The 72,089-nt window shown below is 41.7% G+C and overlaps 2 protein-coding genes across 2 annotated transcripts; one reads left to right on the forward strand and one right to left on the reverse strand.

Moving 5' to 3' along the window:
* Window positions 1-17,048: 17,048 nt before the first annotated feature.
* LOC149279020 (voltage-dependent L-type calcium channel subunit beta-3-like) lies at window positions 17,049-44,749 on the forward strand. The gene is made up of 12 exons (XM_089501474.1): window positions 17,049-17,180; window positions 21,538-21,660; window positions 27,284-27,423; window positions 27,830-27,900; window positions 32,520-32,539; window positions 35,669-35,749; window positions 38,750-38,808; window positions 41,683-41,789; window positions 42,117-42,268; window positions 42,804-42,899; window positions 43,655-43,813; window positions 44,435-44,749. Exons 4-12 carry the CDS (start codon window positions 27,831-27,833, stop codon window positions 44,747-44,749), a joined length of 1,059 nt encoding a protein of 352 aa, XP_089357600.1. The 5' UTR covers window positions 17,049-17,180; window positions 21,538-21,660; window positions 27,284-27,423; window position 27,830.
* An 11,088-nt stretch (window positions 44,750-55,837) lies between these two features.
* LOC149279021 (putative ATP-dependent RNA helicase DDX23) lies at window positions 55,838-69,814 on the reverse strand. Its single transcript, XM_089501495.1, has 16 exons — window positions 69,621-69,814; window positions 69,440-69,505; window positions 69,252-69,351; window positions 68,867-68,932; window positions 68,146-68,284; window positions 66,622-66,755; window positions 60,702-60,814; window positions 59,996-60,139; window positions 59,060-59,285; window positions 58,649-58,794; window positions 58,389-58,566; window positions 57,530-57,772; window positions 57,293-57,444; window positions 57,071-57,179; window positions 56,440-56,614; window positions 55,838-56,061 (listed from the first exon to the last, which is right to left on the reverse strand). The coding sequence occupies exons 1-16, from the start codon at window positions 69,812-69,814 to the stop codon at window positions 55,838-55,840; spliced, it is 2,409 nt and encodes an 802-aa protein (XP_089357621.1).
* Window positions 69,815-72,089: the final 2,275 nt, after the last annotated feature.

The raw sequence follows: 72,089 nt of genomic DNA on the forward strand, positions 1-72,089 counted from the left end.
CGCTGGTTTATTATATCTATACATAAATTAAGTTTAAGAAATTATTTTATGATAGGATTCTAGGGCTGCACCTAACGATTATTTTCATAATCGATTAGTTGGCCGATTATTTTTTCGATTAATCGATTAATCGGATAAAAAAAATGAATGTAAATTTTTCATTTATTTAAAATAATGTAATAAACAAATTATATTAAATACAAACAGCATAATAAAAAAACTTTGATAAAATGCATTTCTTGCCTTTATTTCGCAACCAGCCCCCCCCAATTTATGCACGTTTGAGCCCAGGCTTGCCACGCTGCCTCCCAGACATGCCACGCTGCCTCCAACATATGCCACTCCACGCTGCCCCCCACATATGCCACTCCACTCTGCCTCCCACATATGCCACTCCACTCTGCCTCCCACATATGCCACTCCACGCTGCCTCCCACATATGCCACTCCACTCTGCCTCCCACATATGCCACTCCACGCTGCCTCCCACATATGCCACTCCACGCTGCCTCCCACATATGCCACTCCACGCTGCCTCCCACATATGCCACTCCACTCTGCCTCCCACATATGCCACTCCACTCTGCCTCCCACATATGCCACTCCACGCTGCCTCCCACATATGCCACTCCACGCTGCCTCCCACATATGCCACTCCACGCTGCCTCCCACATATGCCACTCCACGCTGCCTCCCACATATGCCACTCCACGCTGCCTCCCACATATGCCACTCCACTCTGCCTCCCACATATGCCACTCCACGCTGCCTCCCACATATGCCACTCCACGCTGCCTCCCACATATGCCACTCCACGCTGCCTCCCACATATGCCACTCTGCCTCCCACATATGCCACTCTGCCTCCCACATATGCCACTCCACTCTGCCTCCCAAATATACCACTCCACTCTACCCCCACATATGCCACTCCAGCCTGCCTCCCACATATGCCACTCCACGCTGCCTCCCACATACGCCACTCCACTCTGCCTCCCACATATGTCACTCCATGCTGCCTCCCACATATGCCACTCCACGCTGCCTCCCACATATGCCACTCCACGCTGCCTCCCACATATGTCACTCCACGCTGCCTCCCACATATGCCACTCCACGCTGCCTCCCACATATGTCACTCCACTCTACCCCCACATATGCCACTGTGCCTGATACACCTTATACCCCGATACACCACTCCATCCTCCCCAGACATGCCACACTGCCTCCCAGACTTGCCACACTGCCCTCCCCACATATGCCACTCCACTCTACCCCCAGATAAGCCACTCCACTCTACCCCCAGATATACCACTGTGGCCCCAGATCTGCCTTATACACCCTGATACACCACTCTGTCCTCCCCAGACATGCCACACTGCCCTCCCCACATATGCCTTATATACCCTATATGCCTTATACCCCCAGATATGTCACTCCATCCTCCCCAGATATGCCTTATACCCCCCAGATATCTCATAGTCCCCTCATAGAGTCACAGACCATACTTTTATAAATAAGTACTGGGTTAATTCCCCTTAGTTTGCCCCCCTTTATCTCTAACTGCACCTTAAGTTAACTTTAATAAATTAATAAAATTAACCCTCAGTCCTCATCATTAAATTAACCCTAAACACCCCATTAACCATAGCTGCTCCTAAATTAACCCTAAACACACCATTAACCATAGCTGCCCCTAAATTAACCCTAAACACCCTATTAACCATACCTGCCCCTAAATTAACCCTAAACACCCTATTAACCATAACTGTCCCTAAATTAACCCTAAACACCCCATTAACCATAACTGCCCCTAAATGAACCCTAAACACCCCATTAACCATAACTGCCCCTAAATTAACTCCCACCTCCCCTAACTTTCAGTAACCCAAATATTAATTTTATACTTACAGTTAGATGAGTGTCACAGCCATGTGGTTCTGGCCTTCTGGGAGAAGGAAGGGGGCGGGGCCAGTTGTCACAGTGATTACAGGGAGGGACTGGTAAGTAGGAGCTGCTGCTGTGAGTCAGACTAAACGGATTATATAATGAGGGGTATTTTTCAGAGCGTTTGCTCTGAAAAAACCCTCATTTAATAATCGATAAAAATCGATTCAACTAATCGATAATGAAATTCGTTGGCAACGATTTTCATTATCGATTATTATCGATTTTATCGATTAGTTGTTGCAGCCCTATAGGATTCCCTTTCGTACTAAGAGAAAGAAGGAAAGACAAAGTAAAGATAGCAACATTGTTTTTGTATCGGTTCTGATAGAGTTAAGTTCTCTCCCTCTGTAAATATGTTATTGTTTTATTATTATTTATTATGCAACATTTCATGTTGTGCACCATAACATTATGTTAAGACCTAACTGGAATACCGATACTGAAAAATATGAAATGCATGTGGAATGGAAATCTAGAAAAAACTAAATATATGAAATTTGCTGTGCATTAGTATGCACTATTTTTTGCTTGCTCTGCAGGCCAAAAGAAGCAATTGCAGTCTGTAAATAAATAAGTACTAATAATGCCAGCCTTTCTTTTTCTGTTCTCTGTGGAGACGTTGTGAGTGTTGTTTGACGACTCTGGTCCCTGTAGTGAAGGGGAAAATGGAGTATTAACTAGGGCTGCAACAACTAATCGATAATGAAAATCGTTGCCAACGAATTTCATTATCGATTAGTTGAATCGATTTTTATCGATTATAAAATTAAGTTTTTTTCAGAGCAAACGCTCTGAAAAATACCCCTCATTATATAATCCGTTTAGTCTGACTCACAGCAGCAGCTCCTACTTACCAGTCCCTCCCTGTAATCACTGTGACAACTGGCCCCGCCCCTTCCTTCTCCCAGAAGGCCAGAACCACATGGCTGTGACACTCATCTAACTGTAAGTATAAAAGGGTTATTTAGGGGCAGTTATGGTTAATGGGGTGTTTAGGGTTCATTTAGGGGCAGTTATGGTTAATGGGGTGTTTAGGGTTAATTTAGGGGCAGCTATGGTTAATGGGGTGTTTAGGGTTAATTTAGGGGCAGTTATGGTTAATAGGGTGTTTAGGGTTAATTTAGGGGCAGCTATGGTTAATGGGGTGTTTAGGGTTAATATAGGAGCAACTGTGGTTAATGGGGTGTTTAGGGTTAATTTAGGGGATGTTGTGGTTAATGGGGTGTTTAGGGTTAATTTAGGGGATGTTATGGTTGATGGAGTCTTTAGGGTTAATTTAGGGGATGCTGTGGTTAATGGGGTGTTTAGGGTTAATTTAGGGTAGTTGTGTTTGATAGGGTATTTAGAGTTAATTTAGGGGTAGTTATGGTTAATGGGGTATTTAGGGTTAATTTAATGAGGACTGAGGGTTAATTTAATTAATTTAATGAAGTTAACTTAAGGCGCAGTTAGAGGTAAAGGGGGGCAAACTAAGGGGAATCTAAATCCTGGGGGCAGTGAAGATTAACCCAGTACTTATTTATAAAAGTATGGTGTCAGTGTGATGCGAACAGGTCTGTGACTCTATGAGGGGACTATGAGATATCTGGGGGGTATAAGGCATATCTTGGGGTATAAGGCATATACGGTATATAAGGCATATGTGGGGAGGGCAGTGTGGCATGTCTGGGGAGGATGGAGTGGTGTATCGGGGGTATAAGGCGTATCAGGCACAGTGGCATATGTGGGGGTAGAGTGGAGTGACATATGTGGGAGGCAGCGTGGCATATGTGGGAGGCAGCGTGGAGTGGCATATGTGGGAGGCAGCGTGGCATATGTGGGAGGCAGCGTGGCAAGACTGGGCTCAAATGTGCATAAATTAGGGGCTCTGCGGTTGTCCAACTGTAGTTTCAGAGGCCTATTGCCCGTTTGAAGCTGATAAACAATTGGCCAGCTCTAAATCACTTTCTGTGTTCATTGTGAGACGCAAGTGTGATACATGTTTGCTGAGGGTTTGAAACTATGCACTAGAGCCGTATCATTTCTGGTTATGTCTCACATGTTTGCTATCACACACCCTGCCCACCTTAGAGGCAGTAATATTGGTATTCTGTAGCCCATTGTAACATCAAGAATGATCTACGCACATTTAAAAAATACGGTGATGCAAAACTGTGATAAATCTTTATCTCACGTGAATAGGTCCCTCGTTTCCAGCACAGGCAAGTTAAAAGTGACTAACTTCTGTGAGTTCATACATCCCACATACTGTACAGCAGCACTTGTGCTAGTCATCAACATTTGCAAGCCACAAAAAATATCTCTTCCATTTTCTTATTATCTCCCTCTTTTATCCGCATCTCTCTTGTTTCTCATTATATCCTCCATTTCTCACTGTCGCTCTCCTTTCTTTTTATCTCTCCTCCTGATTTTCCCGGGACAGTCCTGGGATTTTGGCACTTGTCCCAATACTTAAGCATATCGAGACATGGAGAAATTGGGTGCTGGGCCGGATGGGGAGATCACGGATCTCCTTCTCACTGGGCCAAAATGAACAGAGTGCGAGGTGTATTCGTTCAGACCTCTGCTTCAGTGCTCCCCAACAATGTATGGTTTTTATGGTGCAATTTTTTTCCATCCTTGGAATGTATTGGTACATTTGCAGCATCTGTATCAGGCAGGTGAATTTTATTACAGAGGTAATAAAAAAAAAAGTAAAACAAATTTCCCCAAACCCAGTGATTTATTCACATTTTGTGCTGGTTGGGGCCTAATCAACATACCTTGCGGTCCCACTGATGTCAGTGGAGTTCCCGATGACATCGGTGGGGTTTCCGCTAACGTCGGGGGAGTTCCCACTGACGGCAGTGGGAAACACCCCCATTTAAAGGAAAAAAATGGATGGGGAGTGGGGTGTGTCAAAACCCTGCTCCCGCGACCCGGAGGAGCAGAGCTCGCCCGGCAATCTCCGGGTCAAACCCGGAGAGTTCCCAGGTATGATAATCAAGTGTCTTGCATGAGTTTTATTGGACATTAGGGACAATGGGACAGCAAAGTAACTTTGACACTCTATAGGTTGTGTAGTATAATCCCCATTATGCATGTGCAGATGTTAACGCATAGCCATATCAGTATACAATTAGCCAGACATAGATATGATACACTGCAGCTCATAGCATGCCCCCCTATTGTCCCAATTTAGGCGGGACATTCCCATTTTTGGATCTGAGGGTCAGAGGAAGGGTGAGGCGAGAGCTATACTCACCTCAGGTGCAGCTGTGTGGGGGGGTCACGATCTCCCTCTAGTCGGCTCAACATTATGGACCACAAGGTCTGTCTCCTCAGACCTCGCTTTACTGCTCCCTAATCACTATTCGCCGACAAATAATGCCGAGAGTGGGGATATGACGTCATCCCTGTGCTCTGCAGCAATAGCCAGCGCGTAGTGATGAGGGAGCAGTAAAGCGAAGTGACAGACCACATGCAGGATACAGGATGGAGGCTGGAGGAAAAGGTAAGAGATGGGGAGAAAGGGTTGTAGGGCAGTGTATGTGTACATGTGTTTGTAAGCTTGTGTATGTGTATGGGCCAGTGTGTGTAAGAGCAGTATAGTTATTTGTTAGCTGGTGTGTAAGGGCAGTGTATATATTTGTGCGTGTAAGGGCAGTGTACATGCATATGTGTAAGGGCAGTGTACATGAATATGTGTGTGTAAGGGCAGTGTATATATGTGTGCGTGTAAGGGCAGTGTACATGCATATGTGTAAGGGCAGTGTACATGAATATGTGTGTGTAAGGGCAGTGTATATGTGTGTGTAAGGGCAGTGTACATGTATATGTGTAAGGGCAGTGTACGTGTATGTGTGTGTAAGGGTAGTGTACATATACATGTACACTCCCCTTACATGCACATATATAAGTGTGTGTAAGGGCAGTGTATATGTGTGTGTGTAAGGGCAGTGTATGTGTATATGTGTGTGTAAAGGTAGTATATGTTTATTTGTGTGTTTAAGTGCAGTGTATATGTGTGTGTAAAGGCAGTGTATGTGTATATATGTGTTTATGTGTGTAAAGGCAGTGTGTAAGGGTCCTGGGAACGAGGTTAACATTAGACTTTTTTTAATTAAAAAAATCTCTGCTGCTGTGGAGTACTCTTCCAATGATGCTCAGCCAGCATTATGGTTGGACACCTGGCTGGCTGAGAATCATAAGAATTTTGTTCACAGCTAGCATCTGCAGCTTTACTGTTGGTGCACTTCCCATGACGCTCAGCCAGCATCATGGAAGTAGTATGTCTGTCTGAGCCTTATGGGAATTTAATTCAATGTGTTGGTTATTTTTAATATGCATGACTGTACTGACAAAAATAAAGCGTGTTTTAAGTGGTGATGCAAGCGGGACATTTTAAAGTGCAGTTGCTTGTATTGGTGAGTTCCATGAGAGTAAAAAAAAAAAAAAGGGTCCTTCTTTCCCATTTTGAAATGTTGGTAGGTATGGCATAGTGAGCATAAACACATATGGAGCCTGACAATGGGTGGATGAATTAATTGTCTGACGTCATTATAAATGGATTTCATTGGCAACAACCAGGCTAAAAAAAAGCGTAATTAATCAAGGTGGTCTGTACATGAATTTGGTTCTGGCTTCTATGCTTCGGTGCAAAAAAGCCATGTGGTGTACGGCAGCTTTAAAATATTTATACAAAGGCCTTCTGTATAAGGGTATGGATTGAAATGTCTAACTTTGCAGTTGAGTGGTATGACCGAACATCAATGGTTAATGCAATTATCTCTTCTAATAAGATTGGAAAGGACAGAGATGAAAGCGCAGAAGACATTTAGTTGTCAGCTCTTTTCTTTGAGGTGAGGGTTGTGCGTGGCAGCGGTGGAGGCCGGGAGCTTGCTGGGAGATGAGGATGTGGTATGCACTAATGTTAGCAGCTTTCAGCAGCTTTCAGCAGGAGCTTATGAATAATAAATAGCACTCAATGTTTATGCTCTTCCCATCCCACAGTCAGGACCTCCCTAGACATAAACTGCCTAATGGGCTCCGTGAAGGTTTATGGATCATGTGGAAGGAGCCAAAAAAGGTTTTTCTGGCACCAACATTTAACAAGGGTGATCCACCTTAACCAGTCCCCACAAATAAGAACCTTAAATGTGATAACTGCTATAAACTGTGGTGTCAATTATGGTTTTTAGTTGACACGATAGATTAAATACACAATACGCATTAAGGTTGCACATCCTCCTTGGTCCTACTTGTGGATGTATTGTATATGCAGCACTTCCCCAGTAAATGCACCATATGTCATATTTAGGTGGGCTAACAGAGTTCTGATACTTGCCTTTATGTTTTTGACTGCTTGGCTTTCACCTACCTTGATATGTTGAGTACCACTCCAATTATAAGCCTTGGGCTTAGTATTAATATAACCATTCAGTGACCAAAACACCAAGATATATTGGATAATAATATGGCAGCATTTTAACTGTATGATCTTAAGAATAACATGGAAAATATCCTGTGTGCAGCCCCTTCTAATAAATAGACATGTGACATCATATGGTTAATTTTCCTTCAAATCAATGATTTCTTTACAAATCTGTAGAGTGGAAGAAGTCTGAAACATGTGCTCTTGTCTCCACTTAGGCCATAGCTTATTTAAAGTTTACTGGGGAAGTCAAATACCCCCCCAGAAAATAGCAGGTATGCCATGAAATGGTAACAGAAACACACTCTATGATTTTTTTTAGGTTTTTGCTTATTGACCTCATTGTGGTAAAAATATTCTGCAAATTACAACTTTGAGAGAAAGAAGAGCCGTAAGCCACATAAACATGTGGATTCAGCAAATCATTTGTGCTCTAATTGGGTCATAAATTGCTAGGAAAGAAATGTAAAATAAAATGGTGCTAAGTCATTAAGAATAATCCACATTAGACAAGTGAGATAGTGTCAGGTTTCCTGGAGGATTATTTTAGTGTGGAAGTTCTTTTTTTTATGTAAATTTGCGAAATGTGGAATTTTTACAAATTACATTTTTGACCATTATCTTTTTATGTTACACTTATTTATACAGAAGTAGCAAATTCCATGGCACTGTTACTATAGGGGGATTGAAATGTAATATTAAAATTAATAACATTAACACATGTTAAGACATACTGGTACAGACAGAGAATGGTTTTGCTAGTTTATAATCTGTATTTGACATGAATGTTCTTTTGCATGATGTCTGCTAGTTCACTTAGGCTCTCCTTGCTCTGTTTCTGTGTGAACCACTTTGCAGAGCCACTTATCATTGCGTCTTGACTTGATGGTTTGTTAACGTGCGTAGCTATACATGCACATTACGCCCAATGGCAGCCCTTTGTATGGTGGAGGCTCAAACGAGAAAGCAGGTGGTTTTAATGTGCAAGCGGCTCCCATGTAAGTGAATGTGTCCTCTCCCTCACATCACATAAACACGTGGAGACCTTCCTGGGTGCCTAATCCAAGGGGCTCATTACAACTCATCACGGACAATAAGCCTCCTCGGTCTCAGGCCAGAGGACCAAGCTTTCCCTGTGTCACAGGTACTAGCTTGATATTAGCCAAAAGGCCAAGAAGCAATGGATGGCTGTGTGCATTTGTGTTAATGTTGAGTGTCTGGTTGTATCAGTGTCTGTGTGCATGTGAGTTAGTATGTCTGGGTATGTTAGTGTGAGTGTCTGGTTGTGTTAGTGTGTGTATTAGTGTGAATTGCGCCCCTGGGAGATCAGGCTCTGGATCCACTCCTGGATGTTACCCTTTTCTGGCAAATCATAATGTTTGGTGGTTTTAGGTGTAGAAAGTGTTCTGTGGCCCTAAAAGTCACAACATATATAAGTTAAAATTGTGTAAAACATACTTTATTATACTTCTAACTGCTTTAGTTTCATATGTAGTTTGCATAAGTTGTATCAAAAGACTCTTTCCTACACTTGTGCATAGCAAGCTAAATAGATTCAGAAGAAAATTTTTTTTTTTGCCACATTTGTTTTTGGGCAACAAATTTTCAGGGGCTTTTTTTAATTCGGGAACCTTCTTGACTCACCTTGCACCTACAGCAGCACCATCCCAAGCTTAAGAAAGAGATCCACACTCGTTTTGCACTGCAGGACCACCAGCAACAGCAGCACTGTACCAAAAATAATCTATATGATTCAAAGATAATGTAAAAAAAAACTAACTTGTCCACAAATTAGAGATTTGGCTGGTAGTGTAAATGGGCAACTGTCTTTACATTTTAAACAGCTGAAAATCACACTATATAAAATATTAAATATATATGATAAGATAGAAAGATAATACACAATATTTTATTTTGCCCTAAAATAAATTGGTAAAAAATGGCACTACAATAAACTGATAATTAACTTGCACAATTCTTGACTGAGGTAGCGCCAATGCGTCGCCCTCTTTTACCCCCCTTCCCCAAAATGAATACACGAACACAAAATAAATAATATAATGTTTTATTATCAGTCAACTATGGAAAAATAAGGCCATGGTGCAGTCCGCTTTACGCCTTCCACACCGTATAAATAACTTTATTCATAGTAAAATGAACTTTATTTGTAAACACGATATAAACATAAAATATAATATAGCGATGCACGTGCCGCACCACCCAACTTACTTGTGACACGTGCAAGACTTAAATATAACAATTGTAAACCAAATATCAAGGCTACAAATTGTAACCCTAAATTGTAAACAACGACTGAAAAGTACCGACCCGGCTGGCACAGGCGTAAAACCGTAAAAACCGTAGAGACCACCGGCGTCCCCTGCCCGGCAGCCATTGTCACGGCTAGGATTCACCAAGGCACAAGCCCAAGGAGTGTCCTGCACTTAGGCCGAGGGCCTGTGCACCACGGGTCAAACCACACCTAAGGTGGTTCACCCTTGCTCTATGCCAGCTTGATAACCAACAGACAAGGAACAAAAAAGAGGGGTGGGAGGGAGGGAAAGCTTTCCAGGTCAATTGAAAAAGTGACCTAAACGGGGTGGGCTCCCATATATATAGTGACACCCACCCCTAAGCACAGTAGGATGATGCCCACCTATCATTGTGTCACGACTGCAATACAGCAGAGGATCCTCGCTGCAGAAATTGGGAAGGCGCCTCCTGGCGGAGATGGAGAGCCCAGCAACGGAACACCGAAGTGTAGAACGGACACAGGAGCGTAGCGTAGTACAAATAATCAGGAACAAAAATAATAAATAAAAATAATAAATTCAGGGGTCAGGCAGAAGAGTAGTCGGGGTCACAAGCAAAGGTCAGGGCAGGCAGCAAACAGCAAAGGTCAAAAACTAGCCAGAGTCAGAACCAATAAATAACAAGCAAATTCAGGAACGCTAGTGAAGGCTATTAGGCACTATCACAGGCAAAGGTGAAGTGCATACTGAGGGTTTAAATATCCCTCTCAATCTCAGGATCCTCCTACCCACCTGATTAGGGGGAGGAGGAAAAAAGATAAATGTCGCTTTAAGAAGCGACATGAATATTTATTCATGAGTTAGCCGTTCGCGTCACTCCTGACGTCGAGGCGCGCGCCCCGTCAGGATCCAGTGATCTCTGCGGGGACGCGCGTCTATCCGCCGAACGGACCTGGCGGCGGCTCCCGCCAACGGAACGAGCAGGGGGCTGGACGCGCGGGCTGCGTCTCAGCTCCCCTACCCGCGGGACAACGGAGGAGGTAACACATTGTCAGCTCAGGGCCATCCGTCAACATTGACTGACAGCCCCCCGAGCATGACTCAGCAGATTTTCTGCAAAACAGGAAAAAGGGAGGGGGAGAGGGCTGCCTGACGTCCCCTCAGTCATGCGCCCCTCTTGCTCCATGCTCTCGCCTGGGGCTTACTATATGATAAATAGGCATGAATCTTGGCTTCTGCTAAGCTGTCACTGTCTAATGCTCCAGCTTTCATCAGTCTGTAACTGCTGCTACTGACAAGTTAAAATGGTATTAGCACATTTATATATATAATGGCTCTACTACATTGCTTGTAATGAGCTTCTGCTGCAGCAGTGACTTGGTGTAACATCTATTAGATGTTTTTCACATTGGCTAGGATGTGAAAACAAGCACCCACCGTGCCGTGATTACGTCATACGCTTACTAATAGTGTATATGAATACGACAGATTGATATATGGATTGGTGTCCTAGGAGTTGAGTTGCTTACATTTCAGTATTATTTAGTATGCAATCTTAATGTTTTGATGTCTTCTTTTTTTATGGGTCTTTGAATAGAGTCCCTGGATTGCAAGCTATTACACATGGTCCTGTGGACTCTCATGCAAGAAGAAGATGTCTTTAATGAAACCATATGTCCAACACATATTTTCTTACACAGTTTAATTGAGGTGTATGAACAACATATATTTGGCTTTTCAGACAGCTATTTCTTTAACGCACATTCTAAAGATACTTCTCGAAGAAACGCTACATTGTATCTGCCCCTCCCCCATTACTTACAACCATTCCTCCTGAGGTGGTGGGCTCTCTGGAGGATTACAGGCTTGCTTCAGCATCACAGCAATGCAGAGAATTAGAGACAAAACACTTTTGTAGCCATTAAGTTAAAGTGATAAACGAGCAGATGTCAAAATAACTCTGAAAGCAGAGTGAGCACACAAGCTAGGGAAATCATTATGCTGTTTGACTGTGTCTGTCCACTTATACCTTACTGTGGCCATATTCAATTGTGGGGTTCCTTTACTACTCAAGTCTGCTTTCCCTGAATTTACTTGGTGTGCTAAATTTATAATAAAAAGACACATTAGTGGATTAAATAAAAGGGCATTATTTGGCTTGCTATAAAGCAATGACTTCAATAAATCATCGATGATCAAACAAGCATTGAGGATGATCAAACTAGTATAACTGACATGCTAGTAACAATTCATTTTTTACTTGTCAGTAACAATTCATTTTTTAGATGAGTGAACAAAATTATGTTTCTGCAATACAAGCATTAGTTCCAGAAGCACAGTGGTGTTATGGTGCGCGGGAACCTTTTTGGCACTGTATGCTATGAGCGTAAGTGCACTGTCCAGCACTTTGCACCTTTCAATTCACAATTTTGTTTTTGTAGTTATTAAAAGCCATGTGTCTAGGAAAAGAGTGATACTCCACGTGTTTCATAGAGCATGTTTATGTGCACATATGGTTTTGAATTGATATTTGGTCACTGCCAAATGCCACAGTGGATCCAGGTCCTCAAACATCTGGTTTGTGCTGAGGGGTGGGCTAAACCCTTTAGCCACCATCCCCCCTTGAAGACTTCAGTGGATACCTCTTCAGGGGGACCCTAGAAGATCCAGCCCTCCTAAGACTTAAGTCTAGCAGGGAAGAAAGGGGCTGCATGTTCCCTGATGAGGAGTGCAGGCTCCAGAAGACAAAGATTAATGACCTGGTACCCACTGTGTCCCTACACCTTGTAGCACTTTGTTCACAATTCTCATTGACGAACTGAAAGCACAAGGCATTGTTTCCAATATCCAGATACAGCTTTCCAAATGAAAATTGATTCACTCCCACTGAAGCATGGCACCCCCAGGGATAAAAATAATCAAGCATTTCTTTACGTATGTTAGCTATCCAGTGGTAGCCGCCTTGTGCTGGTACAAAAGAGGTACAAAGCTTAGTGTTTCTCAATGTTGCCCATAGTAAAAGTTTATGTAAAGTTATGGCGTTATGTACAAAGAGCAGTTCTGTTTACAATGCATGCTTTACATTTCTTATTTAACTATATGACATATATATAAATATCTGGGGATGTCGCCTAGCCTGAAGTATCTCCTCTACTTTAGTAATTTGCACATGGATATTTTCTTTATGCAGTGGATGAACCCAGGTTTGGCCAGCCAAGACTCAGGTCTGGTTTAGTCCTGGCTGGGCTCATTCCTTGCTATTGGCTGGCTTTTTGAGGAAAGGAAAAATAAAAATCTCAGAGGTCCTGTGGACCTTAAGCTTCTTCTGCTGGGAGGCTGTTCCACATCCGCTCAGTAAAGTAAATAGTCCTACATTATATAAAAGCACACATCTCAGGGGTCCTGTGGACCTCAAGCTTCTTCTGTTGGAAGACCGTTCCACATAGCCACCACCCCTCAGTAAAGTCAGTCTGAAATGATTTTGGGCCTCGTGCAAGTTTAGGTGTAATGGATGTTTGTGGCGTTATTTTGTGGAAATATCTTCTTGTAACTGAGCAACTCTTATACATAATTAGCTGCTCCAAAGAGCACAGAAGTTTAACAAAAATGGAAACCTAATTTTGGTTCATTAAGATAAAAAAATACAGTCTCCATTTATTTATTTAGTTATTAATTTTAAGTAGCCGTGGCTTTTCCCTTTGTACAAACACACATTTGTCAGAGAATGTATGTTCTGCGTTTTATGCAGTAAGATACTCTGTATTTCTAGAGAAGATACACACAGTGCTTGGGTGTATAATTTGCCAGTTGCATTGGAACGAAACTCTGTAAAGTGAAAATTGCTCTAAAAAAATTTCTTTTTAAATATCTGCCAAATGTATTTCTGACGTCTTAGGAAGATGATTGAAGCTGAAGAACCTATTTCAAGCTCATCATATTTCTGCTATGCCAATGCATTACTTTTGGCTGTGTATATACCGTACTTGCAGATTCTGCATTGGCTTTGGAACTTTGCAGATTATGTGCGATTACATGTATTATAATAACTCTATTTCTACATTCTTGGCTATGTGTATCAATGCACATTCATTTGGTGAACATTAAATGTGCTTCCTGCGAGAGTTAATGCATGTATACAGCAAGCACAGCTGTTTAGCGTCTATGATATAAAGCCACACACATTCGCCCCCTGTTCTCTGGGGAAACAATGTCCCTTCTTACTGTGATGCCGAGACTTTAATTGGCTGGACGGTGTCAGCAGGCAATGTTTTCTGTAAATGCCGACCTAGATTCTTCACTGCATTTATGTAGCTCCTGCAAAGGTGTCAACACTGAAAAATTCCAAAATTGAATTGAATGGATGTTTTTTATGGTTTTCTTTTTGCTTGGTAAAAGCAAGCAACCACCCTCCCATAGTTACATTATAATACACCAGCATTGTGCTGGTAGTCCATAGTGCTTTTTATTATAGGAGAGGCGAAAACCTAACAATAACATTAAAATTTATGACAAATAAAATTGACTATAGTATTAACCCGGGTTAAGACTTACTGGTGCTGAAGTAGAAGAGGGCCCTGCTCTTACAAGCTTACTGTATATTAGATGAACTAGTTAACAAGTCGATTACAGTTAACTGCAGTGAGTGGCATCATGTGATGATCCCTAGAACAAACCCGTGAAATATTACTTTTCCTATATATTAACCCCTTAATTCCCCTATGGACTGTCCAGTACGACCTTAAAAGATGTGCTGAGAGACCCCCCTTTTGTACCTGTAATTTTTTGAAGAGGCAGGGACATCTCCCGCTGCACATGAGATCAGGTCGAACTCACCTGCTGCTGTCCTGAAAAAGTGAATTTCATAGATACCAATGGGAAATTTATCTTTTGTAATTAAGAAAGCATGATAAATGGAAAGTGCTGTTTATAAAACAAAATAAGTTATCCTTAGTCTTTGTCATTTCAGTCGTATCGGATAGAAACATTAGCATAGATACATCTGTGCCAGAAAAATCACAAAGCCACCATGGAAACTTTTTGTTCTCATATTGAATATTTTTGTGCACAGCAAAAAACCACATTGAAGTGTCAAATAAACAGTTAATGGATTTTATTTTCTTTCTTCATTGCCTACAAAAAATATTATTTCACTTTTCTGTTATGGTGCTGTTGCCGTACTGGTGATTTTTAAACATTTTCATGGTTTTTATTTGTTCCAAAAGGAATCGTGGGCATGTCAATCAGTGCACACATTTTAAAGGCATTTGCCCATATATATATAGATAAAACGTTAGAGGTGATATATAAAAAACATTTCAGTTTGAAAAGTGGTCTTATTCCCACAATAAACCAATGTATAACCCTGTTAGCATTTTGTTGGTTGCTATGGTAAGAAGGCCATGTGTGTCAAATCTGGCTCCTTTTATAACTGTGATTACTAGAGATGGATGAGCTGGCTGGTTGCAATAATTTTAACCATTTAATCTGATAAGTACGTATTAGTATTCATTAATTTGAAGCATTCTAGTGTAATAGTTTATGTTCCTCTTTGTTTGCAAGAAACTGAATAAGTACATCACTACAAATAGACATGGTGTTGGATTTTAGTGTAATTGGGGTAATCTGCTTTAGTATAAAGACGCAACAAAATTGTACTTTTTGGAAAATAATATGCAGTACAGTTTAGGAACTGTATGTGATGTTGATCAGTCAAGAAGGGTACAAGCGTGAAGTAACAGATAGACATGGGAAGGATGGGAGAGTCAAAGAAAAGAAATATAAGAACTGGACAAAGAGGCAAAGGAAGAATGACTGAAGAGGAGATTAGTTACAAATGTAACTAATACATGAAAACCTTAAAGGACCGAGACCCTCTTTTTTTGTGCCAACATTGAAGTACCGTATTTGCTCGATTATAAGACGAGGTTTTTTTCAGAGCAAATGCTCTGAAAAATACCCCTCGTCTTCTAATCGGGGTCGTCTTCTAATCAGACCTCAAATAGAGGTCTGATTAGGAGACTAAGATCCAGATCCCCCGCACCGCTGCAGGGGACCTGGATCCTCCTGTCTCCCCCCCCCACACACACACACACTTACCGGTGCTTCCTGCTGTATTGCCGGGGCAGCGGGTTGACGTCTACGGCTGCAGCGGAAGGCGACGTCAACCCGCTGACCCGGCTGGAAGCACCGGTAAGAGAGGGCTGAGGGGAGAGAGGGGGGAGAGAGTGTGTGTGTGTGTGTGTTAGTTAAATGGGGGTATAGGGTGTGTGTGTGTGTTAAATGGGGGCATAGGGCATTTCTGGAGTGGCGTTAAGGGGGCATTTAATAGAGCACTCTGCCTCCTGAAATGCCTTATACCTCCCTATATGCCACTCTGCCCCATAATATGCCTTTTAACCCCCTAAATGCCAGAGTGGCATATAGGGGTATAAGGCATTTCTGGAGGCAGAGTGCTCTATACAATGCCTTTTAACTCCCTTAATGCCATTCTGCCTCCTGAAATGCCTTATACCTCCCTATATGCCACTCTGCCCCATAATATGCATTTTAACCCCCTAAATGCCAGAATGGGATATAGGGGTATAAGGCATTTCTGGAGGCAGAGTGGCACATAGGGGGTCAAAAGGCATACCATGGGGCACAGTGGCATATAGAGGGTTAAAAGGCATATCATGGGCCACAGTGCCATATTGGTGTGGCAAGCCTGGGGGCAGATGTGCGTAACTGGGGGACAGGTTGGAAAATACAAGAAATAAAAACAAAAAAAATATTTTTCTCAATCATAGCTTTTATTAAAAAAAATAGTTTACATGAATTAACATTTACTGGTAAAACTTTTTTCCTTTGGGGTCGTCTTATATTCAGGCTTTTTCTTTTTTTCCTACGTTAATATTCAGATTTTGGGGGGTCGTCTTATAATCAGGGTCGTCTTATAATCGAGCAAATACGGTATTAGTCGTAATGTGTGTTAATATTATTGTAAATTTTGTGTTCTGTTAATTTTATTCTACTCAATTGTAGTAGTGCTATAGAATGTGTTGTAAATAGAATGTAATATCACAGCACTAAACATTACACTGTATAAAGTGTCTGTAATTATACTATGGGCAAGTCTCAGCAACCAGGTAGTGTAAGGGGTGTAGGGTATCCAAAGCCTAAACGGACCCCTGCATTTCTGCTGCTAGGATATGAAGACAAATTCTTAGAATGGGAACCTCTAGGAATGATAAGAGGAATAGCAAATCATTGCCTGAACTGTCTTTAATCCTCAGGGTACAGTTTCCTTCTGTTGCTTTCTTGCTAGGTTCATACTACTGACTTTGTAGTAACTTTTCTCCTAGCACCACTAATGTCATATGACTTGAGGCAAAACAACTGTCATTGAATTTGTTGACTCTGACGTATAAAATTGTAGGCATCTATATTCAGAACCTTTATTTTACAGGGTTCAGCTGATTCCTACACGAGCCGTCCATCGTTAGACTCAGACGTGTCCCTGGAGGAGGATCGGGAGACTGCCCGCCGCGAGGTGGAGAGGCAGGCCCAGGAACAGCTCGAGAGAGCCAGGGTAACTTAATATGAAGTTTTTCCATATTGCAGTCTATTCGCTAAATCCTGGGTATTCATTCACTACTAGACTAAGTGTTATTCTGCTGGATAATGTGATATATGTTTAGATGTATAGATTTCTATATTGATACCTGGTTTGATGTATTCTAATAAATGCTGAATTTTACTGGGCAACATGCTTAAATGTATGGATATCTGTGAATATTTTTGGTTACAACAATTTACTTAAACTACTCTCCAGAGCTGAAAATGACATAATCTGCACTTTGGAATAATACTATCCTGACAAGGACAGTAGATATTAAAACAAAGAATGCCACTAAACCAAACATCCAAATCCGTGCAAGTAAACCTTATAAAGTGTCAGGATCCATTCTCTGCTGCCTGAACCATGGCTGAATTATACTTCAGGCTAATACTTCAGTTACCACTAGTGGCCACCCTCCTCCCTCTGGAGTGAGCTGAACCTGATTATCAGGTACAGCTGCGCCTCATGAACTGAGTGAAGCCTGCCTTTATAAGACCTGCCCTGCCCATCAGTCAGGGCCTTGGCATTGAAGTTGTAGGACTGCCTTTGCTCTGAGCCGTTGCCCGTGCCTGAACCCGTGCCTGAACCCGTGCCTGAACCCGTGCCTGAACCCGTGCCTGAACCCGTGCCTGAACCCGTGCCCGTTCCTGTACCCGTGCCTGAGCCGGTACTCGTGCATGATCCAGTACCCGAGCGTAAGTCCGTACCTGTGCATGAACCTGTACACGTGCCTGGCCTGGTGGTACTCCGTTCCCGTCCGCCCTGCCAGTGGGCCTCCGTTCCCGTCCGCCCTGCCAGTGGGCCTCCGTTCCCGTCCGCCCTGCCAGTGGGCCTCACCGTTACCTGTGCCTGAACCTGCCTGTGGGCTTACCTGCCAGTGGGCCCGCACCCGAGCCTGTACCTGTGCCTGAACCTGCCTGTGGGCTTACCTGCCAGTGGGCCCGCACCCGAGCCTGTACCTGTGCCTGAACCTGCCTGTGGGCTTACCTGCCAGTGGGCCCGCACCCGAGCCTGTACCTGTGCCTGTGGGCTTACCTGCCAGTGGGCCCGCACCCGAGCCTGTACCTGTGCCTGTGGGCTTACCTGCCAGTGGGCCCGCACCCGAGCCTGTACCTGTGCCTGAACCTGCCTGTGGGCTTACCTGCCAGTGGGCCCGCACCCGAGCCTGTACCTGTGCCTGTGGGCTTACCTGCCAGTGGGCCCGCACCCGAGCCTGTACCTGTGCCTGTGGGCTTACCTGCCAGTGGGCCCGCACCCGAGCCTGTACCTGCACCCGAGCCTGTACCTGTACCTGTACCTGCACCCGAGCCGGTACCTGCCTCGGCTCCCGTCTCTCTGCCTCAGCTCCCGAGCCTGCACCTGCCTCAGCTCCCGTCTCTCTGCTTCAACTCCCGAGCCTGCACCTGCCTCAGCTCCCGTCTCTCTGCCTCAACTCCCGAGCCTGCACCTGCCTCAGCTCCCGTCTCTCTGCCTCAGCTCCCGAGCCTGTACCTGCCTCAGCTCCTGTCTCTCGTCCTATCCAGTCCTGCTACTCTGTCTGTACCTATATCAGTGTCACCATGCATAAAGGGGTACAGACAGAGTTCCCCGTATCCCCTGCACGTGGACTCCTACACGACCTGCTCGCCCTGGTCCTGACAGAATGCCAAGGCCATACAAAGGAGTCCGCGGGGATGACTGCAGTTCTGGAGGTACTGGCGGAGTGTGTACTGCAGCTGTGCAAATCTGTGAGGTCTGTGATGGAAAGCGATCGCACTAAACAAAAGCCTATGACCAAGACCAAGGGCAAGACAGCCCCACAGAAGAGCTGTAAGCGCGAGCCTCTCACCAAAGAAGAGAAACAAAAACGTCGAGAGGACAACTTGTGTTATTATTGCGGTGAGACCGGTCATAGGATAACATATTGTCAGTGGAAACCTGCTAAGCCACCTGCAACCCACACTGATCAACCCCGTGCCCAGGAACCTGTATATGACACCAGCAACCCGTCACAGCTGGAGCACACCCTGCCTCTTCCGCAGCCCGGTGAACCAGAGGTTTCTCATGTCACGGCACCAGGTGAACCTACACCTTCTGAAGCCATGTCAGAGGAACCCCAGACCATGTCTGACGACCCTGACTGGTCTGACATGGACGATGCTCATTCAGGGGATGACATGGCATACACACCCGAGCTCCAACATACCACGGGTGTTTGTGCGGTTGGTACTACCACTCCCATCACTCCTACGAACCATAACAAAGAACCCCAGACCGCCAGACACTCCCTTGGGGCCCCCGGTAACGTCCTGGCATCCAACGGGACAATCGTGCACAGGAAAGACCTGAACCGCTACGAGCAACTGCTGCGCGATCAGAGGTCTGGTACACCCTCCTACGTTATAGCCTCCACCCAGTCCAGTCCTGGTATTATCCAACGCCAGGTAGAGGGACTCTGTGTACAGGGGGAATTCCTAACCCCTGGCGAATGCAGAAGGCGGACAAGACAAGCGCTTCCCGGAACCATTGCATCTGCGCATCCAGCGGCCAAGGTCCATACCTCCCAGACCAGCGCACCTAAGGCCATGTCATCAGAGTGTGTGGTGGCGTCTAATGGGACTGTCGTACGTCGGGGTGACCTGCACGTTTTCGAAAACGCTCTACGTGCGAGAAGAGCTTTCAGCACCATCGGCTACTGCCACACCACTATCCTAGGAACGCCCGGAGGCCGCTCCTTGAGGGGGGGGGTACTGTCAGGATCCATTCTCTGCTGCCTGAACCATGGCTGAATTATACTTCAGGCTAATACTTCAGTTACCACTAGTGGCCACCCTCCTCCCTCTGGAGTGAGCTGAACCTGATTATCAGGTACAGCTGCGCCTCATGAACTGAGTGAAGCCTGCCTTTATAAGACCTGCCCTGCCCATCAGTCAGGGCCTTGGCATTGAAGTTGTAGGACTGCCTTTGCTCTGAGCCGTTACCCGTGCCTGAACCCGTGCCCGTGCCTGAACCCGTGCCCGTGCCTGAACCCGTGCCTGAGCCTGTACCCGTGCCTGAGCCGGTACTCGTGCATGATCCAGTACCCGAGCGTAAGTCCGTACCCGTGCATGAACCTGTACACGTGCCTGGCCTGGTGGTACTCCGTTCCCGTCCGCCCTGCCAGTGGGCCTCCGTTCCCGTCCGCCCTGCCAGTGGGCCTCCGTTCCCGTCCGCCCTGCCAGTGGGCCTCACCGTTACCTGTGCCTGAACCTGCCTGTGGGCTTACCTGCCAGTGGGCCCGCACCCGAGCCTGTACCTGTGCCTGAACCTGCCTGTGGGCTTACCTGCCAGTGGGCCCGCACCCGAGCCTGTACCTGTGCCTGTGGGCTTACCTGCCAGTGGGCCCGCACCCGAGCCTGTGCCTGTGGGCTTACCTGCCAGTGGGCCCGCACCCGAGCCTGTACCTGTACCTGCACCCGAGCCTGTACCTGTACCTGCACCCGAGCCGGTACCTGCCTCGGCTCCCGTCTCTCTGCCTCAGCTCCCGAGCCTGCACCTGCCTCAGCTCCCGTCTCTCTGCCTCAACTCCCGAGCCTGCACCTGCCTCAGCTCCCGTCTCTCTGCCTCAACTCCCGAGCCTGCACCTGCCTCAGCTCCCGAGCCTGTACCTGCCTCAGCTCCTGTCTCTCGTCCTATCCAGTCCTGCTACTCTGTCTGTACCTATATCAGTGTCACCATGCATAAAGGGGTACAGACAGAGTTCCCCGTATCCCCTGCACATGGACTCCTACACGACCTGCTCGCCCTGGTCCTGACATAAAGTATGTATGTATGTGATTCATTTATAGAGCTATTGCGAACCTAATAACAAAAGGGCACTTCAAATATATTTTATATGACCAGCAATATAGTGGCAGTTGGCACATCCTAGCCCAAAACCCAGTAGCGCACACTATAATAGATATCATATTAAACTTAAATGGGAATTCAGGGAATTTTAAATGGGTTTGTATTTCTTCCCTACGGTGACAGACCTACTGGTTAGATCATCCATTCTAACATACAATTGAAAGAACCTGAAAAACATGAATGCATCTTAACATTGGAACATTGATACGATCAATCGAATGTCCATTCAACCTCTTGTACTGTTTAGAGTAGTTCACATTAGCTGTCCTTCCAGTGGGCCAGTGGCATGTATAAATCTATGCTACGTTCTCAGTCTCTGCAGAATTCCCTCCTGGGAGAGAATTATTCACATAGTCAAATGCACTGACTGATTAATCCCAGTATCCACATAAAATTGTCGAAAAATCTCTGTCTTTAAGTTCTACTAACAATTAATTAATTTTTAAAACTTTTCCCATAGCTCAAGCCGGTAGCATTTGCTGTGCGGACTAATGTCAGTTACTGTGGAGCATTGGATGAGGAGTGTCCGGTTCAGGGAGCTGCTATTAACTTTGAAGCCAAAGATTTTCTACATATCAAAGAGGTGAGAGAGAAAGACGAACTCTGTGACCTCCATGCTTTATATAATCCCTTTTGCAGTGTCAAAATATGAATTATTAGTTATACAGTTAAGATGGGATTTCAAAGAAAGAGTGGAACTGCTTTGACATTGAGTACTTAGGTAATCTACATATAATTGGTTTGATTATTCAATATAATCATTTTAATTACAAAAGTGCCAGCGATCTCCTGAAAACAAGTCAAACGGAAGCATTTTCTTTACCATTAAGGCATTGGTGAAGCCTGACCACAAAAGGGACAATAGATTCACCCAGGCCTTGACTGTGAGGTGATCTTTGTTAATAATCATTCCAGACAACATAGACCATTGGTCTGGCTAACATTATTCTCATGTTTTCTTCTGGATTTCTTGTGGATGAAGTTTTTTAACATCTCTATGGGAATATAATGTGATAATTTTGAAATCTTTAAAATAACAAAAAGAAAATAGTAAACTGCACCTCTAGTGTTTTTTTGGAAAGCTGCTCCAAATCTTTCGGTGTCTCACTACTATCACCAATGTCTAAACCAAAAAACAAGTGAAATTGTGCGCTAACCCACACCCAACATAATAAACATTTTTGAGCAGATATTTCTCAATATATCCATCTCAGGGAACACCCAAAGGGCCCAAAGTGTATGCTTGAAAGGTAATATTTTTCACCACCTGGCAGAATAACAGAAGATATCGGTAAAAAAAAAAAAAAAATATGTAGTATATTATAAAAAGTATGAAGTATCTTACATAAAAAAACAGCACCGGTATGCGCAAAACGTCCTCCATCATTGTCGATGTTCAGAGTCCCAAACCGTTGTTGTACACTATTATCTCCCAAAAACTTTTTGGTTCCTTAGAAGCTTTATCAAGTGTCGTTCCTCTGATGATCTGTCTCCGTTTTTAAATCCTAATATATTATAAAAAAAATCATAATTCAAACTGAGCATTTAACCTCTTGTTTTTAATTCATATAACAATTTAATTTCTAGTTCTATTAATTCTTTTAGGGTATTTCCTCCCCTCCATTTGTTTTAATATCTGGAAATAGCCATAAAGGTTAGTCCCTTAGGATTGTTATCATGTTTTATGAGTTAAACGTTTCTTATATATATATATATATATATATATATACATACATTACATTTTCTTTTGGTACAGCCAACATATTTACATATTGCATTAGGTGGAGAGAATATATAATAGGGGGATTTCAGACAATATAACATCTCAAAGAAATGGGGTTAGGAATGAAAAGGTGGAGGTTAACTAAGGGGCAAGATTTAAAACAGACAGAAAAAGTAACCAGTGGAAACAAAAGATGGATAGATATAAATCTCCTATTGGAGCAGTATGGTAGAAGAAGAGTGCTCTTTCTTGCCATCGTTTTTAGGCCAGGACTACAATGCCCAGATGGAGATGGAAGGATTACAGAATATTAGAGAAAGAAAAGGGAAAGCGAGGAGAAAGAGAGGACAAAACAATCTGAAGTTCAGGGGAAAACAGCAGAGATCTGTAATAAAAAAGAGGAAGGATAGACAAAAAATAGATTTAGCTGGTATCTTTAATATCTCAGGCATCATATTGGATGAGCTACAGAAACAAGTTCTTAGTAAAGCTTTATAATATACCCCCACACAGACCCTAAATAAATGTAATACATATATATATATATATATATATATATATATATATATATATATATATAGATATCAATAAGATTTTGAGGAAAGCCACTCTAAAAAGGTACTTTATGGGAACCGATGAAGATAGGTTACTAATAACATCAAACAAAACAATAGTAACCAAATAATAAAGACACATTTTTTTAAAAATCTTCCACATTCTATCCAATGACATAAAGGTCAGGCCTTTTGGAGGTCTTTGAGAAAATGGTAACGAAAGATGTGGATAATATTAAGAGATTAAAATATGACTTGAAAGAAAAGTATTAAGTAGAAGATCTAAGTAAGGATGAACGAATAGTAATTAAGCCAGCTGATAAAGGTGGAGGATTAGTTATTATGTCCAATATTATCTAGAAGAAATTTATTGACAACTTAGTGATGAACGGGTATGTGTGAAACTTGAAGGAGCTCCTACTCCTAGTCAAAAGGGCTTATTAACAGAATAGTTGGGGTACAACAAAACCACCTGTGAGAGCGATAATTTCTGTAGTGGGTTCTCTTTATTCTAGAGGTGATGTCACCACTTACAGGTATACAGGAGGGCATAGGATTTAAAAACAGAGACAGATTTGCACAACAACAACACTTCATAAAGGTTCTAAGTGTTACTCACCTGTTGCCGGTTCCCACGCCGCTGCAGCAGCCACCACGAAGGAGAGTGAGACCCCCCTCCACTGCACGGCCACCTCCGCAGCAGCCGCCACGAAGGAGAGGGAGACGCGTGCAGGAGAGGCACACCTGCAGCCACACGGCATTCCGCTTTGGCACTGCAGGTCTTTATGAAGGCAGATTACGCCACACTCAAGATGGCCGCGATCCCTAGACACCGGAAGTAACGTCATTAGGGCTGCAACAACTAATCGATAAAATCGATAATAATCGATAATGAAAATCGTTGCCAACGAATTTCATTATCGATTAGTTGAATCTATTTTTATCGATTATAAAATGAGGGTTTTTTCAGAGCAAACGCTCTGAAAAATACCCCTCATTATATAATCCGTTTAGTCTGACTCACAGCAGCAGCTCCTATTTACCAGTCCCTCCCTGTAATCACTGTGACAACTGGCCCCGCCCCCTTCCTTCTCCCAGAAGGCCAGAACCACATGGCTGTGACACTCATCTAACTGTAAGTATAAAATTAATATTTGGGCTCCTGAAAGTTAGGGGAGGTGGGGTTTAATTTAGGGGCAGTTATGGTTAATGGGGTGTTTAGGGTTAATTTAGGGGAAGTTATGGTTAATGAGGTGTTTAGGGGCAGCTATGGTTAATGGGGTGTTTAGGGGCAGCTATGGTTAATGGGGTGTTTAGGGTTAATTTAGGGGCAGCTATGGTTAATGGGGTGTTTAGGGTTAATTTAGGGGCAGCTATGGTTAATGGGGTGTTTAGGGTTAATTTAGGGGCAGTTATGGTTAATGGGGTGTTTGGGGTTAATATAGGAGCAGCTGTGGTTAATGGGGTGTTTGGGGTTAATTTGAGGCAGTTGTGGTTAATGGGGTGTTTAGGGTTAATTTAGGGGCTGTTGTGGTTGATGGGGGTCTTTAGGGTTAATTTAGGGGATGCTGTGGTTAATGGGGTGTTTAGGGTTAATTTAGGGTAGTTGTGTTTGATGGGGTATTTAGAGTTAATTTAGGGGTAGCTATGGTTAATGGGGTGTTTAGTGTTAATTTAATGATGAGGACTGAGGGTTAATTTAATAAAGTTAACTTAAGGCGCAGTTAGAGGTAAAGGGGGGGCAGACTAAGGGGAATCTAAATCCTGGGGCAGTGAAGATTAACCCAGTACTTATTTATAAAAGTATGGTGTCAGTGTGCTGTGAACAGGTCTGTGACTCTGAGGGGACTATGAGATATCTGGGGGTATAAGGCATATCTGGGGAGGATGGAGTGACATATCTGGGGGTATAAGGCATATACGATATATAAGGCATATGTGGGGAGGGCAGCGTGGCATGTCTGGGAGGCAGTGTGGCATGTCTGGGGAGGATGGAGTGGTGTATCAGGGGGTATAAGGCGTATCAGGCACAGTGGCATATGTGGGGGTAGAGTGGAGTGGCATATGTGGGAGGCAGCGTGGCATATGTGGGAGGCAGCGTGGTATATGTGGGAGGCAGCGTGGTATATGTGGGAGGCAGCGTGGCATGTCTGGGAGGCAGCGTGGCAAGCCTGGGCTCAAATGTGCATGTGGGAGGCAGCGTGGAGTGGAATATGTGGGAGGCAGCGTGGCATATGTGGGAGGCAGGGTGGAGCGGTATATGTGGGAGGCAGCATGGAGTGGTATATGTGGGAGGCAGCGTGGAGTGGTATATGTGGGAGGCAGCGTGGAGTGGCATATGTGGGAGGCAGCGTGGAGTGGCATATGTGGGAGGCAGCGTGGAGTGGCATGTCTGGGAGGCAGCGTGGCAAGCCTGTGCTCAAATGTGCATAAATTGGGGGGCTGGTTGGGAAATAAAGACAAGAAATGCATTTTATCAGTTTTTTTTTTTTATTCTGCGTTTGTATTTAACATCATTTGTTTATTAAATTATTTTAAATAAATGAAAAATGTACATTCATTTTTTTAATCGATTAATCGAAAAAATAATCGGCCAACTAATCGATTATGAAAATAATCGTTAGTTGCAGCCCTAAACGTCATGACCATTTTGATGGGAGATTTGAACTTCCTCTGCGGTGCTCTGTTTAGGCTCCTTAGACCTGCTATACCTTGCCTTCTGATGTTTGTCTATGCTTGGGCTAGTGCTCAGATAGCGTTTTACATTCCTGTTTCCCGTGTTTTGACCTTGGCTTGCCTGACTACCTTGATCTCCTGAATCCTGACCTCGGCTCGTTTATTGTTTATCCTGCTCTCCGGAATCCTGACATCGGCTTGTCTGAACTCATTCTGTCCTGGAGTCCTACCTGACTACGGTGTCTCCTACTACTTGTATGTGACACTAAGGAAGCAAAACGCGTTGTGGGGAGATGATAGTGTACAACCATGATTAGGGAACATAGATTATGATCGAGCACTTTTTCCACATACCATTGCTGTTTTTAATTGCCCTTTGGGCCTGTCCAGGATTGTTCACAAAGTGCCTGTCAGACCTGTGCCAGTGCGCAGTGAGTGAGTTACCACCGGGGTAAGATGGATGATGGGGCCACTTGGCTTTACCTGCCCCAGGTTTTGGTAGCAGTATAAACTGCTTTGTGTGCCCACTATGTAGGAGGTGAGAGTAGGTTCTCACCCTATTGAGAGTGTGCCTTGACGTGCGGGTGAGCTTAATTATGCTTTGGCCAATTCATATAACCAAAACCTCTCATTTATATTATGTTTATATATTTGTTGCCAACTTTATTAGGGTGAGAAGCGCAGACAGTATTTTGTTTTTTGTATTCATTGTACAGCCAACACACTGTATTTGCAGCATGCTCACACTGTTTGGTAGGCCTTATATTATACATTTGTATTATTTGAGCCTGAGACTAGCTTAGCGCACCGACATTTTTTCTTTTCCCTGTTTACCTGCCCCAGGTCAGAAGGTTCCAGCTCTCCTCTGCTAATCTCCGAGGTTTGCATGCACTAACCTCATTAATGGACATTATATCAATATACAATTAGTAAAGTTTTGAGAAAAAAAATACTGTCTTTGAACTAAAATACAAAATATATATATATTCTTGATATCCCAAGCTCTGCAGCTTCAGAAGATTGTACACACATATTTAAATGTCTGTCAATGCAATTCCTATTGTTATGGTCAGACAGCAATAGAAGAAGGTAGGTCCAGTTTGGAATCGTATATCTTAATGGAGGAGTTACACTGTTGCGGAGGGATGTCTGTTATTTATGGACTTGAAGGATACATTAGATTTAGCCCAATTAGAATAGCAAAGTGAAAAAAAGTGATATTAGTGTTTTCTCTCAACACATGTATTTTCCAGAAATACAACAATGACTGGTGGATCGGGCGGCTAGTAAAAGAGGGGGGGGATATCACCTTTATCCCAAGCCCCCAGAGGCTAGAGGCCATTCGACTCAAACAAGAGCAGAAGGCAAGGTAAAAGATCGCTGGAAATATAAAGTACTTTTATCATGTTGAGATAGCCGATGTTTCCCTGTATAAGGAGCAGATGCACTTATTACCTTCTTCTTCTTGAACATCACACCCCCTGCCCCTATGCTGTGGTTAGCAGGATAGATTGCATGACCGCTACTTCAAAATTTGATATCCTATTGGAACTAGGGTACCATTCAAAGAACCATTGAGGTGTAATCATAATTGACATTGCTTCTTTTACTTATGCCAGTAAGTGGCTGCACATGTTTACAGTGAATCAGTGCAACCATTTTATGTTGCCAACCGTGTATTGTGTATTGTTGACGTTAACAATCAGCTCTTAGGCCATGTTGTATACCATTTCACATTGGTGAACCTACTACACAAGCTTGTTTCCCTGTAAATATTTAACAATGTGTTCATGCAGGAGGATGGGTGGCAACACCTCTGGTTTGGGAGACATGGTCTCAGGAAATCGGCGTTCACCTCCCCCATCTATGGGTAAGTAAGAATGAGACTCACTGTTTTGTATCCATTCAGATATGGCCAAAGCTTACTCATGCATCTCAGCCAGTGGTGGCACAACCATAAACAAATGAAGCAGCTGCTTAGGGCTCCACAAAGTTTTTTGAGGTTGTGCTCAGAGGATGGTAAGGTGAGAAGCACCTATCTAATTTGTATGTTATAAAAATCCATTGCTTATCTTAAAGGTGGTGTTTTTTTTCTGTGCTTAGAGTTTCAAAACCCTATATCTTTCTTCAATCACAACTTTGAGCTGATTGTCCCAGACTGCCATAGGAGGCAGAGGGTATGACTTAATGTTTTCTCCATTGTTGAACGTGGGCCACCAAATTCCAAAGTCCTCCTAGTTATCGTTCATGTTCATAGTCACTGTTGTACTTTGAGTACCTAGCATTTAGGTCCTGCATATATTTATACTGCAGAAGTATATTTGCGAGAGGCACTGATATTAGAACTGATATTCATTTTAACTCAGGTGAATCAAAATTTATAACAGGAGTCAGTCCACTGCAGCTCAAGCACCAGAAGCACTCTGTTCCTAGGGATTTTAAACAAATGACCAATTGAATGTAAATTAAGGGACATAACCAGTCACACAATTGTATTCAAGGAAATATCATATTCTAAGGTATATATTAGATACAACGTGCAGGAAGCAGCAGCAATTTAGATAATTAGCTATCCACGTAAAATATATGGTTATGCTAAGGATTTTCACAATCTTAAATTTTAATTGTAAAATATATGCTTATATAGTAGTTAGTGCTGACTTACGCTAAATGGTTCGCTGCAGTCATTTGCTGCATAAACTTCCCCTGCCAAGTACTGACTTACACAGCTGAATATTTATGCAACAATAATTCATTTTGGCCATTGCAAAATTCAACCTGCAGCTCTTGTAACTATGTTCATTTTAACCAATGGAGGCTTGACTAAAAATGACCTACAATATATACCTCTGTAGGCAGAAAATGTTTAATGCGTATCCATAGCAGATGGGTAATTGTTATCAAAACCCATATTGTTTTTTTTTGCAAACATCACAAGTTATAGTATTTGTTGTGTTTTCTTAAAAAAAATATGAGTAAGATGTGATAATTCTACAATTTAGAACCTAATCAGTGCAGCACTACTATGTATAGCAAGCAACCCAGATTACCTTTTCGGTATTATTATTTTTTTATTTTTAACTAATGACTTTTTATGACAATTAATTTCTTCAAGGAACAATGACTAACCTTTCTGAGATGTTGTAGCAAACCTGGTAAACTCACAATGCACGGCCGGTGCAAAAACTCAGAATAATAATCCCAGTAGATGATCTTTAAGAGGTGATAGTGACAGTTGATCCCACATATTTAAGATAAGAAATATAAGATCCTGGAAGGAGTTATTGCATACTGATTACATATGTTTTGTTACGGGTTGGAGGATTTAGGAATGGTAAGAGAGATGTGATTTTAACTATAAACCTTCGCTATGTTCTTATATACAACACCACTCAATTGACAAGAGAGTTGTGGTTTTAACATAATATTTATTATGAAGGGCCAACATTGGTAAGTTCCTCCAGCAAGAAGAAGTTAGCTGGTCATGTGTAAGGAAGAAATTATGCTGATTAACTTTACATTATACTTGGCCAGCCAAGCTCTACCTGCCGCAGAAGCTCATTGACGTTTGGCTCTTCATAACGTATAGTGAAGCTAAAACACAACTCTCTTGCAAACCCTTTCTTTAGTGGATAAACCATGGCATGACACATAGTCATCTTTATTACAAATAGTAATGTTATACTGAGAAATAAATTAGTTATAATAAATAAGGATAAAATAAGTTATAACCGAAACTTGAAGATTCCAAGTTACCTTGGTGTTAGCATTTACAAGCAACAAAAGGGCAGTTGGTGTTCCCAAAACATTATAAATATCATTGCCTGTCTTAATTAAAAGTCAAAGATGGGGTGCTAAATAGTGCATGGCCTTAAAGTACATGATATATCAGGGAAGACACCAAAGCCTCAGAATCCATAAAAGTTAGATATAAAGATTGAACATATTCACGTTGTGTGTAAAAAAACAGTTTTTATGCATCCAAGTTGGTAGACATGTAGAGTGAAATAATTCATAATTCTAATTATAACTAAGGGCCTTTCTATAACAGTATTATGTCTATTTAATGTTCATTTTGTACCTCTTACTCCCCATTGTCATAACCATACCTGGGTCAGCACCCGAATTCTCCGGGTCGCATGGTCTTGACAATGGGGGTGTTTCCTGCAAGGTGAGAGTGAATGCCCACTGACATCAGTGGGCAGTCCTGGCCATGTCCCACAAGGGTAGGATCCGGGTAGTCGGAGCCCACAAGTTCTCAGGTATGGTCATAACTCTGACAAGGTTATAACAGCACCCAATATTATGGCTTACAAAAACAAAAAGTAAGGAGGACCTTGCTCAAACGATCTTAGAATTGAGAAGGAGGTGGTAGTACATTACACAAGAGTTGAAAAGGCAAATGTGTGATGTGGAACAGCCAAGGATATGTAAATTAATAATAATATTGGACAAAAGTACAGACTGACAGAGTGTGTCTATAAAGCATGCTACCCGATAACCCCAGGGTAGGGTATTCCAAAGACTTGCCTTGAATCGTGTGTGTGTGTGTGTGTGTGTATATATGTATGTATGTATGTATATATATATATATATATATATATATATATATATATATATATATACATGAGAGACAGAAATTAGAGCAGTGATATCTGATAAGAAGAGGAACCTGGTACAGGCATCACACAGTTATTGACAGAAGTGAGAAGGCCTCTGGCCTTCCAGCGGCAGATCGAGTCCTTCAGTGTGTGCCCACTGGCTGGATAAGCCCGACCCTATTTTGAGTGAGCATAAAAATATACCGTGCTGCCACTTATATCTGACTGTCTGCCTTAAAGTGCCAGGGTTGCCTTATCATACCCAGTTTGGCCCTAAACTCCATTAACTAAAGAATACATGCACCAATTTACATGCAGTAAAATCCAGCCCAGGCCATGGATACTTTGAATACAAATTAAAAATACAATTTTGGTGATTAGCCTGTTCCTATAAGCTGATGGTTTCTCTGTGTTCATTACCTCTTTTCCGTGTTTGCTGACAAAAACACATTTCACGAGTTCGCTAGCTATGGAGCTATGCAGTTTGCACGGTGCACATATGTATTGTAAGTGTGTCATCTCATTAATTACATTGTGCACTAAAAACAGCTGGAGAGCCAAGGCGGCTGTAAGCGTGTTTGTGTATGGGTCAATGCCGGTCAGCATGCGCGCTGATATGTGTTCTTTTATCAGCCATATTTGCTGGCTATTTTACTTTGCCCCATTTTATCAGTACTAGGGGTAAGATTACATTCATGCTTTTCAGGATATAAACTGTATCAAAGGACATTGTTTTGTGTTTATGCTTTGTTATGCAAAAAAATTATATTTTGTTGCTACAAAATCTTTCATTTCAGCATTAAAAATGAAACTTTAAACATCAATACTTGCAGAAATTTACATATATGTTAATAAACAGAATAGTCACAGAGTCCCCGATTCCTTCTGCTATTGCTAAATAAATTGATCTGCGTAATGTATATAAATAATTATCCTGTACAGTCATTGCCTACATGCCAAACACAGTGTCATTTCTTAGAGCTTCATTATTTACACGCGCCAAAAGGAAAATATTGATAGCTTTAAAGAAAATTATGTCTGCGGCAAAGGCCATGTATGCAGTGACAGGAGAGATCTCTGTTCTCCACAGCCACCTTGTTTCAAGGAAGTCTGTGTGAAGGGGGTACAACCTCCATAGGGTCCATTAAAAGGTGCCATGTACCTTTAAGACACAGAACGCAGGCATATGATGTCCTGTCCCAATGTTCCACAGTGAGGCTAAAGTGGTAGCCGCTGGGGTGCTGCCTTGGGTTACACCTAGGACAGTGCCCGGAGTAAATAACAACTGCATGTATGGTCACAGCTTGGCCACTTGCCCTATGCATCCCGAATGATCATTGTCGTGGGTCCCAGTTTTGTTGTTTGGTCTACGTATAGACATGGCTTAACATTTAGTGGGGTGTTGTCAGTCTTTTCCTGGGCTGCAGGAAATGGATCCAGTCATGATAAAAGTTCTCACTACAAGGCCTGATTGGGTTTTTATGAAACGTCCTTTGCGTTCCATATGCAGAACTGCAGTAACAGTAACTGCAGGTAGGCCAAAACCATTAGCGCAATCCAGGGACAGCTTCCCAATATACACACATTCTTGGCTGAGTAATGAATTGGGACGCTTCACAGCAGTGCCTTTTGCAGCAACTAAAGAAATGATGATTCTATTGTACAAAAAACAAAATTCAGCAAATCCAGGTCAGTATGATTATGTTCAATATATTCATAGTACTGATGGAGGTGATGAATCCATCCTCTGAGTGAAGCTCCAGTAGATACTCCGCACCTTCTACAGCCAGTGTCCAGCTATCAACAATAATGTACTGTAAATGTCAGCTAACCTAATCAATCATATGTTTATGCTATGATCTTAAAATCTGTTTCTTTTTCTCTAAAGCTAAACAGAAGCAAAAACAGGTAGGTGTTCTTGTTAAAAGTAAGAATGCCATGGTGAAGCATTGCATGTAACCACCCAAGTGTGAATGAAAGCAGATCTGTCATAACTTTTATCAAACACATAAATATGTTCTCCATGCCCCTGCAAGTCTAATTGTTAAGGAAATAAAGCAGCAAACCGCACTATTAAGAGAAAAGCACAACCGAATACAAGGGGCTTTTTTCCTTTATGAGGCAAACTGGAATTAGCAGCGTGTGGCATGGGAACGCTAATAACTAGCTTTTGTTTCAGAAGTCCTCCCTGGTTCAGGTTCAGGTTTAGTCAACATGGTGCCTCCCATCAGGGAGCTATTTCGTGGTGAATTTTGCTGCTTTAAGTTAAATGACTGCCAGGAAAGGTATCTGCTCCTAAAAGACTGAGTTTTTTAAAAGCCCATTGGTGTGATAATAATGTGCATACCTTTTTAGTCCAAACCAATTGTAAATATTTTGGATGTTGGTATCAGAGAACAACTCAATCATGGTAGACTGTTGGCCAGTGGAGGTGAAACACACACATAATCAGGGGCGTACCTAGAGTATGTGGCACCCCCCCAACACTTTAAAACTGCATAGCTTCTATGGTTATATACTGGTGCAAACATTGAAGGTGGTACAGCATTACTAACCCAAACATTGATGTGGTGTAGGCCTACCACTTCATTGTCTGGCTTAGGGATGCACCGAAACGAAAATTCTGGACTGAAACTGAAAATCCAGCATTTACCTGTCCAAAACCAAATATGACCCCCACCATAAAAAAAATCTCACACTTTTATTTAAAGTAAGTAACACAGCAAAATAGGACAAAAAATTCAATAACAATATTAATATATATATATATATATATATATATATATATATATATATATATATATATATATGATTTTTAACAGCAATCATACTCCTATCATGCCCAGGCATAACCAGATTCCAGCATGTACTAGCTGACTTAGCATGATAGGAGTGTGATTGCTGTTAGCAATGATATATATATATATAAATTGTTATTATTGTTCACATGGAGGCATAGAATCAGACATACAAATCCCGTATTTGCAGGTACACAATAATAATGTATGGAAACATAGCACGAGATAAAACTACAGGCATAGATCACAGGTTGCACAAAGCAAAGCCAGCTCTGGCGTACACACTGCCCACATAGAACCTGACCAGCACCCAGATTACACACATAGGATTTACCATCTTTGTCCCCAAACAGCCCAGCATGAGTCAACTTCGTCCCTAAACAGCCCGGCCTGTGCTATCTTTGTCGCATAAACACCCTGCCTGTGTCATCTTGGTCCCCAAGGCTCAAACATCCTACTTGTGCCATCTTTGCCTTTCGGCAAATCAATTTTACATCTATCATACACACAAACACTTTAACAGTCACTCACTAATTCACACTTTCATTCACATAATTAATTCACACAATCATTTATTCTCTCTCATTCACACAAATTTACACATTCATTAATGCATTCTCACCACCTCATTAAATATCTCCCTCATTCAGACAATTCATCCACACATTCATTCATTCTCTCACTCATTCTCACTATCTACCTTTCCCCCTTTTCTACCCCTTCTCACTATCTACCCCCTCTCTCTCCCTTCTCACTATCTACCCCCCTCCTCACTATATAGCCCCTCCCTCCTCACTATATAGCCCCCTCCCTCCTCACTATCTACCCTCCCTCCTCACTATCTACCCCCCTCCCTCCTCACTATATGCATGTTCGGAGCGTAGTACTAAGCCTTGGCTAAGTCTAGGTGTTAGCACTTGATATCCAAGGCTTAGTACTACGCTCTAAAGCTTTTTTTTTTTTTTTTGTTCCCCCCACAGCGTAAATATTTGCGCTCCTTGGGTTTAGCGCCCTTATTGGCACAGTTACTTCATAACATGTTATTGTGTCTGGAAACTTGCCACGCATCAGACAACATGCTAATTAGATACCTAAGCATTAAAAGGGATATTATACCCCTCATCACTATCTCCCCCCCTCCCTCCCTCCTCACTATATACCCCCTCCCTCTTCACTATATACCCCCTCCTCACTATCTAAGTGATCCCTCTCTAGAGTGTATTTGCTTAGCACACTGTAGAGCTCACTTAAACGTTTTATGCATTTACACTTTGTGTTACTATCGCTCTGTTATTACTTTCATACTTCTAGCAATATAAAAAAAAAACTACTCAAATGGGATCATTTTCATATCAATCCCGGGGGGCGAGAGCTCTTACCTTCACATATAACCATAGCCATATAACCTTTTGTTATAGTTTATTGTCATGATATACTTGTGGTGCTGAAAAGATAAACAGACAATACATAGTATCTGCCTGGTATAACCCTTGGGAGGCTGAGTAAATAAAATGGCAGACGGAATATTGTATTGTGTTAATTGCACTGGCATCCAGTCTGAAGAGTATACTGCTATATTACTTAGCTGAGCTATTATCCCGTGCCCTTACCAGTGCTGACCGAGTAGGGCTATTACCTCAGGGGATTGTGTGCTATAAAGATAATGAGGTTTGTCCATATGTGATAAATATACCACTTGCACACTCATTGTATTGCACCATTGGCAAGCTAGCATATAGTATTTGATTATTTCATTTGAAAAACATTATGAGTTCCACTGAACATTTTTATGGGTGACACATAAATGTGACCATTAATGCTGAGCATACTTCATATTAATAATCTTCACAAGTAGAGTAAACATAAAGACCACGATAGTGAAGGGGTTACTACTCTGTGCCAGACTGGAGCAGTAAAATCGACCCTGTCACGCAGATAAACCACAAGCATTACGCAATAAAAGTAGATCAGAGACAATGTTGACTTGGATGTAGGCCCACTGAGAACCCAACGACCAGCCCGGGCCTCTTAATAAGTGCAATTAACCATTTCATATCATATAACATTCTAAGTATCATTGGTGCAGAATGAAACCACGGCTAGAAAAAAAGTAATGCTTTGTTTGTAAATTTTCTCACAGCTCTCTCCAGGAAGCATATAATGGCATCTTGCCTGACCTGTAAATCCTATTCCCCTTTTTTGGTGGTTTATTCTTTTTGCTAAAGTATTTTTGTTGCAGACAGAGAACGTGGCACCTTACGATGTGGTTCCTTCTATGAGACCTGTGGTCCTGGTTGGCCCTTCCCTGAAAGGATATGAGGTACACTCATGGGTTGACATGGGTTTGTAATCTTTGATAGATACACCTTTTGTTTTTTGTCAGCTGCTGTAACCTGTGATGTATGTAGGTTGGGTATTGTCTAGGCCTGACCCAGGGTAATACCCTCAGGAATTACCTTTGCTACTTCCGTCCTTTCTGACAAGTGTTGGATATGTTGTCAAGACACAGTGCTCCATTTCAGAAGGATGTTGGCAATGAGGCCAGCCACAGATCTCCACAGTATAAATAACTAGGTTACAGGGGAGATCTCTGACCTCCCCAACTGACCAACTCAACAACGGTGCACTAAAGAGCCTCGTCGCCCAAGTGGGGGATCTGCTCCAGGTTCATGGCGGAAGGCCCACTCAGATCCCCCCCACCCTAGTCCAAGATGGCCTAGGCCATAATACACTGCTGACTGTAACTAAGACACCATTCCATTTTATTTATCATTTATTTATTGTTTAAAGATAAGCCTGAACAGCTTTACTGCAATAATCTGGGGGTGTATTGTAATATGTAGAATGTTAAGTTAAAAAGGCTTCTGCTTTTTTTTCTCTTGTCCCCATAAGATGCACAATTGTGTTTACTTTTTATAAAGGGACAATCCTATGGAGCTTTAATTCCAAGAATAGCTTGGTGGCCCTGTATAAAGCATATTCAAATCAGTGAGAGCTATATAACGTCATCTCTTTTAGAAGTACAGTATGCATTATACAAGGCAGATCAGCTATCCTTCAGGAGAAATTAGCCAGGGACAACTCTATAAATGCTTTAGGGAGTTCAAACCACATCTATCCTACCAACTCTCTCTTTAATGATGAAACTACAATATCGCTAATTAAATTTACTGGTATGAGGAAAATTAAGATTTCAAGCAGGCTACTATATTATATCCCATCAGTTTTTCTTCTCTGCCTTTAAGATCAAGTGAGTACCTGTGAAAGAGGAAAAGCTTGGTTCTCTGGCCTAAGGCTGGGATAGCATGGAGCCCCGATGTTCCCTTAGAGCCCTTTAGTCTAGCCAGGGTGTGTGTTTGGGTTCGATTGGGAGTGTGAGGTTAGCACACCACCTTTTATGCTGATCACTGTCGGTAAGCGCACTGAGCACTCTGACCAGTCCATGCACTTTTTATTTTTATGTACACTAGCCCCAGCCTTTTATGCTCGGTGTGCGGTTTGCATAAAGGTTTTATCACATGACTACCGGTATTTATTTTGCACAACTGGCACCGTTCACTTTATTTGTTTTTTCCCCAATAATGAAGCCACTAAACCTTGGGGCTTCAATAAAGAAAACAGTTAAAAAAATCAGGAAGCTAGATAACAAAACCAGATAGAAAATTAGGCACTCAAGACATTGGAGGCTCTCTTATCAGTGCCGCTCCCCTACAGACTTATGGTTCTTCTTAGCTGGATCCACATGAGCAGCCAGCTACCCACACAAGTAAATTGGTATGAGCAGATCAGCTGACTGTTTTTTTTAAGTTTATATCTTTATGTGACTGCACTTAATTATCTATTAGTGTTATGCTAAGTTGGTATATCACAGCTTTGTATGTTTGAAGAATACATTTGACTATTTTGGATATTTTTTTACATTTACCTTTTGTATGCTTTAGTTGAAATGTTAATCCTTGGCCACTGTCCTCTTTAACACTAACACTGCTTGCGCTGGCTCACAGCTGGACCAGTCAAGGACCCTTGTAGGTGGCATTGTGGTTATTCTTAGTGGATATGCATTGAGCTTTCTTGATCATGATACTAGAATTGTTTCAGACCTCCTTTAATTATCTAATTGAAGTCTATCCATCATACAGCACTTACTCAGCCCTGGGTTCTCAAAAAGTTCAATAAGCAATTGGATATTAGACACGTGTGCTGAGTCAGATCCTGTAACTACATCTTAGCCAATGGGAAAGTAATCATGGCTAAAATTGCCACCTCAGATCCTAACCATGTTTGGAAAACTTTAAGACCAGAACAAAAAGGATTTAATAAAGTTTGCAAAGACTTGGTCCCTCGTTGTAGTGTACATCTCAGGCAGGTCCTCAGGACACCCTCCAAAGTATGTGGGGTATGGGTCCAGTTGCTTAGGGTATTCGCCTAGTACAGACATGTCCAAAGTCCGGCCCGAGGGCCAATTCCGGCCCACGTTCCGGACTGATAAGGCCCCACAGATAAGTTGCCCAAATATATATCTGTTTTTTTGATATTTAAGGCAGAGTGATTTAACACCTGTTTAGATTTGTCATCCAAGTCACAAAATGAAAAGTATGCCGTTTTCAATAAACTTTGCATAAAATAGTTAATTTGCATTTAATTTTAATGGTTCAAAGAATGTCAGGCAAAATGGTGGGCCCTCGCACATGTTCACTTCATCAAATCTGGCACTCTTCGAAAAAAGTTTGGACATGCCTGGCCTAGTGTGTCTGTTGGACAAAGCAGCAGTCTACAATCAATCTACAATGTATGGTATTTTGGGTTAGAATTTTTATATGGTCACTCTAACCAGCAACGATATATTCTGATGTGTAACTCAGACAATGAAGCAGTTACACTGGTCTATGAGTAGCCTGTTCGCAACAAAAGTTGTTCCCAAAATTGTTTTATTATAAGTACATTATATCTTAACATATTGAAGCAAAAGAAATGTTCCAGACTGTTCCAAATGTTCGAGCCTTTCCCAAGCCAAATGGCAGATGTAGTCTGCAGCATGAGAATTAATTCTATCAAAACCCTGACAGTTATCCAAAAACCACACAAAGTTCGATATGGTCTTAACTAATATCAAACTTCAATGCGGCCCCCATAAATACATCCAGTGCCTTCTCAACATTTTTTATCCAGTAAGGGGACTTCTGCTTGCTGGGTTGAATTACTACATTTCTGACTGCTGTTTCATTTCCAGAATGCTATCCTTAAGGGATTTTGTCTTTCTCAAAAAGTCTATATTTCCTGTCCTCTTTTTCTGTTTTTTTTTCATGTGTCTTAACATCAGGTGACAGACATGATGCAGAAAGCACTGTTTGACTTCTTGAAGCACAGATTTGATGGCAGGTGAGATGCTTGTGGGTAGAAAAAAGTAAGATAATTTTAAATAAAACAACCAAGACATTGAGGTTTGTAGATTGTACTGCCTGTGTACAGTTTGTTTCTCAAACAAAGGGGTCTATTAACTAAAGGGAGAGCTAACAGGTGACCTGTGGTATCAACCAATCACGGTGCATCATGAAAGTTTTAAAGAAGGATGCTATAGAGCTGGAGAAAGTGCAGAGGCGGGCTACAAAGTTAATTAGGGGAATGGATAATTTTAGTTATGAAGAAAGACTAGAAAAACGGAACTTGTTTTCACTTGAAAAGAGATGTCTAAGAGGGGATCTGATCACATTGTACAAATACATACAATGTCAGTATAAACAGCTCTCTAAGAGGTCTCTACAAAAGACACGGGGGCATCAGTTGAGACATGAGGAAAGGAGATTTCAGCATCAGCATAGGAAAGGGTTCTTTATAGTAAGAGCAATAAGAATATGGAACTCTCTGCCCATGGATGTTGTATCATCTAACTGTGGATATTTTTAAGAAAGGTCTGGATGCTTTTCTGCTTCAGCATAACATACAGAGCTACAACTGCTAAAAGGACAGTCATATTAGAAAGTTGATCCAGGGAGTAATCTGATTGCCGCTATGGAATCAAGAAGGAATTTCCCTGTTGTGGCATAATTGGTAATTGTCCCAAGTAGGGTTTTTGCCTTCTTTTAGACCAACTTTAGAACTAGGTATGTGTGAAAGGTTGAACGTGATGGACTGAAGCCTTTTTTCAACCTACTATGCTATACTATATTAAAGGCCAGCAGAAGAATTGCTATTTCATCTCATTGACATTAAGAAGGTTCACCCCCAAGAGCTTGGCTGACCCAAAATAATGCATAGTTAAATCATTGAATGTTCACCAAAGTCTCATCACCCATTGATTTATATATCATACAGGCCAGCTAAACCCTTGACACTGGAGACTTTTTTCTAGTTTTAGCATTTCACAATGAATAGGTATGTGATGGAGCTGAAACCACAACTCTTGTGTGAACTCTCCTGACAAAACCCCAAAAGATGTGTTAAAGTAAGGATGTTTAGATGCCCGTTTAAGAACCAGGTAACTGTTCCTACTCCTACTGCAAGAATATATGGTTTATATACTTTTAGAAGTGACAAGGGTAAACACTGGGCTTCTTTGTATCCATGTGAGATGAAGTCCTACAGCCAGGTGTCATGCCTCCCCTGATCATTATGTAGATGCCTAAAGTTTTTGGTACCACCTGCCTACCTTTGGCTTCCAAAGCATCATTCATGTATAACATAACAGACCTCTTTTATGCATTGTGGTCTCTAGGGCAGGAAAGTCAGATCACAAGATGCTTCTTCCACGAATTAATGCTTCTCGGTAGTAGAGCAAACACAAATGCTAATTATAATGGATCAGGTTTAGTAATGACATAATCTGCAATACATGCATGAATCCCTTGAAAAGTGTTTGCCTTGCAGTATTTAATATTGACTGTTAATTGTATTCTATTCCCCGAATTCTAATTAAAATGCAAAGCAACATTTGCTCATTTTTATCAAATAGTATTAATTCTGTGATAGGGTCTATTCACTAACCTAAGAATTGTCATGTCAGTTGGGCTTTTCAGCTGCCTTACTTCAGTCTTCATTATTATGAGTGATCAATCCATGTAGCTTTTGTAAGAATTGCTGACAATGTGGGGACATGAATGGAGTCATCTCAACCATTCTTGGAGAAGTGTGCTGGAATTGACCCGTGATAATCCATATGAAATTAGGGAGTTGAAATGCCATATAAACTGTACTTGTCTCCCTAGCATGTGGCATCTAAAATAACACATAGCATAACAGTAAACTTATTAAACCTGCATGCTAAATGCCTAGAAATCCATCTTTAGGAACTTTAGGCATTCTCCTTTCTAAAACAGCCTTCTTTTGTGACTTCCCTGGCTGCAATCAACAGTAAGTGTTTTTCCTACTTTATTACCAGTAATAAGAAAAACAAAACAAAACCACACAAATCAGCTTTCAGAGAAGATCTAATGGAGCACCCTAGCCGGGGCTTCAATGGCGGAGTGCCGGCATCACATGACCTTCCGGTGCTCCACCATAGAAGCCTCGGCGGAAGTGCCGGCAGCGCATCCCGCAAGCGTTTGACAAGACGAGAATTGACAAACTAAGAGAAAACCGATACATTAGGTGGAGAGAGCCCTGTATATGTGGGGCAGATGTGCAGAACTGGGGCAGAGGAGCAAATAAAGGGAAATTTAATAAAAATTTCCTCCAATCAGTTTTTATTAAATATGAAAAATTAGTTTACATGTGAATTAATATTTACTAGTAAAACCTGTTTCCTATAGGGTAGTCTTATATTTAGGCTTTTTCTTTTTCTCCTGGGTCATCTTATAATTGAGCAAATATAGTATTTGCAATACCTTCTCTGGTATGTAGTAATCCCTTTTTTTTAAAAAAAAAAGAAAACTGTATTAGGGGACAAATGCATTGTAAGTGCTGTTGACTACAGCTCCTATCACAATAAAAGTTTGTATCATGTTGAACAGAATAGGGGAAACAAATATTCAACAGGTAGTTAGACAATAAAACCAATTAAATATTTTGTTCAAAAGAGACTTATACATTTGGACTTAAAGCAATAGATATTGCTTGTGTTTTGAAAGGTATCTGTTTTTAGTACATTTCAAAACCAATTTTGCCAATTATACAATTATACATCGATAGGTGCTACATACCTATGTTTTGACAACAGTCATGTTAATAAAGTTCAAACAGTCGTTTTCTGGTGTTCTATTGTGACCCTGAGCATGTCCCTTTAGATATAACAATGTTGTGGTGTCCATTGATTTCCAGGATCTCCATCACTCGGGTAACAGCTGATTTATCACTTGCGAAGCGCTCATTACTTAACAACCCAGGCAAGAGAGCCATCATTGAGCGTTCCACCCGCTCAAACATTGGTGAGTCTACAATCTGCTTAGAACCAAAGATTGGAAGATTGCTCCAGGGCATTGGAAAATCAAATAGATTGCTGTCTAAGAGGGTGACACATCAATGTTACCCCAGAGATTCCCTTCACACAACATTTACATTTCACTACCCCACAAATATACAAACATACTTTATATAGTAAGAATTTCCTTTCACCTCATCTGTGTAACTTTAAGGCCCCAAGTGTTTCTCAACAAACAAATGTTCTGTAGACCTTACAGGCACTGGGTGCAAGTTTGGAGCTTACTGATTTTCATTGTACATAGAGAAATTAGATTTTTTTTCATGTGTTTCAGCTGAGGTACAAAGTGAGATAGAGAGAATCTTTGAGTTGGCAAAGACTCTTCAGCTGGTTATTTTGGATGCCGACACAATCAATCACCCTGCTCAGCTTTCCAAAACCTCCTTGGCCCCCATCATTGTGTATGTCAAAGTTTCCTCTCCCAAGGTGAGCTATCAAGGCAATGTTGTCTATGCTACCCACCAAGTCTTTATCGGTTAAGTTGATGTTGCAAATCGGCTAACTTGGGGAGCCCTTTTTACCCTTGAACAGCTTATTTGATCTTATATGTTTTAAACCTAATTTTATTTAGCAAATTCCAATTTCCAGCAATGTCCGTAGAAAAAATCTCCTAGGAATCAAAAATTGTGCACCATTAACCTGTATTTTTTTTCTTTTGTCACTTTGCTCTCTGAAATTAGAAACTACAATGAATAAATCGTGGAATCTTATTGTCTAAGCAGTGGTCTTTTTGTCTAACATAGAGTGCATCTTGGAGAATTAATGTGATAGACTGACAGGTAGGGGTTTCAGACCCCAAGATAATACTGATCATTTCTGATGGGAGCTTTCACCATACATGGTTGAAGATACCAGAGCAGATTTAACCCCTGTGTTGGGTGTATCCACTGATGTGTGTGTCTGATTTAAGTGTAGAGTATGTAGTGACAATGTCACTAATGATATCTGGGTATTTTTCCAGGTGCTACAGAGGCTAATAAAATCCAGGGGAAAATCTCAAGTGAAACACCTTAATGTCCAGATGCTGGCTGCTGACAAACTGATACAGTGTCCTCCGGTAAGAGCCCTGTAACAGCTTATACCAAGAGGTACATGAGAAAACACTAGACATTCCAAATTAAGCTAAAAGAACCTCGCTGGGGTTAGACCTTCATTATGTAAAGTGTGGAAAGACAGCATCTTTCCTCTCCGTTTAGGGGGTAGATTCCTAATCTTTCCTCAATATGAGAATAAACAGCTTTCATCACCAATAATGAAGTATTAATGACTATACTCATTGCATTTTTTTTTATAAAATCAGTTATTGCTTTCATTTTTTAACTGGGGCAGAATACAGGTAATTTGAGAAAATTTAGATCAATGATACAATATGCCCAGTTTATTCAGCTTCACACCAGGTAGGCTGGAGCCTTGTATGACAAAGGGTGTTAAAAGGCAAGTAAACTCCTGTTAATGTGTGGTGACAGCTCTGTTGAAGAGGACCTGTCACCACACATTAACATGAGGTTAGTTACCGTTTCTGTAATACTTAAAGCTCTCATCAGTTAGTTTTCTTCCAATATAACTTTACATTAATGATGAGCTGAATCTGCCTGTCATACATTCAAGTGACAGTTCCTAGACATTGATGTTTAGGGGAACCTAACTGCATGGCTAGTATTTCCTCAATAAAACATAATGTCATATTGATATATGGCGGCACATATTGATCTCTGTATTACAGTTTTGTCCCCTTGTCATAGATTGTGGTCATTACCCTTGTGCGTGATGTATGAGAGGCTCTCTCCATGCGATCGATCTTTGTGTCTTTAGGAAATGTTTGATGTGATACTGGATGAGAATCAGCTGGAGGATGCTTGTGAACACCTTGCAGAGTACATGGAGGTTTACTGGAGAGCCACACACCATCCACTGCACCCACATGCTGGCCAGAACCTCATGACACCACCCACTGCCATTCCAGGATTACAGGTAGACTCTTGTCACACACAGGTTATGTAGATTATGCAATGACTCCACTGTCATAATTTCATGGCACAGTATTTTTATTATAAGGGCCATAGGTCATGTATTCACTTTGATGACATTGCATTCTAAATACGTAGACATTAATATGAAGTTGGTCCGTCCTTTGCAGCTATAATAGCTTCCACTTTTCCACAAGATTTTAGAGTGTTTCTGTGGAAGATTCATCATGTAGAGCATTTGTGAGGTCAGGCACTGATGCTGGACAAGATGGCCTGGCTCGCACTCTCCATTCCAGTTCTTCCCAAAGGTGTTCGGTAGGGTTGTCCACATAGTGTATATTATACTTTTTTGCACCTTCATATACATGTTTACATTGAAGTTTCCTCTTTATAAACACTTTATAAAGTGTTTATAATGGGTCCTGAAAAGGTATTTTTGTCTGCAAAATGTTATAATTATTACATTTATGTGTGGGGATTTTTCCAAGGGGTTGAAGAGTTTGTAAATTTCAATAAATGAAAATATTTTATAAAATCTAACCTCTGTATTGGCTTATGCTATTCTACAACAATTTGTTTCTTCTTTAGGTTGGTTACTAAAAGTATTTTTTGCCCTCTTACATAGAACCAGCAGCTTCTTACAGATCGAGCTAGTGAGCACTCACCCTTGGAACGTGACAGTTTGATGCAATCTGATGAGGCTAGTGAGACTTCCCACAAGACTTGGACAGCCTCTTCGCAGAGGAGTTCCCGCCACTTGGAGGATGAGTACGCCGATACCTACCCAGACCTGTATCAGCCCCATCGGCACCACAACAGTGGACTGAACAGCACGAATGGACATGACTCTCAGGACCGACTCCTGGAGCGTGACTCAGAGCAGAACCACAATGACAGGAACTGGCAACGTAACCGTCCATGGCCCAAGGACAGCTACTGATGGAGACCCCTGTGCACCTCCCCATCCTACACACATAGATACACTCCTCCTGCATGGCCGTGCATGTCAGGGGGCTGAACCAATGAGTGTAAATTTTAAGGGTAGCTTTCAGGTGCAGAAATGCACGGTCAGGGGCAAGCAACCCAGTTATCATTTACCATGTGCTTGGTAACAACCGGCTGCAATACAGGCTACAGATAGCATCATAAGGCAGTTTAAGAGTAGTTGCACCTCTACAGCACCTGGCCTTTAAAATAAATGAGCAAAGTAGCAGAACCAGGGTACTCGTTTTTTCCTGTGGTTTACATTTAAAGGCAACTTGGTGCAAGATACAAGCAACAATTCGTAAACATCCACAATGGCTTTTAACGTGAAAGATGTTATTCTGTTAATGCTGTGTTACATATGTTAGTCTCTCGGATTTTATTTTTAAAACCTATACAATACACTTATAAGTTTACAAAGAAAGGCCTAAAAGAATCGATGTTGTGGACTAGAGGTGCAGTCTGCCAAAGTGACAGAAGGCTCTGGGCTGATGCCATTCTGTGTCCTCCTAATACAGGTTGGCTCGTCGAGGGCATTCCATGATGCTGCTCCATCCTCAGGCATTAAGCTTGTTTGCCGGCAACAGTTTTGTTGTGTGGTACTGATCCGCAGACAGCAGTCCCTCTAGAGTCACAGAGTCTGGAATTAATGGAATCAATAAGTCCAGGTCTTAAGAACAAAGAAGCAAACACATTTGAAAATACTTGCAATGGGTCCATGAGGATTGTTAGTTTAAGTGAAACTACTGTGAAAAAAAGATGTGTCCTTTTTTCAAATGTACAAGATACAATGTTTAATATAAATGTAGTCAGTGGCATACATAGGGGTGGGCGGAGGGGGTGGTCTGCCCCAGGTCCCACTTATCATAGGGGTGCTACACTGGCACACAGGGTTCCCTCAATGTCTCCCTACCTTCTAAAGTGTGGGTGTTTTTACACTTTAAAATGGGGGCAAAATACTCTAGGTACGCCCCTGGACGTAGTTATATAAATTCACAGTGAGTTTCCCTTTACACCTTTAAAACAGAACAACATTGGATCGACTAAATTTGCTACATTAGGACCACATGACATTATATATGGATGTTGAGATGGCTATAAGGTTACCTATGAAGTGCCTGTTGATTTAACCATCTCTGAGCTTCCGTAGGTTTCCCTGATCCAGGCCCAGCTTGGGGAACTTGCACTACCTAATCTAATCAACTAGGGAAGCTTCAAATTCAGTTTGAACAGGATGCCCTGAAATCCATCAAATCAAGTGATCCCAACATACTTTAAAATGGTTAAGGTATTAGCAAATACCCTAAGATGAGGTCTAACTTGAAAACAAATTTTCATGGCCAAAACTGCTGTTCAGTAATACAGCATGCTATTAAACTATGCTATGGCTACTCTCACAGTAGCCCATCCACAGTGGTATGAGAACATTAGATGTAAAGTATATAGGTAAGAATGATAACATAGTAACTTAGACAAGTGCATCAAGTTGTTCTTAACTCCAAATTGCAATTTGGTATCTCACTGGATAAACAAGGTATAGCTAATACTGTCCTTATAGCCATTTATATTCCTGTATATTCTTTTTTGCTAAAAAGTCATTGAGCCTAGGTAAAGAATAAGTCATGTTTTTTTTAATCCTTAGAAAATGTAACAATTGTGAATCCCATTTTACTGGTCAAGATAATTCATAATCTACGGCTATATGCTGCTACTTGCTTTGGTCAACATTTTGGCATTCTCCAGCTCAGCACAAGATCTGAACATCTAAACTTTTCCTGATGCTATAGGAATTCAGCAGAAAACACATTTTACATAATAAATATACATATGTGAACACATATCACTATGCCATACGAAGAGGAAACCTCAAGGAACGTCTACAGAAATTTGCCTTCCATTATGTATAGTTAACATCAGTGAGTAGGAGATGCTTACTGGGGTAGTAATGTATAGTGAAGACTGGGAGTTGAAAGAATTCTAGGGAATCCTCGTCAGAAGGAAGCTGGTGCAGTCACTCACGAGACAGAACATGTTATGGCTTCCTGGTAACATATTGTACAGTCTCAACAGTCATTCCTGGAACTGATGCTATCACTTAGAACTCTTGAAATTTCCTTCCTCTCTAATAGAGCTCATGGAAACTACTTGGCAGCATCCAGCAGCGTCCTTTCATTCAATCCCAATGGGCCAGCCTAGTCTTAAATATGCCTCTTTACTTACTTGAGACAAGGTAAATTACTGCAGTAAGGACTGACACCAGAGGTAATATATATATTTTTATACTGAATTAACAGTCACAAGTAAACCAGTGAATACGCTTTGGCTTAACTCATTACTGTGTTCGAAATGAAGAACTCCCCCTATAGTAGTTAACAGTTACCTGATATTACAAGGTCCTGCAGCACAGATTATGGTTATGACCACTGGTCCTATACTAATTGCAGCTAACGAGCACAAGGTGCTGTGTGTTAGTAAGGGCTAGAAGCCTAGCACTTAAGGTAGTATATTTGATAAGTGATTACAGTAATGTAGGGTAAGGTGTGCACAAGTATTTAGCATCCCCCATGTATAAATTTTTCTTGAGGTGGACATTCACGTGTTACTTATTGCTGTAAAAAAATGTAAAGTGAAAAATAAGCCAACTAAATGAAGGAATATGATAGACTCATATATCCTAGTGCAGTCATCCATTACATAGATGCCCTATTTCCCCAGATATATTATCAAATGTCTACTCTAGGAAATTATGTTTAGAGGAAAGGAGCTATACATTACAGATTGGGGGTTGTGTATGAAAAGCAACTTTATTGCCCATTTGTACATGTGATAATCATGATAGCAATCAATAGAATGTTCATAAGTGGTTGATCCACCTTTACCACTTTGCTCCACTTTATACATAACCCCCCTCGACATATAAAGTAATTGATGTATACAGGAAAGAAGTATTTCCATACAATTAAATCTGGGGATGCTACTTTTTTGCCATTTGGCTTATGCCAATGTTGCGTACACCATATCTGTTTGAAGTGGTTTGTTCATCCCTGTGTATCATTAACGAGTGTTAATAAGGCCCAGCCTACATTGTGAGATATTCTTCATGTTGTCATTTTTCCTTCTGCGCATGTTTAATTTCCTCCGTACGATGAAGATCCTTTGTGTACACATAACACGATCAGGCAGCAGCACGTTTTAATGTTTGATGAACTGTGTGTTTTTTTGTAGAGAATGGTTGGAAGTTAGAAAACGAATGCATTTTTGTCTGATTTACACAATGCTTTTAAAAATCATCTTACACCATTGTAGAAATCCCTCCTTTTTATGGCATGTTTGAATGTTTTGAACAATTTGCACACTATGTGATCGTGAGAAATAAATTGCACTTACTGTACCAGAGCCTGCACGCAACAAATGCAAAAAAAAAACAAAAAACACCCAAAACAATTGCTTTATAGAATTATGTTAGCTCCTCTCTGCCATTAACCCTTACAAGGCTAGAGAGGTGATCTGCTCATTTTCTCCTAGCTGGCTTTCACAGGGTTAACTCTGTAAATAATAGATCTGAGTTTACACTTCACTTTTGGAAAGCCCTTTTATTTTCTACAAAATCAGTGTAAAAACTTTCATGTTTTTTTTTAATTAAAAAAAAATAAAAAAAAAATCAAGTTTGGTACTTTTCTTTTAAGAAGTGGAAAAAAGTTCATGTAAATTAAGGATAAAAGCTCCCGGTACAATTTGTGGCAAACTGCTTTACATGCTCTGGTAGGTTTCGTTCCTTCCTATCTGATAGAGCTCAGTATGTGTCAGTTGAAGCTTCGACAAATTTGTTGCCATTGGAGTTCTTCAAGCATCCATCCTCAGCCCCCTTCCCCCCCCCCCCCGCTGTTCTCGCTATTGATAAAGGAACTACCCTCCGCGTGCGCTCATATGCTAATAATACCATCACTTATATGGGCAGGACAAAACTATCCCACGGGGTAACTGCTCAGGGCCGGCCTTAGGGGCGCCTGCCCCGGAATTTTTTATTTTTTTTTACTTTATTTAACATCCTCCATGTTAAATGAAGTTTTTTTTTTACTTTATTTAACACGGAGGATGTTAAAGTTAAATTAAAACACCGGGGGGTTTTTTGTTTTAAGTCCCGGGCAGGGGCGCCGAGCGGTCGCCCGTGAATTTTTCAGCAACTGGTCAGCGCCCCTCACTCTCCGTGACTCAGTTGCGGTGCCGGCGTTTGATGCTGAGCGGCGGAATTATTCCGGCGCACAGCTGTGAAGTGTGCACCGCGGCAGAAGGGGAAGATGAACGCCTCCCGCTGCCACTGCAGGACTCCGGTAAAAAGGTAAGTAAGGATAGGGAGAGGGGGTAGATAATGAGAAGGGGCAGGGGGGTAGATAGTGAGAGGGGCCAGGGGGGCAATGAGAAGGGGCAGAGGGGGTAGATAGTGAGAAGGGGCAGAGGGGGGAAGGCAGTGAGAAGGTGCAGAGGGGGTAGATTTTTTTCCTTTCTATTTTTTTGGGACGGGGGGGGGGCGCCAGAGGAGTACTCCGCACAGGGCGCCAGAACACTTAAGGCCGGCTCTGACTGTGCTACAGGATCAATTTTCTAAGGTTGAAAAGTAGAAAGCTAGCAACAAACTATTCTTTAACACCGATAAAACTGTGTCTGTGTTGTTTGGGACAAAAGCTAAACTACTTAAACAATCCTTAAACAAACATTAATACCATATAATGTTATAACCTGACCCAGGGAGATTCTTACACGTATCTCAGCATGTGGCTAGATCCTAACTTATCTTTTGGGCTGCATGTTGACAAACTATCATCAAAGTTGTATCCTACGATTGGCTCTCTATACCGGAAAACAAATCAAGCCTAAGGAAATGCGTCGTGCAGCAAATGTTCGTGTCGGTCTTACACTTTGGGGGCATAGTTTACCTTTCCACACCGCAGACCCATCTCGGTAAACTTGACTCTGTACAACGCGGTGTACCGATTTGTCCTCAAGTGCGATTATAACGCACATCACTGGGAAATGATAAAAGAGCTAAACAAGCCTTCTCCAGAAAGCCCCCTACTACCTGAGCAGCAAGCTCACTCTTACTCCCCGCACCATCCTCTTATTCACTGTCCCTCACTTCAAAATGTAAGCAGCTCAAGGTGCATTCTCTTTCAGAGCATCTCAATAGCCTCCCAGATGCTGTCAAATCACCCAATAGCCTAAAATGAGTGTCTCCCAACTTGTAGAATCAGAATGTACCACTTATTAAATTACAAACTCCTATTGCTGATAAAAAAAAAACCTTTCTAAATAAGTAAATACCGTATAAAGAAAATAAGAAGTAAAGGAAAAGTATGGTTTTGCACACACAACTAAATTCTTTATAACCCATCTGTCACATATACCCATTTTAACATTTGTTCACACACTACTTTCCCACAAAACAGTTGTCTGGGTGGAACTACAGCACTACAGAATATGATGGCACTATATTAATAAATAATCTGCTCCTTACAAATGACTGAACTACCTTTTGACAGCGACTATGAATGTAGATTCAAAAACTTTATTGAAATCATTTTTCGAAAACCACCTTTTTGGTTTTCCTTTTTGATAATCACACGGAAATATAAGGTGGACAAGTTTCAAGCAGGTGAAATCGTGTATGTTATTCTATGAAGCCTCATTCATGAGGTGTTCAAAGGACCACAGAAAACACAGCTACTTTCATCTTCGTCTTTTTCTCAAGAGAAAACTCTTCAATCTTTTACAGTTGAGTTACAAATAAATAATATAGAAACTGGTATGATTTATTGAGAAATGGTGTAGGATTGACTAAAACCTTGTTTTTTTCCCATGTGTTCCAATAAATGCCCCTTACCTGCACAATCACTACACTGAGCTTCTTTATGACAATGTGATTTAGTCCGTGCCTGCAAAGACTTTCATTACTCGGTGTATCTGTAATAGGGTGGTTATGACTAAGCCATACTTTTGTTTACCGCAGGCAACATGATAATACGACAAAGTGTTTGCCAAGGTGATTAGATATATACAAATGGCTAATATGCAGCTTTGTGACATGGTGCATTATCCTGCTGAAAGTAGCCATCAGAAGATGGGTACACTGTGGTCATAAAGAGATGGGCATCGTCAGCAACAATACTCAGGTAGTCTTAAACGATTCTCAGTGGGCAGTAAGGGGCCCAAAATGTGCTAAGAAAATATCCCCCACACCATTACACCACCAGCAGGAATTGAAGTAAAAGGAGAAATTCCATATTTGCTCCATTATTATTATAAAGTTTTTTTCCAGAGCAAATGCCCCTTATAATCAGACCTCAAATAGAGGTCTGACTAAAAGACTAAGATACAGACAGGGCCGGCCTTAGGGGTGTGCGACCTATGCGGAGGAGAAACAGGGGCGTCAAGCAGTCGCTCATGAAGTTTTCAGCAACCGCTCGGCGCCCCTCACTCTCCTACGCGAGGCTTATATCTCCGTTGCAGTGCTGGCGTTTCATACTGAGCGGCGGAATATGACGTCATATTTCGGCGCTCAGCTGTGAAGCGTGCAACGCGGCAGAGAAGAAGGACGCCTCACGCTCCCACCGCAGGACTCCGGCAACAAGGTAAGTGAGAATAATGAGAAATAGGGAGAGGGGGTAGATAGTGAGGAGGGGCAGAGGGGGGGAAGGCAGTGAGAAGGGGCAGAGGGGGAATGCAGTGAGAAAGGGGGAGAGGGGGTTGATAGTGAGAAGTGGGAGAGGGGATGGATAGTGAGAAGAGGGGGTACATAGTTTGCCGACAAAGATGTCTTACACTGGGCTGTTTGGGGACAAAGTTGGCTCAGGCTGGGCTGTAATATGTGTGTAATCTGGGTGCTGGTTAGGTTCTATGTGGTCTATGCCTGTAATTTAGGGGTTATCTATACCTTTAATGCTTAGTTTATATGTGAATTCCAATTGATTTATACCTGCAAAGCTGGGTGTGTGTTATTCTGTTGATCTGTATCTGGTACGCTCTGTTTCCATAGATTATTATTGTATACCTACAAATAGAGGGTTTGTATGTCTCATTCTGTTTATTTGATCTATACCTTCAATGCTGAGTTAACATGTGATTTTCAGTGGATCTATACCTGCAAAGCTGTTTTTTGTGTTGATTCGGTTGATCTATACCTGATATGCTATGTTTCCATACATAATTTATGCATACCTGCAAATATAGAGTATGTGATCTATAAATGCAAGTGCTGTTTATATGTGTTTGATCTATAATTCACAGGGAGGAAGGAAAAGAGAGGTTTGGCTTAGTGAATGAGGGACAAATGGACTGGGAATGATTTCAGGGGAGAGGACCTCTCAAAGTCATAGTCAGAAGGAGGGAAAACTGCACTGACTCTCAAAGTCTTCCCCTAATCTGCAGTCTGCGTGGCAATTTTTTTTTTGGTGTGGTAGCGGAGGGAATGATTGCATGCTAGGGAGCGTGGAGCTGGGCCCTAGGAAATGCTTTCTGGGGTCCAATTTTTTCAATATTTAAAAAAATGTTTTTGTTACAGCAGATTTTGTTTAATGAAAGCTATTTGTTTGTTACAAGATTTTTTTCCCTTTCTTTTTTTGGGATGGGGGGGAGGAGTAGTCCGCACAGGGCGCCAGAACACCTAAGGCCGGCTCTGGATACAGATACCCCGCAGTGCTGCAGGAGACCTAGATCCTCCTCTCCGGCAGCCGGTGAACGTCTGCGCGATGCGCGCAAACAACCTCCTCTGCTATCCGAGGCTTTTATGACTGAGCACCGGCGTGACGTGACCTACCAGTGCTTAGTCATAGAAGTCCCATGTAGCGCAGACGTCCACCGCCTGCCCCCACTTGACATCCAGGGACGCTGCAGGACAGGGTATAAGTCTAGGGACTCATCGGTAAGTCAGGGAAACGGCATATGAGGGGGGCAGACTAGCAAATAGGGGGGGAATAAGGTATATCAGGTGGGCAGAGTGGCATATCAGGGGGTATAAGGCATATCTGGGGGGCAGCATAGCAAGCCGTGGGGCAGATGTGCATAACTGGTGAGCAGGTTGGCAATTAAAACAAACAAAAAAAAAAGCATTTTTCTCAATCAGTTTACACATGAGTATTTACTAGTAAAACTTGTTCTTATAGGATAGCCTTATATTTTGGGCTCTCTTTTTGCTAAATTAATATTAACATTTTGGGCGGTCATCTTATAATCAAGCAAATATGGTAGTTGGCCCATAATGATTAGGCTCTACCCACTCAGCAGCAATGCCACAACTACTTGTGGCAGGGGACCCAGCAGCCTGGGGCCCGTGATTTCCTGTTTCACAGGGAAATAATTATTAGGTAACACATAGGCCAGATTCCCTTAGTCATTCATCACAATGGGTAAGACCAAGGAATATAGCTGTGATGCGCGGCTGTTGGGCTTCATAAAATGGGAAGTGGCTATAAGAAAATAGCAAACGCATTGAAAAAGAAAGTTTTTCTGTCAAACAGCAGAGGTGTGTTTGGTGCACAGAGAAGCAGCCATATGGGTCATGCCCAGGGTTAAACATGGTGGTGGCTCTATAATGTTTTGGGACTATTTTTCTGCCAGAGGACCTGAACATTTTGTTATGGTACATGGCATTAGGTACTCTATTAAATAGAAATAGATATTAAATGAACACTTGACTGCCTCTGCCAGAAAGCTTAAATGGGCCGTGGCTAGATCTTCCAGCAGGACAATGATCCGAAACATACATGAAAATCAACACAAAAAGGTTTACTGACCAGAAAATCAAAGTCCTACCATGGCCAGCCCAGTCACTTGACTTGAACATCATAGAAAACCTGTGGGGGTGCACAGAGGAGGGTCCACCAGGGTCGACCTTGAAAATTGAAGGCTCCGGAGAGATTTTGTACTTAGAAATGATCTTGGATCCCTTGCCATGTATTCTTTAACCTCATCAGTCATTATAGGGGACGCCTCAGAACTGTTATCTTGGCAAATGGAGGTAGCACAAATCATTTAACTAAAATGGTGCTAATAAGTGTGCTACACATATTTAACATTTGGTTTTGTTATTTTGGACAAACCTGTTGTGTTTTTGTATCATGAGAGCAGATCAAATGTTTAAACAATAAAGAAAATGCTTCATAGCCTTCTGCGCTCATATTTACCAGGGATGCCAATATTAGTGAAAGGCACGTACATCGCTAGCTGTATCTGTGAACTGAACAAGAAGGCAGCAGCACTATATCTGCACTGCATCATGCTAAAGTTTAGAGACACTTTAGGTAAAAATAAAGTGTAGTAAGCAAAAAAAAACACATAAAAACATGTATTTTGGGGGGGGGGGGGTTGTTGAATGCCTCAATATCGAGGCATTGCAGAAACACCAGCTGAGCTAAAATAAAATTGCTAGCAATAGTGCCCTTTGGGGCTGCTGGTACTGTGGCCAGTCATATCCAGCTTTTGACCGCCCCTATGACATTAGATGGCCGCCACACTAGAAGTGTATAATTTATATAATCTGAGAATTTCCCACAGGTCAAGGTCCAGTCTGCAAGGTACCAGCTAGCTGTTTTTCATACAGGACACTGTCTCAAGGCAATGATGCCGAGTACCAACACACAAAGCGTACATACAGTACATGTGACTTCCAGGCTGTTTCTCAGTGTATAAAAGATGATTAATAAAGCTAATTAATGCGCTATCAAGCAGCTGAAAAACAAAAACAGGTTGCATCAGCCTGCGAATGTAAACCAGTGTTTGTTAAATTTGGTGTCAAGCAAAGTGGTTTAAGTAGATCTTTGACATAGGAAAACCACAAATTTTAACAAAATTTATTTACAGCCACAAATAAATCACCTTCATACAAATTGCAGTTTGATGTGGAAATTATATATATAAAAAAAATACACTTTTCAACTTTGCTGATCTTAGAGCACTAACCAGGCAGATTTATCAGCCATTGTTCTGAGAGCAGGGCAGAGTGCTTGGGGCTTGCTCATGGGATGCTACAAATGCATGCGCTGCTATTGGGAACGTGCCCTCACTGTATTCCACCTCAGCTTAAACCCTTACGGCCCCTGTCCGTGCCAGTGGCATGCTGGTCTCGGAATCAGACGTGACTTTCTTAAAATGGAAATTTTACTTACTTTGCAACTGTGTGTTAGATTCAGTACAGTTGTAGGCAAAACCCAAGAGCTTTTTTTTTCTGGAATAATGGGCCACACTTTAAACCATCCCACCACAACTCAACTGTTAGTGAATAATCCACAATGTAACTATTTTTAATAAGCTGCCTATGTATGACTTGGCTTCCTGACTGAAGTATGACTGTAAAAGGGATCCTGGTTCTGTGACTATATTCTGAGCAGCCAAACTGCAAATCTCACAATCAGCTATACTGGCTTTGTAAACCAGGAGGGCTGCCTGCTCAAAACACAGCTCTGCAAAGTGATAATTAGCCTCCAGTGCTAAATACAGAGGAGTACGTTAATGGGGACATACCTTGAAAATACAGGAATACTCCAGTGAACTGAGACTATACTCTTATAAAAGCAACTTTTGAACAGACAATCACTCTATACTCAAGTATTACAGATTTTTTTTTTTTGCAGTTCTCGGTATAAAAAAATAAAATGGGGAAAAAAAAAACACACACAAAAAAAAAAAAAACTTTAGCTGGCACAAATGATGCTGTCCACAGAGCAACGTTTGGTTTATACTGATGACAAACACTGCTGACAAATCTTGTTACCCATATTTTTATAAATAATCTGAAAGCTGTTCTTCTGTAGTTATAGATACATCAGAAAAATCTTACCTGCACAATTTAGATTTCTTGTGTTCAAAGAATTATCTATTCCAGCCACTCCATTCAATTAAGTGGGACGTTTGCAGTTACTGTAACTACAGTCCTTCCGTCCCAATGAAACCTTACCATACATTGCATTGTACCAATGTGACGCAGTGATGGGAATGGCAGCACATACAATACTACAAATACAAAACCCTTCAACAACACCCTGAACAGAAGAGCTCATGCAAAGATAGTCTCCTCTCTCCTCTTTTTGGTAAGGATGGTGCCAGGTTTGTGCTGTGCTTCCGGATGGTTGGCCAGCTCAGGAGGACAGGACGACACTGGGCTTTCCAGGATTGCCTGCTTGAGATCGTAGAACACGGAGGAATCTTCCTTGGTCAGGAAAGTGATGGCAACACCACTCTTACCAGCTCTGCCGGTTCTTCCAATGCGATGGATATAGTCTAGAAAAAGAAAATAGGCACATTTTAGCACAAAGTAATAGGAATGCATAATGTAACTTCCGGTTTTAATCAGTAAAAAGGAAAAATAAAACCATACAGATTTTATACGATATACGTATGAATAGTTATGCAAACGCTCTATGTATATATATATAAAAATAAATAAATAAAACTCTGTATACAATACCGGAGGAATAAGTCACTGATCATGTAAAAAGTAACACATTCTTATAAAAAAAAAAAAATTAGCATCTGATTAAACTTTCTGATGCTGATGGCACACATTTTTTATTCTTTTTGGTTTATATTGCTACTGCCTCGAAACAGCCTTATGTTTCCCAAGGCATCAAATTACCCGCTTCCCCTCCAGGGACCTACCTTCAATGTTCTTGGCCATGTCGTAGTTGATAACCATGGAGACATCGTGAATATCAATACCTCTACCAGCAACATCAGTGGCAACCAAGATATCCTTAGCACCAGCCTTGAGGTTAGACAGAGCAAACTCTCTCTGCTCCTGTCCTTTACCACCATGAAGTGTACAGGCATTGTACTGCGGGTAAAAAAATAAAAAGCATGTTAAGTGTACAATCCAGAACAGGAAGAATAATCAAATATTTTACTTCTAAGTATGACAAAAGTGGAGGATTTCATGCATTTATAAAATTATTTTTATCAACATATTGTAAGTATGTGATGTTTTTACTTTAAACTGTTTTCTCAATACAATTTGCAAACCCAATGTTTTTGCTACTTCAATCCAGCTGTGTCCATACAACAACAGTGTTCAAGCAGCCCAAAAACGATTGCAAACATTAATTTCAATGTTACTAATATTCAAGGTGAGACATAGCACAATCATCATCATCACATGCACAAAAATTGATTGTTTGTCTATAAATTATACCGCTGCTACAAAATAACTTACATTTAACAGGTCACACAAACAGAAGAAGACACTCAGAATGAATTGTTAATTAATAATCAGTACAAGGGACAGTCTACTTACTCCCATCTTCTCCAATGACTTGGCCAGAACATCACAACCCTTCTTTTGGTTGACAAAGATAATAATTGGTGGATCAAAGCCTTTCTCAAGGATGTTGAGCAACTTCTTCCTATAAAATGGAAAATCAAGCAGATATTTAAACACAAGCTTGTGAGAGGTTGGAGAAGGAGGTGAAAGTAAATCAAGGAGGACTGGCTAGATCAGCAAAACACGCAAACTTACCTCTTCTCGCCTTCGGACATGAGGAACACCTTCTGCTCAACTCTCTCATGAGGTTTGCCTGCTGAGCCAATGTAAACCACAGCTGGACGACGGAGATAGCTTCTCGCCAATCGCTCTACAGCAGGTGGCATGGTTGCTGTAAACATAACAGTCTGCCCAAGACAGAAATAATTTGCATATTAATACTCTTGTTTACTGAATATGTACAAAAATGTTAGAGCCTGGACACACAGTTACCTGTCTATACTTGTGCTTTCCAGATTCAAAATTGGCAATCATTTTTTCAGGATCCTCCGCCTCATCAGTATCTGGCTTCTGGTTGGTAACTGGCACGTGCTCCAGGATCTTCTGGACATCAGGCTCAAAACCCATGTCAATCATGCGGTCAGCCTCGTCCAGTACCACATAAGTACAGCGACTCAGGACTAAGTAACGATTTTCAAGTACATCTATCAGACGTCCAGGAGTGGCAATCACAATCTTACAGAAAGATTAAAATAAGTTATTTTCAAGTAAGAGTAAGTATTTCAAATGTGCAAGGTGAAAGCATGCTGTAAGTTAGCTGTTTGAACCATTGATTTCTTTTTACAGTTGGTACTTTTTATTGTCAGGTTCGTTGTTTATAGATGACCCTGAATTCCAGTTTTAAGACTGAAATACGTGTGTTTATTTACTCAAAAAGGTAAATTGTCTTAAGTGAAAGAGCTACATTTTTGAAATGATGAATGCCCTGAGAGTGATAAAGTAAAATGACTAAAAACGTATAGGCGTAAACACAGAGGCATCGCTAACAAGTTTAAGTTCAATTTTCCACATATTAGACTTCGTTTCCATGACAAGTGTAACATATCTCAATTCAAAAAGCTATTAAGGACTGAAACTAAAGGATAAGCTACAGAGCACTGTATTTCTCCTTCTCTGACACTTGTCCCCCGATACAATGTTCTGCCTAGCTCGCTAGTACAAGCTGATAAACTTGCTTGCTGAAGAAAAAACAAAACTTTAATGTGACATAAGGAATCCCAAAAAATCAAGGGAAATTCAGTGTTACACTGTTAAATTGATTTATGCTCATAGACAAAAATGACTTAGGTACCTCACAGCCCATTCTCAGTTTGAATCCCTGATCCTCACGAGAGATGCCTCCAATGACAGCCACAGTACGTATTCCCAGTGGCTTTCCAAACTTAATTGTTTCCTCCTCAATCTGCTGTGCCAACTCTCTTGTAGGAGCCAGAATGATTGCATATGGTCCTTGGTCAGAGTCTTCGATCCTGAGAGAAAGATCATACATACATAACTATGTAATTCAGAAAAAACACCTTTGAGCATTGAAACCAACAAGCATTCTCTTACCTGTCAATCTTAGGCAAGGTTGTGATCCAGACCAGTAAGGGAATGAGGAAAGCAGCAGTCTTACCACTGCCAGTCTCTGCCACACCAATGATGTCACGGTTCTGCAAACCAATAGGAATGGCTTGTCTCTGGATGGGAGTTGGTTCCTAAAGGTGAGAACAGAAAGAAAGGTGCTTAACATTGAAAGAAAAATAAAATGATTGAAAGAAACATTGTTAACCAGAATCATGTTAAATCTAAAGTATAATAAGCATACACACGTTGATCTGGCCATGTTTAAGATATCACATTGCAGCACCATTAGGCAACTTAATTATTTATCATTGCAGTACTTAATTTACAGAAATAAAAATCCATTTCAAATACTATTCCTTCGCCAAAATGGCAGGAAAGTCAAGCACTAAGACGCACCTTGTATCCGCATTTATCAATGACTTCCAGGATATGAGGGGGCAGAGAGGAGTCAATCCAAGAGCGTATAGGATTAGGAATTTTGCCACCCTTTGTGGTAATGCTGTAGTCCTCACGGAAGATACGCCAGTCTCTGTCCGTCATTTCATCCAACTTTTTCTGAGACCAATGCCTGTCGTCCCAGCGCTGCTTGGCTTCTTTCTTCCTAAGCTTGCGAAGTCTCACTCTGTAGCAGAAAAAAGCTCAAATTGTATTGCTTGTAATTTAAATATTGTGTCCTACTGTATGAAACATTGACCAAGATGCAGTAGCATCTGACAATCGCATACCACCGGTCATTTCATTTATTGAACCCATGCAAATGCTATGATAAACATTAGGTTTCACCTTCAATATAATGTACTGGAGATTCTGAAATAAGATTCCCTGTACAGTATTAAATCACTAACTTATTATGGTTACATTTGATGGACTTGTAGATTTTCAACCTAAATGTATGTTCCTATGGTTCTCCGTCCACCCTGTGATAAATTGTCTTGCAAAGTTGAACAACTATATACAATCTGTGTTTTCAGCTTAGGCCATGAAATTGTTACAAGCAGATGTGGCATTTCATCTTATTGTCAGTGTTGTCGTGACTTTAATAGCAGCAGAATATTTTAATGTAATTAAAAGGGTCATAAATAGGCATATAATTCTATATTCCTTAATGAAAAGACGACATTTTATGAATTTTTGTATTTTAGATGCTTGTATCCAAGTTGGGAGATCCCAAAACTGTGGCCTGTTTCAGGCTACGTTTTTTTTTTAGAAATAGAGCATCTGCAGCCATCTATAAATAATGACTGAGGCTCAAGGAAAACATCAGTGTCAATTAAAAAAAAAAAAGGAGCCAACATGCGTCAGCTAAAAACATAAGATTAGATTTCCACTTACTCTTCCTGCTCCTTTTCTTCAAGTGTCCTTCTCTTCTCCATGAGGTCACCATAGAACCGGGACTGTTCGCGCTTTTGTTGTTTCAGGTCTATGCCAGCAATGAATCCACGGCCGAGAAGCTGAACATGGTGTCTCTCTTTGTACCTAAGAACACAGATAGCCAAAAGATTTTGTGAATGCCGAGCATCGTTAGTGTTGTTAGTATTTGTAGGAATAAATAAAATTTAGTTTTGCAAAGGCCTTTGTGAAAGTTTTGCATGAGGAAAAGGGATGTCATGAGGATAAGGGATATCAAATACAAAGGTTTTTTCTAGGGGTCAATTAAGGCAATTATTCAGTGTGTAATGTGTATCCGATAATAAGCCAGGATTTACTGGCCTCACACATTCTGCGAATGACCCCGTTTCTCCCTTGTAGCTGAATGAAACAATGATCCTGGTGCACCCCTGTCCACAACACCGGTACAATTTAGAGGTTAGTCTATCTTCATAATATTTAATATATTAAAGTATTTAATAAAAAATGATATGAATTTACTTTTTGATTCACATAAAACATTCTCAGTTGTTTAGTCATTTGCTGTGACACTGTGAAAATGTGGTCTGGCTTATGATATGAGGAACAGTAGTTCAACTGCTGGACTGCTGTAGGTCATAAGTCTCAAATCAACCAAAAAGGGAGCCCTGGTTTTTTTTTTTTTACTCACAGTGGATTATAGTCAATAGAGGTGTCTTCTGACGCATCCCATTCAAACACAAACTTCCTGTCGTTTAAATGCCGAGTTCGTCTTCTCTTCTTTATACCTCCCAGATAACGTTCCTGCACATGGAAGGAGAGACTGTTTTAATGCACTATAACGTTATCATTTAAAACCCCTTGGAACCATGGTTATTATACAATGTTTTCCAAAAACTAGAGCATAGTTTGTGCGTTTGCTATGTCTTTATGTTCAACTCAGTGCACCCCCACAAATTATATTTTGTCTTTTTCCCCCCAGGAAAAATAGTAATTTTACTTACCGTAAATTCTTTTTTCCTTAGTGTAGTGTCAGTACCACGGGGGTGTCGCTCTTCCTGGGACAAGGACCTAGAACCGAAGAGGTTAAGATACCTCCTAACCCCTCCTACTCCTCCCTATAAGAGCCCCGGCAACCCTCATTCCTTCAGAAAGTACCAAGAAACACAAGATAGCTTGCAAAAAATAATTTTAATACAAAAATGCACAGGGAGGGATATATGTACTGACACTACACTAAGGAAAAAAGAATTTACGGTAAGTAAAATTACTATTTTTCCCGTCGTGTAGTGTCAGTACCACGGGGATATAGCAAGATGACCCCTCCTGGGTGGGGAAAAAAAACGGTCACGAGGTAACTGCCTGAAGCACCTTACGCCCGAAGTCAGCATCAGAGGAGGAGAAGATGTCTAGCCGGTAATGCTTGATAAACGTGTGAAAGGAAGACCAAGTAGCTGCTTTGCATATTTCTTCTGGAGATGCCGAAGACCTTTCAGCCCAGGATGTAGCCATAGCTCTGGTGGAGTGAGCAGTAATGCGGGATGAAAGAACCTGACCACTGAGAGAGTAGGCTAAGCGAATAGTATCGGAAAGCCATCGAGATATCGTGTGCTTGGAGGCCGCATTGCCTGTGGACCTACCAAAATAATTAACAAACAATTGATCCATGGAGCGGAAAAAAGCAGTGCGGTCTATATAAATTCGTAGAGCTCTGTGGACGTCTAAAGTGTGCCAGAGTGATTCTTCCGGAGTTGAAGGAGACGGGAAGAAAGAGGGCAAAATTAATGGCTGATTGACATTAGCTTCAGAGATAACCTTGGGCAAAAAAGAAGGTTTAACATACAGGACGACTTTATCTTGGTGGAAAATAGTAAATTCTGGAGCCGCGGAAAGAGCTTGAAGTTCACTGACCCTCCTCGCTGAGGTAATGGCCACCAAAAAAGCCGTCTTGAGGGATAAAAATTTTAGAGATACCTCTTCCAAAGGTTCGAATGGTTCAGAGCAGAGTGCTTGGAGGACCAATGACAAATCCCAGGAGGGAAAATGCGAACGTCTGGGAGGCCGTTGAATGATGGCAGCCTTAAAAAAAGTCTGACGAGAACTTGGGACGCCAACTCCGACAGGAGAAAATGACTCAGGGCTGAAACCTGTCCCTTAAGCGTCGAGACTGTGAGACCCGCTGAAAAACCTTCCTGCAAAAAATCCAGAACAGAACTTGTGGGGGGAGAAGAGAAATCCAAACCTTTGGAGACACACCAGTGGAGAAATTTATTCCAGACTCGAAGATAAATAGTGGACGTAGATCTTCGTACTGAACCCAAGAGGATTTCTGACATAGAATTGGAAACGCCTCTGCTCTGGAGGATCATCCTTGCAGCAGCCAGGCCGTCAATCTGAACTGCAGAAGAACATCCTTGGACAGGTTCTTGTTTTCCAGAAGATGGGAGGAAACTGGCAGCTCCCATACTGAAATCGCCATACTGAGCAGCTCCGAAAACCAACTTCGATTCGGCCAATAAGGGAGAATAGCTAAAACCCTGGCTCTGTCTACCCGAATCTTTAGGAGGATCCGAGGAATCATGGCTACTGGAGGAAACACATAAGCCATCTTGAAAGACCAAACCACCGACATTCCGTCTAGCAGGGGGGGATTGTCCTGCCTGTAAAGGGAGGCGAAAACTGGCAATTTCCTGTTTTGTCTGGTCGCCATAAGGTCTATATCTGGTAGGCCGAATCTTTGAACTAGGAGAGAAAAAATGCTCTTGTCCAGGGACCAGTTTGCTTGGGAGCAACGAGATCTGCTGAGATCGTCTGCCAGACAGTTGTCTACTCCTTTGATATGTGTCGCTGCTAAATCCTCCAGGTTTCTTTGGGCCCAGCGCATGAGATGGTCTGAAAGGTCCTGTAGCCTTGGAATCCGAGTGCCACCCTGTCTGTTTATATATGAGACTGTGGTGGCATTGTCGGACTGGATTCTCACAGCTTTCCCCCGTAATCTTGGACCGAAGGTCTTGAGTGCCAGGAACACAGCTTTCAGTTCCCGAAAGTTCGATGATTGGGCTTGATCGATTAAGGACCAACTGCCCTGACTGCAGAGGTCGAGTAGATGAGCTCCCCAGCCTACCTTGGAGGCATCCGTGGTGAGGGTGATCCAATGACGTGGTAGAAAAGATCGCCCTTGGGTGAGGCGCTCCTTTGCTTTCCACCAATTCAGCCGGAGTAAAACCTCCCTGGATACCGTGAAGGTAACATCTAGATCCTCCGGTCTCCTGGACCACTGTTGTAGGATGTCCCATTGCAGGGGTCTCAACTGCGCTTTGGACCAGCTTACTGCCGGAATACACGCTGTAAGACTGCCCAGGATACTCATAGCCAACCTGAAGGAAAGGGTTGGATTTTGTTGCAGAAAGGAAACCTGATTCTTTATCTTCTTGATCTTGGAGCGTGGGAGATAAAGTCTCGAAGAGACGGAATCCACTATGAGCCCCAGAAACTGGATCTTCGTAGTTGGAATCAGGTTGGACTTTTTGTAATTTATGATCCAGCCGTGTTCCCCCAAGCATCGGGTCGTAAAGCTGAGATGTGCCCGGAGCTCCTGAGAAGAACTTGCTTTTAGCAGCCAATCGTCTAGATAAGGGACGACTGTGATCCCCTCTTTCCGTAAAGCCGCTCCAATAGGAGCTAAAAGCTTTGTGAAGATCCGAGGAGCTGACGACAGGCCAAAAGGGAGAGCAGTAAACTGGAAATGACGAACTCTTGTCCCGACTCTTATGGCAAACCTGAGATATTTCCTGGAGGCTATGGCGATAGGCACATGGAGATAGGCATCTTTTAGGTCTAACGTAACCATAAGGTCCCCTTGTCTCAACAGGCGGGTAACCGTGAGAATGGATTCCATTCTGAAGTGACGGTAAGGAATATATGCATTGACTTTCTTTAAATCCAGAATTGGACGGAAGGACCCATCCGGCTTTGAGACCAGGAAGAGACGGGAATAAACTCCCTGAAACTCCTGATACTTTGGAACAGGCTCTATGACACCCTTTTTTAGAAGGGTAAGGCTTTCGGCCAACAGTGCTGAGTTCTTCACCTGAGAGGGGTAACACGAAATCAGGAACAGAGGACGAGGAAAACTGGAAAACTTTATCCTGTACCCGTCCGCAATGATCCTGAGGACCCAGGAATTGTTTGTGGTTTGCCTCCATTTTGGTAGGAACCATTGCAGACGACCTCCAACACCGTCAGAACTTCCTACCCACTGGTTTCTTAGGGTGTTCCTGAAACTTTCTCTCGTGTTGTTTACGAAAGGCTTGAGTCTTGAAAACTGGTTGAAAAGGCCTGGAAGGTCTATACTGGTATCGCTTGTTCCATCTGCTTTTCCTATCCTGAGGAAGTGCCTTTTTAGTATCAGACATGTGTCTGATCAGTTCCTCCAAGGAAGAACCGAATAGCTTGGTTCTTTCAAAGGGCAGATCGCATAGAGTAGATTTGGAGGCAGTATCTGCTGCCCAGGAACGTAGCCATAATGCCCTTCTGGCAACGGAAGACAAACCCATGTTACGGGCTGAAAGCTTAAGGCCCTCTTCTGCAGCTTCCAGCAGGAAGCTATTAGCCAGTGTCAGGTTTTTAAATAGTTTAGATAAACCTTCATCCATAGATTCTGAAAGACTGCCCTCTAAGGACTGCAACCAGACACCCTGCGCTTTAGCCACAGATGCGCTAGACAACGCCACTTTACACTGGAATCCAGATGATTGGTAAATACGTCTGCAAGACGTTTCTGCCCTCTTATCCATAGGATCCTTAAGACCAGCCACTTCACTAATGGGAATGGTCGTACGTTTGGAAAGCTGGGCTATCTGGACGTCTACTTTAGGGATATCTTCCCATTTTTCATCGCCCTGAAGGTAAAAAAGCTGCTTAGAGTGCTTTGATATAAAGGCTCTTTTGCCTGGATTATTCCACTCTCTATACATGAGATTCTGCATGTGAGATAACATGGGCAACCCTTTGGGGTGCGCTGACAGGTCTGAATCCTGAAAAAGCCGTGAGACTTCCTTAACAAATTTACGCAGCTCCTGTGGAGGAAAATTGGTCTCATCCTCTGACTCCCCACTAGATGAAGCTGAATAGGATGAACTAGAAACCTCCCCAGAGGATAAATCAGAATGAGGGGAAAATACCCTCTTACGTTTGTGGGATTTAAGTTTAACGGGTTCCACAGGTGTAGCTGCTGCTGCTTTAAACGTTTCAAACGTTTGCGCCAGGTTGTCCTGGAACCAACCTAAAAAAGACTGCATGTCTTTTTGTTTTTCTTTTGCCAAACTCTCAGCAGAGCAGGCATTGCAAAATTTCTTCTTACAACCATCCGGCAACGGAGTGGCACATTCAGTGCACGATAAATGTTTGGTTTTACCCACAGCCTTTTTTGGAGCAGGTGTAAAAGATTTCTCTTTATCCGGCCTATCTGGTGAAACCGGACCAGACATCTAATATAAAACACAAAAAAAAATTTTTAGTAGAAAATATACAGGGCAGAGGATTTGACAGGGTAAGATTAACCAAATCCTACCTTACAACTCCTCAATCCGTGTGGGGGGGCTGGTGACACGGAAATCCCAGTGTTGACAAGCTCCTCTGCTGTCAGACTGGGCAGCACAGCTATATATATGCGAAAACCAGTTAGTTTTCGCGCCCTGAACAAGAGAAACTGAATCACGCATGCTCAATAGCGTGTCAGTACTCTTGGTGGAACGCAGCGCCCTCTGGCGTGCGTTCCACCGCTGTGCGCATGCTCCAACCTGCCGGCATAAGAGCGCGGCGTCTAAACGGCTCCGTAACGTCCGCCGATGCGGACGTTACTCCTCGCTCTGCTCACCACCCGGGGAGCAATCGGAGGGAACCCCCGGACACAACCCGTGTGCCCCACCACTGAAAAAAACAAAAAAACAAGGTCCGTCCCTGACAAGGGACAAGGAAAGAACTGAAGGTATGAGGGTTGCCGGGGCTCTTATAGGGAGGAGTAGGAGGGGTTAGGAGGTATCTTAACCTCTTCGGTTCTAGGTCCTTGTCCCAGGAAGAGCGACACCCCCGTGGTACTGACACTACACGACGGGAAAAGTAGGGCTTTCTTTTAAAAGAATTGTATATAATCCATCATTTAGTATGGGGGGGTCTAAAATTGTAGGGGGAAAATTCATGTATAAAAACTATACACATATACATATATATATTTATATATATTTTAAGTATGTGCTGATTTTGGAAACACCTCATATGCCTTGTATTTTCATCGAATTTGTGGTTACAAGGCTTAAATATGAAAGTCGTGCACTGCTGCCCCTGAGATTGCCACAATTGTCCCAACGTGGGTTATTAACCATGACGTACCATGTATGTAATTTGTCCCTCAAGAGACATTTTGTGATGACGTACCTGGTACATCTTTTGTCGCAAATGGGTTAAACTCAAGGATACATTTTAAAGGAAAAATATATAAAATGTATTATGAAAGAAAATTATTTACTCCTCAAAACACATTAACAGAACACAAGCAAACGAAAGAAAAAAACATTAGGAAACGCAAACAGAAGCTATACAATGAGTCTTGCCTTTATTGCCTGGAGTTCTTTAGTTTTGTCTTTCTCCTCACGGACTTTTAACCTTCCCTCATCATCCTCATTGCCATTGTTCTCCCGATCCATCCTCTCTCTGCGCTCTCTTCGCTCTCTCTCTTGTGGATCCTCTGTCACATGAGATGAGGAAAAGCACAATATAATTACATAAAACAAACAATACAGGAAAACAAAGTGCTGCCAAAACACCCTGAAAAAGTGGGTCTTCTCTCGGAGCCAGTTTATAAGGAGATCACACACAGGTGAACTTAATAAAGTTTGCAATTAAAATTCCGACATTCAGGTTCAATATGCATTATGGAGGGCGAACCCTAGTGGGATTGTCCTGCAAGAAGAGCGGAGATGGTATTGCATAATGTACAGTAAATGTGGGAAGATTTCTCATTGGCTTAACTTTACATTACACAGGGACAGATCAGTCCTAACAAGCCTCCTGGAAACCCCCACTTTAGTGAATACAACAAATAGCACTTGGGAGTAGTGCTGATAGGGAACCCCAGAGCTCAGTTCTGTAAAAGCTCGGCAAAGGGAGACAGAATGAAAAACTAACTTATTATAGATATTGAGCTTCATTAAACTAATTTCCTATATATAAATTAAGTGTTCTGCACTTAAATTAGGACACCAATGTGGAAAAAACAATTTAGTTACTTAACATATCGAGATGCCTGTGATACAAATTTTTTTTTTTTTTGCAGAGGAGACAATTGTTCAGCGGCAATTCTTAAGATGGATCCCAGGAGTATAATACATTTGCCCAATATTAAATGTCAAATAATACAAAGGGAAATATGCACTCTGGGAACAAATAAATACAAATAAATATTAAAGATGGACAGTCCATTTTTAATAAGAAAACAAATTTCTTTTAGTTGTGGCCAGTGGTTATTTTAATGAGGGTCACACCTTGTTGACAACCCAAACAGACAGCCTGACAAGAGCTGCAGTTGAATAACGTTTTAGTCTTTCGCTATAGCCCATACTGAGATTCACAGGTGTTCCATGACCTGCATCAGTCCTAAACCTCAGTGGGTAAGCGAGGAGACAGTGATGGTTGTTTAAAATCAGATGACCTTCTGTCATACTTACTAGAAGTGTCTGGCTGCAATCAAGATGTCATGCTCCAAACACACAGTCCTAGTTTTATTTTTAATGAAAACTGAGTGCCTGCTGGGCTTAAACTTTCTACAAGTTGAATGCAAACACACACCATATCAGCATGGAATGGAATTTTAAAAAGCAAGAAGGCAAACATGATGTAATGAAGACCTTTCCCCATTCTTTTCATAACATTTAAATAATAACACAGACAGAGATGACCAGCCTTCAACGGGCAAAATTAGTTTCTCTGCAGGAAAATAGAAATATTTTTTGCATGCATATCTCTAAAGCAGAAGTGTCATGCTCAAGCCTAAATGTAGACCAATGGTCCATGAATTGTATGTCTCCCTCTAGGAACACAATGGGATAACTACTAAGTCCTGCCCTGTTAGTTCTTACCCATCATCCTCCTCCCCATATCCTGGAATTGTTTTCTTTTCTTTCGCTCCTCTTCCACATGCTTCTGCCGTTCTTCCACTTCCAAATGTCTACGTTTCAGAGCTTCAGCCTCCCTCTCAGCTTTAGAAAGGAATTTAGGCTGCAAAATATTTAAAATTGAAATCTCTACAAATTACATCACCACAGATGTTTTCCTGACATTTTGTGCAGGAGTACTGAAATATGTCACCAAGAGGGATGAGTTATAATATAAACATGATTTGACAACTGGCATGCACATTTTATTAGTTATAATATCATCAAAATCCAGCTCTGGTTGCCACATTTGTCAAATTCCTGTACTAGATTTTAATGCATCTTGTGATTTTATGCAAAATAACTCCTATTAAATTTTAAGATTTGCCCCCCCCCACACCACTTCATCTGCAAAATACTTTTGTGCTACAACCATGAAGGTATTGCTTTATCCCACACGTATTGTATAAAAATAAAGTTATGAGTGACTGCTGTAATTGAGATTTATGTTGGCTGATGAAGTAAACAGGGACACTTACCACTGCTTTGGATGACAGCATCTTTATTACATTTTGTGAACATTTTACCTCAAATACATTAGCAAGTTTAATGTTTTGAATCTATTTATAAGGATTTTTTATAAGCTTTGGATGTTTACAATGTACCAATCCTGAAAATGAAACACACTGTTAGATTTTAATTTTACCTTAGCCTCTGCTTCCTCCTCTTTTTTCTTCTTTGCCAACAACTCTTCCAGTGAAAGGGGCTGCGCCTGACAAGAATAAAAACATCAAAAAGTTACGATCACCGCGCAGTCCGGAAAGCAACATTCGCAGTACAGCTATAAAAAATTTCCAATCTTTTACTATAGAACAGGAAGAATTGAGCACAAGGAATAAATCACTAGCAAGAACATCTAAAGTAGAAAATAAACGTCAAATAAGAACCATTCGGCACAACCAGCCTGTTCGTTTTTTTCTAGGTCTCGTCTAGGAATAGCCATATGCCTATCGCAGGCGTGTTTAAAAATCCCTCACTAGCAAAAGGCTATTCCACTAATCTACCACCATCGCACTAAAAGTTGAATTTACCTTTGACTTTTTGTCAGTTTGGTTCTCCTCATCCCCTTCTTTCTTTACCTCTTTATCCTTTTTCACTTTGGAATCTTTCCCTCGGCTGGGTGATGGGGTCCTGAACAAGGAAGTTTGGGAATTCACATGTTATAGGGTGATATGTATAAAACATTTCATCATATATGGTACAAATATTTAAATTTCACTTGGACCTCTTTCTGTCTTTGTCTCGCCGATGAGTTTCCTTTTTTCGGTCTTTATTTCTTCTGTCCCTAAGGATTGAACACCATTATTAACAATGTCAACCAGAACTTAAAGTAGAACACACCATGAAAAGAGGTCATTAGTATGTTTTATGCGAGTTCATATATAATGTATAAACACTACCTTTCATTGGATTTGGAGCGTGAACGGGAATGGCTGCGAGATCTCCTTCGCTCCCGAGATCGATGTCGTTTCCTGTCCTTAGAGGGTGAAGATTTCCTATCACGGTCCCTTTCCGGAGATCTGGAACGCGAACGCTTGCGCTCTTTGGATGGTGACCCATCACGGTCCCTCTTATCAGTCAGTTCTCCTGCCATCTGAAAGTAAACTTGTTTTTATATATTTATGTATGTTTCTTTCATACCATGTTCCTACTGAAGATAGAAGTTTTCATAAATTTCAGTGTTATTTTTGTCCTTAAAAATTGCTTGTCACATTTCTCTTACTCCCCGTTATTTGTCTACACTGACAAACTGCAACCGACATCTCCAGCATAGTGATTTACTCGAATATTTGTGAAACAAAATTGACTTTTTAAAGGCATTTAAACGACTCTACTGTATGCTTCAGAATTTCAATAAACATTTTCCTCCTTAGTGTTCCTCTTTTATTATGTAATTTTAAATATTTTAAAAATGGATAATTTCATTTGGAACTGTACTACCATTTATATGCTTATATCATATGGGGCTTATTGTTTTAAGTTCTAGTTAAATGTTTAGTTTTGTTCTGGGAACCACTTTAAATTCACCAAGATTCCCATAATAAAAAAAATAAACCGATTAAAGTGTAAGACAGAGTTACGATCATGGACTTACTTTGTAAAGGGTTGGCTTTTTTCAGTGTTTTCTAAATCCCAAACTCAAAAGTACAGACCTGAGAAGGAGAAAGAATAAGGTTCAAGGAAGATCACCAAATTAGGACACAGCTTTAATTCTCCCGTCTTCTATGTGCAACCTATATAAAAGTTGCTTGCTCTTGGAAGAATAAATGGCAAGCTCCGTAACTTTTAGATACATGCTTGAACTGCTCTCAAAGAACTTAGATCCAGTGATTGAATATTGCTCAGCCTTCTGAGATAACTACACAACACAAACATAGTACAGGCCAGGGGCAAACAGGTAGCTATACAGCACAGGTGAAGCCTCCAAGGCGCTTGGCCAATCTATGGCCGACTGAGCCACAGAGATGTTGCAGTATGACAACAGCTGTAAATCTACCCGAGAACTGCGGTTAATACAGATCAACTAAGTTAAAGGTGTGTTTTAGCATCACAGATGTTTTCTACCTGCTTACATATTGATATAGTTGAACCATAAAGCTGGGCTCTACATAGAACTTTACCAACTCTGCCTATCCACACTGATGTTCATTCACTGTTTTATTGCCCTAGATATAAATTGCACCCACCTACTGCATTTCAAAAAGAGCAATCTAGTAACTGGGCTTCGTGCCCAGGAAAATAAAGCCACGATGACACGCACACTGCTGCTTATAATATCAGTCCTGCTAATCGTGTATTTTGGTTGTGGAGTACATTTAAAACTATGTGACAGCCCAATACGCCAAAGCTGATCGATATTAAAACGCTAAAGAACACCTGCTTCCAAGCAGTTAAACGCGCACGAAAAGGGGGTCACTTCAGCTCTTGTTCCAAAGCTACAAACTCCCTCATAATGCGTCACAAGTACATTGCTTTGTATTTACTTATCAGGCTACACTACACATTCTAACTAAACGCCGCCCGTAAGCTAACATACCGAACCCGTTCCCGTTCTGAACCCGTTTACCAACCAAACAATCGCTTCGTTTTTCTCAGTTTTGTACGTTATGGTTCCGTTTCATCTACGCCGCCATGTTAACCAACACAGTTGCATGCCGGGTAAGCTGACGTAATGATTAATGCGCCGCGCGGCGCGGCTGAATCTCCCGACGTGCTGCGACACGGGGCAGTGACGTCATTCGAGCGACGGTATACATAAATTTGGTAAACAACTTATTTATTTGCATAACAATTTATTTGCACTATTGCACATATTTGAGCGTGGGAATATATTTTATTTACAACAGTCTGTTTTATTTACACGCGTGTTTGCTTCCTGAAAGCAATATAGTTTTCGGGACTTGGACCCTACGCCCATTAACCTATGTTACAAATAAAAAAAACTCCATAGTTCCACTCATTTGTTTCCCCCACCTGCTGTGACAGTATAAATTTCCAGTATTTGTTTGGGCTAAAACACACACATTTGGTCATTTTTCAGGTTCACAACTTATATAAAAAAAAGGCTGGTGCAAAGTTTGAAATTGGTCTATCACTATTACAATATCATACCTCCCAACATTTCAAAATGTGAAAGAGGGAAACTTTTTTTTTAATCACTCGCGGAACTCACCAATACAAGCAATTGCACGCTTGCATTGCCACACTTTTTTGTCATGCATATTAAAAATAACCAACACATTGAATTGAATTCCTATGAGGCTCAGTCAGACATACTACTTCCATGATGCTGGCTGAGCACCATGAGAAGTGCAGTTAACAGTAGATAAAGCTGCAGATGTTAGCTGTGAATTACAATTCCCATGATG

This window comes from Sceloporus occidentalis, unplaced genomic scaffold (assembly GCF_023333645.1).
Source record: "Sceloporus occidentalis isolate IW3139 unplaced genomic scaffold, rSceOcc1.0.p SCAF_175, whole genome shotgun sequence".
NCBI classification, from domain to species: Eukaryota; Metazoa; Chordata; class Lepidosauria; order Squamata; family Phrynosomatidae; genus Sceloporus; species Sceloporus occidentalis.

Excerpts from the sequence above, each read along its gene's own strand:
- LOC149279020 (XM_089501474.1), top strand. The coding sequence starts at position 27,831 with ATGGGTGGCAACACCTCTGGTTTGGGAGACATGGTCTCAGGAAATCGG. Across the intron at positions 41,790-42,116 it reads TTCCACCCGCTCAAACATTG|CTGAGGTACAAAGTGAGATA; the intron begins GTGAGTCTACAA and ends CATGTGTTTCAG. Across the intron at positions 42,269-42,803 it reads TCAAAGTTTCCTCTCCCAAG|GTGCTACAGAGGCTAATAAA; the intron begins GTGAGCTATCAA and ends GTATTTTTCCAG.
- LOC149279021 (XM_089501495.1), bottom strand. The coding sequence starts at position 69,814 with ATGGCAGGAGAACTGACTGATAAGAGGGACCGTGATGGGTCACCATCC. Across the intron at positions 69,506-69,620 it reads CGCTCCAAATCCAATGAAAG|GGACAGAAGAAATAAAGACC; the intron begins GTAGTGTTTATA and ends TTCAATCCTTAG. Across the intron at positions 57,180-57,292 it reads ATGTCCGAAGGCGAGAAGAG|GAAGAAGTTGCTCAACATCC; the intron begins GTAAGTTTGCGT and ends TCCATTTTATAG.